Source organism: Myotis yumanensis, unplaced genomic scaffold (assembly GCF_028538775.1).
Source record: "Myotis yumanensis isolate MYYU_CA2020_CCGP unplaced genomic scaffold, mMyoYum1.0.hap1 SCAF_10, whole genome shotgun sequence".
Lineage (NCBI taxonomy): Eukaryota > Metazoa > Chordata > Mammalia > Chiroptera > Vespertilionidae > Myotis > Myotis yumanensis.
This window is the reverse complement of record NW_027223761.1, coordinates 3,254,818-3,315,857: the sequence shown is the minus strand read 5'-3', so window position 1 is coordinate 3,315,857 and position 61,040 is coordinate 3,254,818. Positions and strand designations below refer to the sequence as shown.

Here is a 61,040-nt window from a genome sequence, read left to right as displayed (position 1 = left end):
ACACTCACACACACACCTCCTGGCACACGCCTCCACCTCTGCCTTGTGTCCCGATGGGCCTGGCACCTCCCAGGGTGCTTCTGTCACTCAACCACAGGCCCAAGCCCAACCCCTGACCCTCAGTTCTGAAGTTGACAGCTCTGTGGGGTATGGCCCTGGAGTCGGGAGGGTGAAATGAGTGGGTGACTGTGAGGTGCATTTGCGTACACAGCCAGGGATGCCCACGGGGACACTGGAGAGCCCCTGGGCAGAACTACCCAGGCTGTCGGGTAAGTTATCAATTAAATGTGGTTTTTTTAAGCTTGAGGAAGGGGCCATATAAGCTAGTATTTCTCGAGCCCCCGGGACTCAGCACCCTCCACAGACCAAGGGGTATGGTGGGTGTGGGCCACCAAGGCCCCGAGCCCTGGGAACGTGGGAACGATGCTTCTACGGGGTGGTGAGGACGGGGATGGGTCCCTGGCTCCCAAGACCAGATCTCATTGGCGGGGACAGTCGGGGGCTGGTGAGTAAGATGGAAAAGGAAACCAGCCACTGGCCACTCAAACGGGAGGAGCGTTTGAGCTGCCCTTTTCCCACATCGGGCCCAGGTGGAGGCAGTGCCTCCGTGCAGGCCCCTCCGTCTTGCAGGGGCTGTTTCCGGAGGGGCGCCTGGAGGAGCCCCAGGGGCTGCAGAGGCCCGTGGGCCACCCCTGCTGGCTTCTTTGCCTGCGCTGCCCGCCCACTCTCATCGCCCCTCCCCTCCTGCTCCTCCTGACACCATGGCCACCCACCCTGCCCTCTCTCAGCCCCGAGGGGGATGGGCCAAGTTAGTCCCCACAGCGCTGCAGGGTCTTAAACTCTGAGGCCCCAGTCCCGTGGGAAGGCGGGTGCCGCCTGGAGAGGAGCGGGCAGCGGCCTGCGGCCTGCCGGGGCGCCTGCGTGGGAAGCGTGTGGCCCAGGGGACCCTGGGAAAGGGAATTATTTTGGAATGCATCGCGTGCTTACAAGCAGTAGTAAATATTTTTCATCAACCCAGACTCATTCCTGTGTCCGTCAGGGTCCCTGCAGGGACTGGGATCCCAGCTGAAGACAGTTCAGCCCCGGGGGAGCGGGCAGGGCACAGCTGGCCACGGAAGCGGGTGCTGCCCTGGGCCTGAGGGGTCCGGGGAGCCCAGCCTGAGCCCGAGGCGGAGAATATTGCGGTTCCCTCTTTCCGGAACCGCTCCCAACGTCACCTGTGCATTAAAAAAGTATTTTCTTGGGGAAACAAAAACCTCCCTCTTGATTTTTGCAAAAAGCCAAAAGGCCTGGAAGACGCTCCAAGGTTCCCAGGACAGAACCCCCAAACAGCACCGGCCTGGGATTCGGTGGGGTTGGTTCTCAACCTTCTGGGCCTTTACATACAGTTCCTCATGCTGTGACCCAACCATAAAATTATTTCCGTTGCTTCTTCATAACTGTCATGTGGCTACTGTGATGAATCGTCATGTAAGTATCTGATATGCAGGATGGTCTTAGGCGACCCCTGTGAAAGGGCCATTCAACCGCTAAAGGGGTCTCGACCCACAGGTTGAGAACCGCTGGGTTAGAGTGACCGTGGGCAAATCAAGACCCTTCTGGGCCTCAGTTTCCCCCTTTGTGACATGGATAAGGCATGGCCGTTCCAATAGCCTGTGGTCCTTCCAGGAGCCAGGCTGGTTAAGGAGGTGCATGGGGCTGCCTGGGTCAAAAGCAAGAGGTGATTAGAATGCAGCGCAACCGACTTCCCTGTGCAGGGTGAGCGGGACCAGGTGTGCTGAGCAGCGGCAGCATCGCGGGCGCCACAGCAAAAGTCAGCACCCTCCGGGGCTTTGCATGTGGCCAGTGTGCGCGAGTGTGTGCGTGTGAATTGCAGACACCATGACCCTTTACTCTAGAACACGTTAGCAGGTAGGACGCCTCTCACAGAACCAGCTTACAATGACCAAATTCGGAAAACTTACCCGGGAGGGATTATTATTGACCTACAGGTCCACGGAAATTTCACTACGGGCCCATCATTTCCTTAGGGCAATGCCTTCCCTCCTTAGGCCTCAGCCCACGTCCACGATCCCACATGACAGGTGTCGTGGCCTCTGTGGTTCCTTCAGCGTTTGGCTGTCATTTGGGGCCTGTGGGTTCGAAGAGGGCTCTCAGGCTGGGTGTGTCCGACGTTTCCTCGTGATCAGACTCGGGTGCTGCATTTTAGGGGCGGGAACACCACGGGATGGTGTGGGCCCTTCTCCGGATCCTGGGCTAAGGAGACGGGCCGTTTCTCCATTGTACCAGCGCCCTGGCTTCCCTTTGGAATTAACAAGCAAACCCATGTTTTCAAGAAAGAGGTCCAAGTTTGGGCAAGTTTCTTTCACAAGCACACTTTAGCGGGCGGGCGGGGCGGAGGGGGGGATGGTGAGTTTGGGAAGTGGCGTCCTGCGTCCTGGCTCTGGGCGTTGCAGCACAGAGCAGCCCTCTGTCTCTCCTCACGAGGACAAAGAATTCGGGGCATGAATGCTTGCCACAGGCCGAGCGTGCCATGTGCTGTTTACCAGCCCGCGGCGTCCCTCCCGCAGGCACAGGGCTTCCAGAGGCTCCGCTCCCAGCACAGGCTGCCAGGGCCCAGCGCATGGGGAGTGGGGAGCGCTCTGCTGAGGAGGGCGCTTTCCGTTCGCTTTCAAAACCTCTGCTCTTTTCCACCCCCAGCCCGAGGCCTGGCCTGGACAGGAAGCCTTCCCAGCCGTGGGGCCGAGGGGTGGGAAGGGTTAAGAATGAAAAGACCTGCCCTAGCCGGTTCGGTTCGGTTCGGCTCCGTGGACAGAGCGGCCCATGGACTGAAGGGTCCCGGGTTCCATCCCGGTCAAGGGCACGGAGCTTGGTTGCAGGTTCCCCGGCCCCGGTCAGGGTGAGTGCAGGAGGCAACCCATCGATGTGTTTCTCTCACATCCATGTTTCTCTCCGTCTCTCCCTCTGCCTTCCGCTCTCTAAAAATCAATGGAAAAATATCCTTGGGTGAGGATTAACAAACAAAACAAAAGCAAACAAAGCAAAGAATGAAAAGACCTTCTGTTTGGACGGGGCTCTAGCCCGCACAGGGCTCTCTGTTTGCAGATCTCACACGGGTTCTCAGCTCTGCCCCGGCCAGAAGGGCCCGGAAGGTGAGGACGGGAGAAGTGAAGCCACTGGGCCTTAACCAACTGCTGGGAAGAGATGGCTCCGCCTGGGTCAGCCCGAGCGTTCTGGTTAAAAAAAAATAAATTACTTTCTTTGTGTTTCCTTTCCCATGATGCCATTGCTGTTTTCCCCGAGGAAGCTGGGAATGTTTTTCTGAGGAGGTTTTAGGAAATGGAAGATGTCTTTTGAAATTTGCAGGGCCTTGACCTTTTAACAATATCCCAGAAATAGTCAGGAGTTTTCAAAGCCTCTTTCCTCAACCAGCCTACGAAGTAGTGGGGGAATGGTACTAGGCGTAAGGACAGCTCTCAGTTCTGCCACCTCCTTGCTGCGGGGTCTCGGGCAAGTTATCGGACCCCTCTGTGCCTCAGTTTCCTTATCTAGAAAACAGGGGTGCTGTGTTCCTGTCTCAGAGTTGTGTGGCCAGGGCGACGTAAGTGAACACATACCATGTGCTCAGCACGTAGTAAGGACTGTCAGTGTTCGCTGTTACCCGCGGGCACTTCCTCTGTGTGAGGACTGTACATGCTTCGTGTGTGTGACTTTCGACAGCACCCCGTGAGGAGCGTCTTGTTTTTCTCACAAAGAAACTGAGGCTCAGAGAAGCCAGGCAAGATGTTCAGGGCCACACGACCAGTAAGCAGCAGGTACAGGGTTCACACTGGGTCTGGCCGGCTGGAGAAGCCTCGGCCTCACTGGCAGCTTCCGGGAAGACTGCTAATAACAGTGCCTGCTGTGTCCAGGTGTGGGGAGGAGCCGGGGAGAGCACTGCAGGCGGAGAGTGTGCAAGTGGGGTGGGTGGGGAGCCTGGGGGAGGCAAGAACAGACAACCGAGAATGTAACTCGAGACTGACTCGGGGCAGCCTGGCTGGTTTCCGGTCCAGTCCAGAAAGTTAAAGGAAAGGCTCTGACCAGTTTGTCCAAGGGGGCGGGGAGGCTCCAGGTCCCGAGCACAGTGAACCGTTGGCCCAGGGTCAGCCTTCTCAGCGGCGACCTGTCCCTCTGGCCAGTGTCACCCTGGGTCTCTTCCCTCCAGAGTGAGCGCTTCCAGAACTAGGATAAATCAGGGAGAAAGGTGATTAGAGCATTTGCCTTATAAGGAGCCCCACCCGGTCCCTGGCCCATCCCCGCAGCTGGAAGCCCCCTGGCCAGCTGGGGCCCCCTTTCTGGGGGAGAGAGCGCTTGGGAATGTGATGGGGACTCCAGGGAGGAATTTCGGGCAGAACTCAGTTGTTCCCAACTGTGGATGGAGTCTCTCTCTTTTTTAAAATCTTTATTGTTGAAAGTATTACATATTGTGCCACGCCAGCACAGCCATGGGTGAAGCTGAGGGGGGTTGGTGAAGGATTAAAGAAGACAGACGAGAGAATAAAGCTGGGGCTGGATGGGACACTGCCCTGCAGTGGTTCTCAACCTGTGGGTCGCGACCCCTTTGGCGGTCGAACGACCCTTTCACAGGGGTCGCCTAAGACCATCCTGCATATCGGATATTTACATTATGATTCATAACAGTAGCAACATTACAGTGATGAAGTAGCAACGGAAATAATTTTATGGTTGGGTCACAACATGAGGAGCTGTATGTAAAGGGCCAGAGGTTGAGAACCACTGGATTAGAGACAGCGCCCCAGCCTGCAAGCCCAGTCTTTATTTTATAGCAGATTCCACGAGGCAGAGTAAGGGCTGGTCAAGATGTTTACAACGTTCTCGGAGTTCGAATCCACTCAATTACACGCACCTGAACTCTATCAAGCCCACAGCACACAGCCTCCTGGGACCACAGGTTCGGACCATCAGGTCAAGCTCGCAGCCACAGCCTTTGGCTATAACTGTGCTGGGACTTGCACGTGGCTTTGCCACGAGAGGACCGTCCCTTCTCATTAGCCCCAGGCTTGAACCTGTCCAAACGCTGGAGACGCTCTCCGCACAGGTGTCCCCCCTTTTCTCCCTGGGGTGTCCCTGCCAGCCCTGCTCGGCTCCAGGCTGAGGCCAATACCCACAGAACCTGCTAGAATCAGCCGTGTGAGCAGGAGGGGACTCTCCCACCCGGGCGCCCCCACCGGCGCCCCGCCCAGGGAGAAGGAACCGGGCCTCCACCGGCTCGGATCGCTGACTCTTCATTCCGGGATGCGAGGGGAGAAGGAATCAATGGAGCAAACAGAAGAGCGAGCCCAGGATGAGGCTGAGGCGGGTGCGGCGTGGCTGGGGGGCCGGAGGGGAGGAGGGGGGGGCGGTGGGGAGAGGAGAGGGGGAGTTTGGAGGGAGCGGCTGCAGACGTGCAAGGGCGTGGAGAGGGAAGGAGGGAGGAGAGGGCCCACAGCGAGCAGGGACAGTGCCCAGTGGCTTGGGGGACTTGACCGCTGCTCCCCATCTCTGAGAGTCCCCTGGGCTCCAAATGAACTTACAACCTAAGGGAAGCAGTGTGCGTGCAACGTCAAGTTCCCTGTCCAGCCAGAAACCAGAGGACACACTGATGCGGCACCTCCCCCCCCCACCCCCGCCCCCCATCCTGGGGCCGCCCAGAGACTCCCGGTCCCGGAGGAGCAGGAGGGAGCGGGGAGGGAGGGAAGGGAGGGGATGGAGGAGCAGAGTCCCCGCAGCAGCTGATGCCACGCCCCGTTTGTCCGAACTGCCAATCGCCAGGCCGAACTTTGGTCCCGTGACCCGTTGCCAGGCAGATTTTTTAGCCGCCTCTGGGCTGCTGTGGCCGGGTCGGGCGGGGCGGGGAGCGGGGCCCAGAGGCAGTGATTCTCAACCTTCCTAATGCCGCGACCCTTTAATACAGTTCCTCATGCTGTGGTGACCCCCAATTTCATTGTTACAAATTGAACATAATTAAAGCATAGTGATTCATCACAAAAACAATATGTAATTATATATGTGTTTTCCGATGGTCTTAGGCGACCCCTGTGAAAGGGTCGTTCGACCCCCAAAGGGGTCGCGACCCACAGGTTGAGAACCACTGGCCTAGAGGTTGGGGAAGGGGGGAAGGAGGACCCGGGAGGCCGTGGTGAAGTTGCTCCGGTTTCCTAGGGTGTGGCGGGCGGAAGGGAGCCCCCTAACCCTGGGGGGTCCCCGAGCCCCTAGCAGCGCTGGGACACCTGCTTTTCTCTCAGCCCAGATCCTCTCCATCTCAGCTCTATACTGAGTGCAGACAGCTTGGCACTGCTGTGCTGGGGTGGGGGGTGGGGGGGCCAGCGCCACAGGTGTTAACTCTGGGGTGACTTACATTTAAAGAAGGGCCCCTGGCCTCCTTGCGGTCATGTCAGGCGTGGGCGGCCTCTGTGCGTATTTTGGGACAGGAGAGCCTTTTAGCAAAGTGTCGCAAGTGGCATGGTTGCACCCCTTGCCCCCGCCCCCCCGCCCCTCCCTGCCCCCGGACCAGACAGCCCTGATGCCCAGCTGCTGCTTCCTGGGCTGGGGCAGGAGCAGGCCTGGGACCCCTGCCTGTCTTAGGTCCCCACTCAGGCCCCGGTGAGCGGGGGACTTTAGGTCTGAGGTCATGTCTGGCTTTTCCAGCCAGTGTCCGGCGGCCTGAGTTTTGCGTTTTACCCGGGCCTTCCCTCTGCTCCAGGGCGCCCGCCACCACCTCCGTGCCCGCGGGGAGGGCTGGAATGTGAGCTGGCAGGAGAGTGACGGGCATTTTCTACTTGGAAGAGTGTGAGTTCGGTTCACAGCTTAAATTTCAAGTGGGCCCTTCAGGCAGATTAGGGAGGTCAAGAGAGAGAGTGGAAGCACCGGGTGTGGATTGTCCAAATCCCTAGAAAATAAATTCTAGGAATTTGCTTGTGGGTGGGGGGCGCGTCAGGTGTGCGCACGTGCGGCCGGGCACGTCAGGGGTCACAGCCGGTCCGGGAGGCCTTGCTCTCCTCTCTCCATTTGAACACCCTCTTTTTCCACATATTACTTGTCTCTTGAATCATAGCGAAGAGACAAATGAATGCTTTAAGCCAAGGGCTTTCTTAAAAAAAAAATTATTATTTTTTTTAACTGAGCTGCTGTCCTCATAGGGAGAAACACCACTCCCTCCACTAGTAAGTACTGTTTTTGTTAACTGCTCTTTGTTTGAAGTAATTACTGTTCCTAAAAATGGGAAATTACACGGTACTGTTTATCAGAAGGAAATAAACACCTTGGATAGATAGGGTGCTTGCCGCCGGAGGGTGAGGCCAGCCGGGCCGGCTCGCCCAGGGGAGGCCTGCGTGCGTCCTGCCAGCGCTCCTTGTGGGGCTTCTACAGTTTCTAAAGGGGAAGCGTTCGGATCCCGGGTCTCCGCCCGAGTTTGCTGGCCGTGTTCTTGTTACGTAATCACGGAGGAGCGCTGGGAGGGCTTTTCTGGCGGCAGAAAGAACAGGAAAAAACACGGAGCGGGCGTGCCTCCCGCTCACTCTACTCCACACGGACTGCGAGCTTGTTGTTCTGTGTTCATGGGCATCGCCCTGTCGGGTAGCTCAGGTTAGAGCGTCGTCCCCACACACCGAGGGTGCGGGTTCGATCCCCGGCCGGGCACATGCAAGACTCAGCTAATGATGCATCAGATGTGGCTAATGATGCATCAGATGTGGAACAGCACCTCTCTCTCTCTCTCTCTCTCTCTCTCCCTCCCCCTTCCTCTCTCTAAAATCATTTAAAAAAGGAAAAAAGGGGGACAAGCTGGACAAGAATGCTTATGGAGGCAGCTGCACCGCGGGGAGGGTCGCCCAGAGAAGGAAAGGTATTGGCAGGACTCTGAGCAGGCCTGGGGTGTGGGGGGTGCTCACCCGTCCCCCGAGGACCCTTCCCCTGAGGACTCAGGCCATGGCTGCCCCCCGCAGGCCGCAGGCCGGCCTGGCCCGGCCCCTCAGCTCTTTCCCACTCCGCCCTCTCCAGCCCCTGGCTTTCCTAGGGGGCTTCCCCCTCCTCCTCTGGGTCTCAGCTTAGGGAGCGTTTCCTTCTTCCCTGACCTCCCCACCCCCGGGCCCCCCACCATTCGTCCCTGTGCTCATGTTGCTCTGCGTTTCCCTGCTCTCAGCACCTGCTCATATTAGATTGTCAGGGACCGGTTGCTTGTCTGTCTGCCTCCGCCATCAGACAGTCAACAGCTCCGGGAGGGAGGGGTGTGCGGCCGGCTTGTTCCCCAGCATGCCTCCAGCACAGTGCCAGGCACACGGCACACGGCACACGGCACACGGCACACGGCACACGGCAGGGACCGGGAAGCCCTCCTAGCACCGTCTTGTCACTCATACCCTTCCCCTTAGCGACATGTCCCCCGATCTTCCTCCTGTCCATTACTGTGTATTCCCCTGGTCTGCCAAGACATTAATCTAGATTTGGATAAAAATAAATAAAAACAAACAAAACCGCCTTAGCCGGTGTGGGTCAGTGGTTAGAGCGTCGGCCCTCTGACGGAAAGGGTTGTGGGTTGGATTTCGGTCAAGGGTACGTTGACCTTCAGTTGCAGGTTCCATCCTGGGTCCCTGTGTCAAGCAGCCAATCAATGTGTCTCTCTCATATCGATGTTTCTCTCTTTCGTCTCCCCCTCCCTTCTACTCTCTCTAAAAATTAATGGGAAAAAATCCTTGGGTGCCCTAACCGGTTTGGCTCAGTGGATAGAGCATCAGCCTGCGGACTGAAGGGTCCCGGGTTCGATTCCAGTCAAGGGCATGTACCTTGGTTTCGGGCACATTCCCAGTAGGGGGCGTGCAGGAGGCAGCTGATCGATGGTTCTCTCTCATCGATGTTTCTAACTCTCTATCTATCTCCCTTCCTCTCTGTAAAAAAATCAATAAAATATATTTACCAAAAAAAAAAATCCTTGGGTGAGGATTAAACACAACAACAAAAAAAACCCACAAACAACCCCCCCAAATAAACACACACACACACACACACACACACACACACACACACACCCCAGAGCTGGCTCCCTAATAGGCTATTGTCAAGGGTTTGCGAACCAGCTGCTCCCCTGAGGGTGGGGTCCAGAATGGCAGCTGAAATGTGATGGCCCAGAATGGAAGCCGAGGAAGCGGGAGGGGAAGGAAGCTGGCGGTGGAGGGGGAGGGGGTTCCCCAAACCTGGCCCATTTGATCTCAAAGCGGCGACTCACATTGGAAGTGTCACTTGTTGCTTGAACCTGGGGAATGTGACTGTTCATGATTCTGCTCCCAACAGATCACTTTAACTTTTACTAATTAAAAAATTCATCTTTCTGCCCTAGCCAGTGTGGCTCAGTGGATAGAGCGCCGGCCTTCAGCCTGAAGGGTCCCGGGTTCGATTCCCGGTCAGGGCACATGCCCGGGTGGTGGCTCGGTCCCCAGTAGGGGGTGTGCAGGAGGCAGCTGATCCATGATTCTCTCTCATCACGGATGTTTCTCTCTCTCCCTCTCCCTTCCTCTCGGAAATCAATAAAAGTGCACGTTTCTGATGAGATGCTGAGTGCCCGGCCCCGGCTTTGTTTTATTAAGACTAAAACAACAAGCACCTTCACTTGTCGTCGCTATCTTCCCCCCTCCCCTCCCTTCCTTCCTAGTGACATTTTTATCATTTTTATGTTTTCCGCCCGAGGCGCGGTGGGGCTGGCCTGCAGGGACTGACGCGGGGACAGTGGCTCCGCCAGGGCCCCTACGACGTAGCAGAACGAGACAAAGCCCTTGTGTGCTTTGCTGGGAAGCCCTTGGCTGTGAAGTGCTGCCATGTGAGCGGGGCAGCATTTGCGCTGTCCGGCCCCGGGCCGGGCCGCCACAGTCCGCCTCTCAGAGCGTTTCCAAGCCTCCTCGGGGGTCAGCGAGGCGGGGTTCGGTGAATGTGGGTGTCTCGGGTGCGGGCAAAGTCCTTCTGGAAAGTAGATGTTGAGGCACTGAGATCAGAAATCTCCTAGGGCAGTGACGGCGAACCTTTTGAGCTCGGCGGGTCAGCATTTTGAAAAAACCCTAACTTAACTCTGGCGCCGTGTCACCTATAGAAATTTTTTGATATTTGCAACCATAGTAAAACAAAGACTTATATTTTTGATATTTATTTTATATATTTAAATGCCATTTAACAAAGAAAAATCAACCAAAAAAAATGAGTTCACGCGTGTCACATGTTCGCCATCACTGTCCTAGGGGGCTCGGCTGGTTGAGCTATGACCCAGGAACCAAGAGGTTGCGAGTTCGATTCCCTGGTCAGGGCACATGCCAGGGTTGCAGCGGGGGGGGGGGGGGGGGGGGGGGGAGGGGCATGCAGGAGGCAGCCGATCCATGATGCTCCTCTCTGTCATCGATGTTTCTCTCTCTCCCTCTCCCTTCCTCTCTCTAAAAATCAATAAAAACATATTTTTTTTTAAAAAAGAAACCCCGTGGGGGAGTGGGCAGGGGACTGTGTGCTTGTGATGCGGGCATTTGTGAAGTTCACAGTGGATTTCAAGAGAGAAGTGTCGTTCCCAGCTCCTCTCAGAGTCGTTCAGGCGGCAGCTGGCTCTGGTGGCTGTGCTGGCTCCTGGTCCGCAGAGCGATCGCCTGGGTCAGTCGCAGCGGCGGGTCAGGAGCCTCCCAGGGAGTCCTCATTGTGGAAAGGAATGCAGTGCAGGTGGGTCTTCACACGGACCTGCAGGCCAGTCAGCCGGCGGGGCGTTTCCAAGCCCACGGACGCCCTGGGCCCTGGGAGCCCGCACCACGCCCGGTGCTCACCGCCGGCTTTCTGAGCGACTGCACGTAGGTTGGGGAGGAACAGGTTCCAACCTGACCCTGATGGTGAGCAAAGCCGGTCGGTCGTCCTGAGCAAACAGGAGTCTCTGGGCCAATCAGGTGGCCCCGGCCGTCCAGCACCCGTGTGAACCGACACGGGAGGGAAGCAGGCTGGCCCGGCTCAGGTGGGGCCCGCCCGGTGCCCGTGACCTGTGATCTGAAGGCCCCGGGAGAGGCCGCCCAGCCTGAAACCGCTCCGCCGCTGGCTTGTCCAGGTGCCTGCAGGCTCGCGGCGGGTGAGTCATGCCTTTGTGTGCCACAGGCCCACCCCCTCCTGTCCTTCTGTAAATCACTTGGGTCTGGGGTTCCCTTAACCTTCTCCCTTTCAAGTGTCCGTTTCATCTTTTGCTTAAACCTCAGACTCAGTGCCACTCCGAGTTTCTCCAGTTTTACGGAGATTTAATGGCCGGAGAAGCTTGTGTCACGCTTAGGTGCACAGCACACGGAATTGCCGCGTGTCTGTGTGCGAAATGCTACTCACTGGGAGCTATCCAGTCTCACCTCCCCCTTTCCAGGCTGGGCCCTCAGGAGTCACCTCCCCTGCCCTGTCCCCAGTCTGTTCAGCGTAGACAGGCAGTGGAGCTGGAAGCCAGGTGGCCCGGTCGGGGGACAGGGGAGCAGGGGAGGGGCAGTGAGGGGGGCCGAGGACCCAGGCTCTCCGCTGGCCTTGCCCTGGTGCGGGTGGCTGGTGAGGGGCTGTCCTCCCCTCTTTGGGCCGAGGTGGGGGATGGCCAGCTTCTACTCGGCTCCTCGCCTCTCCATTCCCGTGTGCTACTCGCTCGCTGTCCTCGCACCGTCCTCCATTCCGCGGCCCCTTCGGGAAGGGAGCTGTGCCAATAGCCCGGAGGAGGAAGCCGGGATCCCCTAAGCCAGGCCTGCTGGGCCGCACCCTCCCCCTTCCGCACTTGGCTCTCACTCCCTCCGCGGGGCCCGGGAGTGGCTCCGGAGCTGTCCAACTGCAGGCACCCCAACTTGTGCAGCTGGTTGGAGCAGACGGAGAGTTAGTGAGGGGCCAGCCAGGGGCTGTGCGCTTGCACTAAACCCTTAATCCACTCCCACCTTTTCCTCTCTCCCTGGTCAAGGTTGTCTGCAATTTCATTGTTCGTGAGAAGAGAGGCCCAGAGCCCATCCCTGTCACGCCCCTGCCACTGGGCATATGTACCAACCCCTGACACTCCCAGAGGGCCTTCCCCCAAAGGGGATGATGACATAAACGCCACTGGGTTACAACTCCATGAAGGCAGATTATATATACACTAGAGGCCCGGTGCACGAAAATTTGTGCACTGGAGGGGGTGGTCCCTCAGCCCGGCCTGCTCCCTCTCGCAGTCCAGGACCCCTCAGGGGATGGCCGACTGATGGCTTAGGCCCACTTGGAGCAGGCCTAAGCCGTTAGTCGAACATCCTTAGCGCTGCCGTGGAGAGCCAGCTTCTGGCTGAGCGACGCTCCCCCTGTGGAAGCACGCTGACCACCAGGGGGCAGCTCCTGCGTTGAGCACCTATCTGCCCCCTGGTGGTCAGTGCGTGTCATAGCGACCGGTCCTTCCGCCCTTCGGTCGATTTGCATATTAGGGTTTTATTATATAGGATTTGTTTTTTGGTTAATCCTCACCTGAGGTGGTTCTTCCATTGCTTTTCAGAGAGAGTGAAAGGGAGGGAGGGAAGGAAGGGGGGAGAGAGAAACGTTGATGTGAGAGAGACACACTTGCCCTTGACTGGGACTTGGACCCGTGACCTTTTGGTGCACAGGCTGATGCTCCAACCACTGAGTAACACCGCTCAGGATTGAAGGCAGATATTTTTAATATTTCTCTAAAGTCTAGAACAATGGCTGGCCCATAGTAGGTGCTCAATAAGTAGTTGTTGAGCACACCTCCTCCTGCTGATAGAACCACGGTGGGTAAGATACTCCCAACACTCGACTGGGTAGGTGGACATTTTTAGGACTGACATTCCCCAGGACTGACTTTTTCATTACACCCCAGAGCAGTTCATTTTTGTGAAGAACTGAAACAACAGGAGAATTCTCCTTGTCTCAAACTCAGTTGGCCACTGCTCCTTCGCGTAACCCCTGCCGTCCGTCATCTGGGCCTGCACCCTGAGGACTGTGCTCTGTGCCTGTGGACGTATCTGTGTATGAACACAGACATCTAGTTTGCTGGGTTACAGGGAACCATACATAAGATGGCACGGTATTGGTTTTCAATTTACTCCCCCCCCCCCCCCCCCCCCACCCCGCCATGAGAAAGAGCCTGGGTCTTGGAGGGCCCCGGGGAATGAGCTCCCTTCCCCTGCTTGTCCTCTCTCTAGAGAGGCTCCACCGAGTTCTCTGCGGCCACAGCGACCCTTCCTCCGCGTTCTTTCCTGCCCCACAGTGGCCGTGCCCTGGAATGACGATGCCAAAGTCGCTCTCTGCTCCCACCTCTAGGTCTCTCCTTGGATGGGCTCAGCACCTCAGCTGAAGTTGCTGGTTTTGCCCTTGGCTTGGCTGTGCTGATAGCAGGCCCATCTCCTGGTATATCAGAAGCTACACCACGGGCCTTACTCTTTTTTTTTCTTCATATATTTTTATTGATTCAGAGAGGAAGGGAGAGGGAGAGAGAGAGAAACTTCAAGGATGAGAGGTACTCATTGGTCGGCTGCCTCCTGCATGCCCCCTTCTGGGGATGAGCCCGCAATTTGGGCATGTGCCCTTGGCTGGAATCGAACCCAGGACCGGTCAGTCTGCTGGCCGATGCTCTTATCCGCTGAGCCAGTCCAGCGAGGGCGGGCCTTAATCCTGTCCAAGCGCACACCTCACCGCAGACAGCATTTTCCAGAGAGCAGAGCCTTTTACAGGGAGCAGCTTTAGGAGCAGTTGAAGCTTTACACTGTTTAATTTCAGGGCGATTCCCCCCTCCCGCCTTGATGTCATGGATTCTGTCTTCTGTTTCCCTAACCCTCTGCCTTCAGGCTAACACCAAACCGGTGGCTCTGGAGGGATTTTCCTCCCTGAAAGTTTGCTCTTGTGACTGGCCAGATCAGCTTAGGGCAGTGGTCAGCAAACTGCGGCTCGTGAGCCACATGCGGCTCTTTGGCCCCTTGAGTGTGGCTCTTCCACAAAATACCGACTTCTGCGCATGGGCCACGAAGTTTCAATCGCACTGTACGTGTGCGCCCGCACGTGCTATTTTGTGGAAGAGCCACATTCAAGGGGCCAAAGAGCCGCATGTGGCTCGCGAGCCACAGTTTGCCGACCACGGGCTTAGGGCCCTCGTTTGGAATCACCGCCCCGTGTGGCTGATTTGGCCATGGCTCCTGGCTAAGGCTCCCGGTTCTGGAGGGAGCACAGGGTTGTAAGACAGCGCGGCTTGTTCTCATGGTTTCAGGTTCATTTCGTGTCTGGATCAGGAACCATGTTTGCATCAGAAAACCCTTTGCTTGACGATTTGGTTGTTTCGTTTTCTGAAGTGAACTGAAGCCGAATTTAGTGCCCAGCTGCTGCCGGACCTTGTGCTGGGTCCAGTACGAACACTGTTGTTTCTGAAGCTCCCACGCTGCACCGCGGGACACGGCGAGGAACTGCACGCGCGGCCGCGGGCCATTCTTCCTTCAGGAGAACTTCTTGTTTGGGGCATTCTGGTAACTTTGGCGTGGACTTTTGTCTTCGTATTTTCTAACAGATGCGGCAAAACACGAGTGGGGGGTTGGCCAGTTCTGAGCGTGGGTTCATGAGCCAGGCAGCCTGGGTGCCAGTTCCTCACTGCCACTTCCTGGCTGTACCTGTTGGGCGAGTGACTCGAACCCTCCAGCCTTAGCGTTTTTCTGGCCTGAAGCGGAGCACTAGCAGCAGCTCCCTTCCGCATTGCTCTAAGGCAGTGGTTCTCGACCTTGGCTGCACATTAGAATCACCTGGGGATCTTTTTAAATCCTGATTTCCGGGCCTCATCCTCCGGAAATTCTGTTTCTTTGTTATGGGGTGGGGCGACAACATGAGTAACAAAGAAACAGAATTTCTGGAGGATGAGGCCCGGAAATCAGGATTTAAAAAGATTCCCAGGTGATTCTAATGTGCAGCCAAGGTTGAGAACCACTGCTCTAAGGAGTTAACTTTCACGTGGAGCTACTTGACGCAGGGGGGGGGGGGTGCTGATGTGTTCGCCGCTGTTATTCAGTCCTTTCTGAGCGAGAGAAACATTCCTTTCTTCTGCGGTTACTCAGAATTATTTTGAGTTTCATTTTGTAATTGAACAGCGAGCCCATGGGAAGACAAGGGCGAGTGTTCGAGCGCTGAATTATGCAACCAAGTCCTTCCTGGAAAAGGCGAGATTGCTTCTGTGACGTCACTCACATGCGGCCGCCTGTTGGGGCGTTTGATCAGCTGTGGGCTTGGAGGGGTCGGTGGGACGGGACGAATCTGTGTGGGCTTCCAAAGAGCCTTGGACCTTTTCACGCCGCTGGCTGCTAAAGGCATGCAAGTGTCCTTCAGGGGACGTGTATCCCTCCCCTCCTCTCCCCTCCCCTCCCCGCTGGGATGGGTCCACAGCCTCTTCCTCAGCTCCCATCACTCCAGGGCCCGCCCACTGCTCCTTTATTCTGCCCAGGGAGTGTCTGGGCACTTGGTGCTGCGCCCTCCCTCCTGGAATCCTCTCCTCCCCTGGCTTACTGACGTCTTTTATTTAAAAAAAAATATTTTTATTGATTTCAGAGAGGAAGGGAGAAGGAGAGAGAGAGAAACATCAATGATGAGAGAATCATGGATCGGCTGCCTCCCGCATGCCCCCTACTGGGGATCAAGCCACAACCCGGGCATGTGCTCTGACTGGGAATCGAACCGTGACCTCCTGGTTCATAGGTTGACATCAACCACTGAGACACACTGGCCAGGCCGTTTGTCTTAATGTCTGTGGTTAGGATGGCTTTGCCCTCCTTCTTGGCTCCTCTCTTCCCACAAGCTCTCAAATGGCAGTTTCCCTCCCTCCCTCTCTCCCTCCCTCCCTCCCTCCTTTCCTTCCTTCCTTCCTTCCTTCCTTCCTTCCTTCCTTCCTTCCTTTCCTCCCTCCCTCCCTCCCTCTTTTCCTTCCTTCCTTCCTTCCTTCCTTCCTTCCTTCCTTCCCTCCCTCCCTGGTCATCTGCCCAAGCCACAGCATTTCTGAGCACTGGGACGCCATGCCAGGCTCTCCAAACAGGGTGCCAGGGTGACTAGCCCATGGCCCAGCCCTTAGGGAGGACTCATGAAGGGCTTGCTTGTTACTATTGGTTGAGGAAACATTGAAGTGGCCCCAGCACCCCTCTGCAAGCTTGGGCCCGGGAAGGTAGACGGTGTGTCAGAAGGGAGCGCGGATAAGACAATTCACAAGTTCAAGTTGAAGATTCAGACTCCTCTATTCATCAGCCTCCAAGTTCCTGTCTTCCAGGAACCGCCACTTCTTTTGATGCTATGCACCTCGAGCAAACACGAGAAAGCAAGCCATGGAGGCCATCGAGAGCACCACGTGCTCCACGAACCGTTTCCATGGCGCTGCCGGACAATCCTGGTTTGGCCAGGAATCTTGTGCTGGGCGGTGGGGCGGGGGGGGGGGGGGGGCTTTCCTTCCTGATGGGGCGCCTACTCCGAGATGGTGCGGGTGGGGACCCCCACATGAAGCTTCAGGAAGGCCCAGGGAGCTCAATCTATTGACCACGCCTGCCCCTGGTGGAGAGCGGCTGCAGTGTTTGGACAGGTTTCATGGTCCTCTCATTGCAAAGCCACGTGCAAGTCCCAGCTTGGAGGGCAGAGCCCTCCCAGCACAGTGACAGCCAACAGCTATAGCTGTAAGCTTGAACCTGTGGTCCGAACACGTGGCCCCACGTGCCCGAGTGACGTGGGCTTGATAGAGTTCAGGTGCATGTAGTTGAGTAGGATGGAAACCCACTAGAACGTTGTAAACATCTTGGCCACGCCCTTACTTTGCCTCGTGGCATCTGCTATAAAATAAAGACACGGCCTGTAGTCTGTGGCGCTGTCGCTAGCTCTCCATCAGAGAGGGCGGTGTCCCACCCAGACCCAGCTTTCTTCTCTTGTCTGTCTTTTCTCCATCCTTCACCGCCCCCTCTCAGGCTCACCGAACCTGGCTGAGCTGGCGCGGCACATAAGGCACCCAGCGTGGGGCTGAGTGTGCCATGGCCGTGCCGGCTCTCACAGCCCCTGGCACCCAGCTCAGGGCTGGGCAGAGGAGAGCTCAGTGCACAGCGACGCCCAGCCCCCCTGCACATTCTCCCCGGGAGGCGCTTGCTCCTCGGTGTGGAATTGAGCCTCATCCTCTTTCTGCCTCGGCCAACCCCCCGAGGCCCGGGACGCGTCTGCTGACCCGAGGAAGCTGGGATGGCGGTGTCTCCTCTGAGTGTCCGGTGGTCGGTTCGCTCTCGCAGGGTGTCTTCCAGCTACGCCGCCCACTTCTCCGGACTCTTATCTACCAGCAGAGCGGCAGGCCGGGGTGGAGTGGGCCGGGCCGGGCCAGTGCGGGGTGCAGGGGGGCCTCTGGGTTATCATAGACCCACACGGGGCGTTTGAGAATGTTAGCCGGTGAGGTGACTTGCTGAGTTACCACTAATGATCCACGTCCTTGTTGATAGAACCCGCCCCGGCCGTCAGCACTGGACCGCGAAGACCAGAACCGACCCGACGGGGGCCCCCCCGGCCACGCCCGGGCAGCGTCTGTCTCCATTCCCAAAGCAGGTGAGAGGAGGCGGCGGGGATGCAGGGATGATGACCTCATGGGGACAGCGGTCCCCTCCACCAGAGATAAGGAGCCGTGGCATGTGACCCTGCCTTCCTGGGCCGTGGAAGTCACGCTGCCGAGAGCTGGCTGGGGACCAGGGCCCGCCCTGCCTCTAGGGCCTCGGAATTCAAGTCCTTTCTCTCTCCCTGCTTTTCGCTTTTCGGAGTCGGTACAAAACGCTCTCACTCTGGGGACCTTTTGACTCCTTCAGAAGGAGCCTCAAGGGGTCCTTTGTATGCGGCCGCCCTGGAACATTTCCTGCTCACGGGGTGCCTCTGTTCACTCGGGGCTCAGGGCGGGGCAGGGCGGGGACCGGAGGCTGAGCGTGAAAGGCTCCTGTCTCCACTTCTGGCTGGAAACGCAGCAGCATTGAGGGAAGCGCCTGCTCTGGCCTCCCAGCGGGGAGACGCCCGCGTGCAGGGGGAGCTATGGGTGTGGAATCCTGGGTTGCAGGGAGCCCCCTGCGGGCCCGTGGGCTCAGCCTGGGCATAGTGCGTTTGGGGCCTGCCCGACTGTAAGCCTTCTTCTTGAGGCAGTTGCAACCACTCGGCACTCAGGAGACACCACGGAATGCGGCCTCGCTGGGGGTTTTGAAAGCCTCCCTGAGCCTACAGGGGAGGGGCAGTTGGGGCAGAGTGACCTCTGTCGCGGGGGATTGGAACCCATCAGCTGCTTCCCCCTCCACCCCGTGGGCCCCCCAGTCCCAGCACCCCCCTCCAGGGGCTCTGTGCATCCCCTTTTCTCACATCTGCAGTCACCCCTTCTCTCCCCAGCACCCCACCTCTATCCTGGTGTCTCCTTTCCGCAAGTAACTATGCACACGCCTCTCTCCCTTTAAGCCCCTCACCCCCAGGGGCTCCCACACACGCTCTCTCCGGAGATGTCCTTTCTACCCTCGGGTTGTTCAGGCTGAAACGTCGGCATCACCCTGGACCCCTCGAATTCCTTTCCGCCTGACATTCAGGCCCTTAGCGCCTCCCATCAGCTCCTCTTCTGAGTCTGGTCACACCTCCCATCCCCATCGCCACTGCCCAGCCCCGGCCTCGCCCTCTCTCGTCTGGACCGTGACCGGTTTCCTAACTGGTCACCCGCTGGTCTCTTCCCAGCGCAGCCACACGCGTCCGACAGTGTCCTTCCTCACTCATGACCCCCATCGCCCTGCCTCCCCCAGGCAAAGCGCAGGTGCTTCAAAGCCCTGTCGCTCTCGCCGCTCTCCTGACCCCGGCTCCTTGCTGTTCCCCCTCGGGCCTCTGTATCTGCCGCGAACTATGCCCGGAATGTTCTTCCCTCGACAAGCTCTTCGCCCTCATGGTCACTTCACCAGAGGCCTTCGCTGACTCCTGACGTAGAGGAACAAGCCCTCGGCCCCTGACCTCAGGCACGTCCGTCCTTCTACCCGTTGGCTTATCGCTCTGACAGATAATCCCCGCTTTGTTCTCTTCCTTCTTCCTCACTGCAGCGTAAGCGTCAGAATGTCAGGGCCTTGGCTTGGTGTCCTGGCAGGGCCACATAGAAGGTGCTCAGTATCTGTGAATGAGTGACGGGCGGTGGGTGCTGGGAGGTGCCGGGCTTCACAGCCCACGGAGGCTCCTCTGCCTCCACCTGCTGTGCAGAGGCACGAGGCCCAGCACCCCCTTCCGGCTCAGGGCAGCTTCCGAACGAAGGGAAATGGCAGGTCAGTGTTGCCGGCTCCCGTTAGCCTCCGAGATGCCTGCAAACACCCCGACTGCTGCAAGGACTTTTCCTAAACTCAGCAGCCCTTCTAAGGGGCGTGCCGGGCGCCCTGTTCCTCCGACCGGCTCTGTGGGTGTCTCCTCAGGGGCTCAGGGAGTCTACACGGTTCACACTTTTGTTTTCACATTTCGGTGACAATCCAAGGACAAAAAAGAAAGGAAATTAATTCTTGGTGTTTTGATGGCTGCCGTACGGCCAGGTGCCACCCAAGTGGCGGCGGCGTGCCGTTTGCATTATGTGTGTGGCATTCTTTTTTTTTCTCCCCAAATATTTTTACTTCTATTGATTTCAGAGAGGAAGGAGAGGGAGAGAGAGAGAGAGATAGAAACACCACTGGGGAGAGAACCACCGATCGGCTGCCTCCTGCACACTCCCCACTGGGGATGGAGCCCGTAACCCGGGCATGTGCCCTTGACCAGAATGGAACCGGGGACCCTTCAGTCCGCAGGCTGACGCTCCATCCACTGAGCCACACCAGCCAGGGCTGTATGGCATTCTTGGTGCCCGTGGGCAGCTGAAGCGATGGCCTATGGGGCACGGCTACAGTGCTTTGGCCAGGTTCAAGCCTCGGACTAATGAAAGGACAGGGTCCTCTCATTGCCACGTGCAAGTCCCAGCTGGAGGGCAGGGCCCTCCCAGCACAATCATAGCCAACAGCTATGGTTGTAAGCTTGAACCTATGGTCCGAACACGTGGCCCCACGTGCCTTGTGCTAGAGTTCAGGTGCATGTAGTTGAGTGAGGTTGGAACTCACGAGAATGCTGTAAACAACGTGGTCATGCCCCTACTTTGCCTCGTGGCATCTGCTATAAAATAAAGACACGGCTTGTGGGCGCTGGTGCTGTCTCCTCATCAGGGAGCAGCGTCCCACCGAGACCCAGCTTTCATTCTCTTATCTGTCTTTCCTTAATCCTTTCACCCGCCCCCGCCCCCAATCTCAGTTTACCTTTGGCCACAACAATGGCCTTTTACTCTTGTTGTTTAAACTGGGGTCTCTGGCCCTCCCCGGTTTAAACCGGGCCAGCAAGTGCATGAAGTGGTTATTATGAGCCGTAAGTAAAAGCTTCACAGAAGTCAGGCACCCAGCCCGGAAGTGCCCGTCAGAGCTGGGACTTGAACCCAGGTGGGGGCACACCTTGCTGTGTCCATCCTGAGCTCGGACGCCTCGCAGCCAGGAGGCCCCCGGCATCAGGCACAGACCGGTTAGCGTGCGGCTCTGCGCCTCCTCCCGGCACTGCGCTGTGCTGTGCGAGGGGCGAGGGGGACTCGCACCTCCCTTGCTGAAGAGTCTGCTCTCTCCCCGCTGTGTGGTGCTCCTGGCTTCTTCATTGCGAGGTGACTCGCCATCCTCGCGGGTTTATTTCTGGGCTCTCTGTTCCCTTCTCCACTGAGGCGCGCGTCCGTTTTTATGCGGGTGCCATGCCGTTGTGGGTGCCGTAGCCTCATGACGGAATTAGCACCTGGGAAGTGCGATGCCTCCAGCTCTGTTCTGTCTTTGTGTTGCTGTGGCTCTTTGGGGTGTTCTGGGGTTCCATGCGAATTTGGTGATTGACTGTTCTGTTTCCGGGAAGAACGCCATTGGGGGTCTGATGGGGTTTGCGCTGAGCTTGTGGAGTGCTGTGGCTGGTATCGATGACCATCGGACGCTCAGCGTGCGCCTGGCCGCGTGTCCTTGCTCTGGCCGCGTACAGCGTGCGCCGTGCGGGATTTCAGAACTCGGTTGTCTGTTACCATCCTCCGGTGCCACAGACCCGGAGAAACAGAGACCCAAGAACGGCGAGGGTCGCGTGGTCTGTGTTGTTTGGAGCCATGACTGACGAATCCATGAGCCTCAGGGTCTGGGTGGGAGACCTGAAGGCCTGCCCAGCCTCGGGGACTCAGCCCACCAGATAGGATCCCGTCTAGGGCCCTGGCCTTGGGGGGTCTCCTGTAACTCGGGGGCTGTTCAGTTTCAGGAGGAGCAGATGCTGGCTGAGGTCCCTGCCTCTGATCAGGCCGCCCCGCCCCTGCCCCCCAGACAGCACTACTCGATGCGAAAACCAGGTTTTCCAAGGCTGGCTTTGTGGTTTTCAAATGCACAGATGGCGGAGTGCCAGGACCCTTCCCGGGCATTTTCGTGTGTTAATGTCTCTTGTAACTTGCCCCCGCCTTTTCCCTGCCAGGTTTCTTAGGGGTGAAGTGCTCCCGGGAGGGACGAGGAGTGCTTTCCGTTCACGAATAAGCCATTGCTTATTGATGTTCCGACGAGACGCTGCTCTTGTTCGGCTTTGTTACACTTGAACTTGCCGGGAGCAGCACGCGATCGCTGTAACCAAGCGCCCGAGACGCGGCGTCTACGTGTTAGGTGTAGACATTCGGGGGGAGAGAGCACTGAGGAGGGTGGGGACGGACGGGGAGGTCATCGTACAAATGAAAACAAGGACGGACCCCGATCAAGCCTCTTCTATGTGTCAGGCACAACACAAACACGTTCTGTGACTTAACTCGGTGACTCCTCGTGATGACCTGGGCAGCAGGTGAAATCATATCCCCGTTTTACGGCTGAGGAAAATGCAGGTGAAGAAATTTGCCCACAGTCACAGAGAGCTGACAAGGGCAAAGCCAGGACCGGAATCCCGGCCGGCCGGCTGGCTCCGCGCCCTTCCCAGGGCGTCCGTGGAGGCTTGGTGGCGACACTTGAGCTGAGCCTTGAAGAATGAGACGCCCTACAGCATGAGGACGGTCTGCTTGGTGGCCCAGCGGGGGAGTGGGCATGGCAGACGCCGGCAGGGAAGATGGCATTGACGTCACGTGCAGAGAGGAGGCGCCGGCGGGCAGCGGGAAGGTGGTGGGCAGGAGGGAGGGGACAGATAGTGAAAGGTCTTAGCATCGAGGCAGAGCGGTCAGCCTGCACCTGGAGGGTCATCGCCTCGGACAAGCCCTCCTGACCTCACTGTAACTTAATCACTTCTCTAAAGACCCGTCGTCAGATGCGGGAGCTGGCCCTTCTCCATGTGAATTTGGGGGCGGTGAGAGGTCAGCCGGCTGCTCGCGGGGCGGCCCCTGAGCTCTCTGGGAGGCGGAGCGCGTTGGTTTCCGAGGCCTGGCTCTGCTGCCCAGCTGTCCTGGCTGGGCAAGGAGTCCCTCTGTGCCGCATCCCCACGGGGTCAGACCAGAATGCAGCAAATCCAGTGGGATTCCCTCCTGCCCTTTTTTTTACTGCTTGTAGAATTCCTTGCATAGCAGAGCCAGGAAGGAAGGCCCTGTCCGGGGACAGAGGTCAGGGCTGCGCGTTCAGGGCCCCCGAGAGGGGTCGGGTCTGCGAACCCCACGCTGGCTGGTACCTAGGATCAGCTCTGTCACCATCAGCGACTGCTTTCACCCTTGAGCGTCACTTTCTCCCGCCCCCGAAGCGTTAGCCACCGAGGGGAACGGAGGACAGCTGGCCCCTGGGTCCAGCCGGCTGCCCCCGTGGGCACAGGCAGGGGGAGCCGGGTCTGGGCCAGGCCTCCCAAGTCCTCCCTGTCTTGCTGGACGTGAGGGGAGAGGGGGTGAGGCCAGTGCAGAGCCAAGCCCAGGGGAGGGGGGCCACCTGCTCTTCCCTTCCTCGGCCCGTGGACTCGAGCTCGCTCCCTGGCACCGCCAAGCTTGCCATCCTTCTTACTGGAGTGGAAAGCCGCTGAGACAGGACTATTCCCTAAGCCACGTTGGAACACTTTCAAGAATAGTTTCACACCAAACAGGGAAAAGGCCAAGGTTGCACACAGGGCCGATCACCCACTTGGAGAGCTGGTTCCAGAAAGCGCACAGCACAGCGGAGGAGGGGCTGGAGCATTGGTGGGGGTGAGGGATGGATGGAGGCCAGGCGTCCCCCCTCTATGCAAGGAAACACCCCAAGAAAAGGGTCAGGAGCAGCCGGGCGGCCTTCCAACCCTCCAGGTACCGAGACAAGAATGTGGGCCTCCCCGGCCGCTCAGGGCATCTCCGCAGCCACCGCTGTGCAGACCTGCAGCCACGCGCGCAATCGATCTCCTTGAGACAACAAAGCTACTAAACACGTGTCCGGCGATCGGATCGCGGTGAGCGCCAAGCGGACGCTTTGTCGTCTAACTGCGGACTCGGTGAGGTGTGTGCCGGCCCCGGAGGTACGGTCTGAAGTGCTTTTTGTGCTGGGCGTACACGCTCCTTTTCTGGGGGAAAAAAAGTTTTTAAATTGGTTTCAGAGAGAGGAAGGGAGAGGGAGAGAGAGGACAGACGCATCAATGACGAGAATCACTGATTGGCTGCCTCCCGCGCGCCCCACATGGGGATGGAGCCCACACCCGGGCAGGTGCCCTGACTGGGAACCCATCCCGACCTCCTGGTTCACGGATGGCTGCTCGGCCACGCCGGCCGGCTGGGCATGTTCCTCTTTTCTAGACATGGCAGGTGGTTAATGTGGGAAAAGTAAAAGGCGGGGGTGGGTGGGGGGCGGGGGGCGGGGAGAGACACGCTTTCCCGTCAGCACGCTCCTGAGGTCTAGAAAATGGTTAAACCCGCCAGCAGGCCCAGCAGGTAACTACAGTGCTGGGCTCCTGGGCAGGGGGAGCCCCCCCCCACCCCGCCGTGGTCCAGCTATGGAGAATGGAATGTGTGTGTGCTGACCACGCCTGCCTGGGCCCTGGGCGAGGCAGTGGGAGGGGAGGCCCCCCAGGAGCCACAGGCAGCGGTGGGTGGGTGAGCAGATAAGGAGCACAAGTGCTTTGTTCTTCAGGGAACATTCCCGGGAGCAGAGGCAGCTGGAGGAGATGATGCGGGGCCTCGGGAGGCTGAGGCTCTGAGTGAACCATCTGCCCAGGCTTCCCGTTAATGTTCGTGGGCACCCCCAGCCCCACCACCCTTCCTGCTCCTTCTCACAAGTACCGAGGCCCCCGGGCCTTTGCACGTGCCATTCCTTTGGCCAGGAATGGCCTGCCCTCCCTTACCCCCTCCCCGGGCAATTATCCTTCAGGATTTGGTGCAACCCTCCCACCGCCCAAGAAAGCCTTGACCCTCCACTGAGTTGGGATCCCCTCTTTCTTTTTATACTTTTTAAAAGAGAGAGTGGAAGGGAGGGAGAGACAGAGAGAGAAGCATCAGTGTGTGAGAGATACGTTGATTGGGTGCCTCCCTCACGAGCCCTGACCAGGGCCAGGGATGGAGCCGGTCACCGAGGCACCTGTCCTTGACCGGAATCGAATCCGAGACCTTTCAGGTGGCGTGCGGACGCTCTGTCTGCGAAGCCAAACCGGCTAGGTCTCCCCTTTTATTTTAATCCCTTACCTGAGGATATGGGTTTTAGTGTGTGTGTGTGTGTGTGTGTGTGTGTGTGTGTGTGTGTGTGTGTGTTTGTGTTTGAGAGGGGAAGGAAGAGATGGAGAAACAGAGAGAAAGAGAAACATCCATCGGGTGCCTCCCGTACACGCGCACCTGGGGGTGGAACCCGAAACCTTTCGGTGTGTGGATGACCCTCCAACTAACTGAGCCCCCCCGCCCCCTCCCCATCCAGGGCGGGACCCCTTCCAAGTTCCCGATGCTCCCGGGACTTCGCCTCTGAGCTCTGCCTCGCCCTGGCCAGGTGGCGCCCAGCCCCTCAGAGGCCAGGAGCCTCCCGAGCTGCCCGGAGCTCCCTTCGCAGGCCCCGTGTCTGCAGGCTCCAGGGGCGGGTTCACCCTGCGGGGCCGCGGGGCCTGGGGCTGCCCAGCGCTGTTTGTGGCGGACGGAAGGGCAGAAGGACGGAAAGCCGTTTAGCTGAGCAGCTACCACCCCGCACCGTCCGTTCCTCGTGCTGTGTCACCCGCATGAGGGGAAGGTGCCGTGTGAGGAAGGAGCCGTGTCTGTCCAGGTGAGGACGCGGGGCTGGGCGAGGCTCCAGGGCTGAGAGGCAGTAGCGCCCGGTCCTCACGCATCATCGGAGCCTAAGAACCATGGGGGGGAGGTCTGTGTGCTCCTGCACCGCTCCCAGGGTTTCGATTTTGTCGCAGCGTTAGTATTAGTATTATTTCAATATATTTTTATTGACTTCAGAGAGGAAGGGAGAGGGGGGCAGAGAGAGAAACATCAATAATGAGAGAGAATCATGGACCGGCTGCCTCCTGCACGCCCCCTACTGGGGATGGAAGCCCACAACCCGGGCCTGTGCCCTGACCGGGAACCCAGCCATGACCTCCTGGTTCCTAGGTCAACGCTCAACCTCTGAGCCACACCAGGGAGGCGCATTGCTTTTTCTTGTGGTAAAACATACATGACAGGAAACCCTCCACCTTGGCCACGTTAGGTGCCCATTTCTGTGGCATCAGCACAGTCATAGTTGTACGACCATCAGCACCACCCTCTCCCGGCACCGCTGATCTATGTTCTGTCTCTGAATGTGGCTCCTCCAGGCCCCTCCTCCCAGTGGACTCTGTAGTGTGTGTGCTTTTGTGTCTGGCCAATCTCACTGTCACAGCATTTTAAACAAGGGCCCCTGGCAAGCCTGCGGGAGGGGCCTGGGCCACTGCGGGGAGATTCCAGGAGGGGACGGAGAGGGGGGGAGGAGGGGGAGGGAAACGCCATCCTGGCCCTGGCTCAGGCTTTTTTTTTTAATCCTCACCCGAGGATATTTTTCCATTGAGTTTCAGAGAGTGAAAGGGGGGAGGAGAGAGAGAAACATCGGAGTGAGAGAGACACATCAATTGGCCGCCTCCTGCATACTTGTGGACCAGGGCCGGGGTGGAGCCTGCAACCCAGGCACATGCCCTGGACTAGGAATCGAACCTGGGACCCTTCAGTCTGTGGGCCAACGCTCTATCCACTGAGCCACGCTGGCTGGGGCCTGGCTCGGGCTTTGAGGGCTGAGCTGACATGGATGGGGGTCTGGGTGAGTCGGGGAGCTGTGGGGCTGAGGCAGGAGGGGCAGGTGAGGGGGAGGGTGACAGAGGCCCCAGGTGGGCCGTGGCTGGTTTTGGCAAGTACTGCTCAGGGGGGTGGGTCAAGGCTAAGGGCTCAAGTGGGAGGGACAGTGTGTGGACTGGTCAGCTCAGGGCATGTCTGTCCAGGAGCTGTGGGTCCCAGGCCAGGATGGGGAGCGGACAAGGGAAAGCAGAGAAGGAGGGAGCCAGGGATGGGGGGCTTGGGGGCCACGAGAGTGAGAAAAGTCAGAGTGGGCGTCGGCCCCAGTGGGGGCGCCCAGGAGGAGGGGGGCCCAGGAGGAGGTGCCATGCTGCCCGGGGCAGGCAGCCATCTGCTGCCCGAGGTGGTGACTGGTGTGAGGGCAGGGGCCGTGGTGAGGTCCTCAGGAGGCTCTGCAGGCGACAGGGGGGGCAGGGGCGGGGGCAGGGGGGGGCAGGGGGCCGTCCACAGGGGAGAAGCTGAGGCGGGAATTATGGCAGACTTTTTGTGGGAGCACATGGGGTCAGTTTCAGGAACTTCGGAATAACTGTGTGTGTGTGAGTGTGTGAGTGTGTGAGTGCGTGTGAGTGTGTAAGAGTGTGTGTGTGTGTGTGAGTGTGTGTGTGTGTGTGTGAGTGTGTGAGTGCGTGTGAGTGTGTGAGTGTGTGTGTGTATTTAAGGGGGTAGGTTATGGAGGAGGCTGGGACCCCGTCATCGGCGTCAGAGGAAAGACTCACTGACATCCACGTTATCGCTGTCAAAATGGCCCCGACCTGCAGCGCGGACTCGGTGGCCGGGCACATGTGAGTGTGCACACTGCACTCCACTCGCCTTGCACATCTATATCCTATGTATATAAAAGCCAGTGTCTGACAACCAGGACGACCAAACGACCGGTCACCATGAGGTGCATTGAGCACCCCTCGGTCCCTCCCCTGCGGCCCACAGGCTCCGATCGCAGCAAGGCGGGTGAGCGGGTGGGCGGTGCTGCCAGCAGCGGCAGGCTACTGTGTGCGATTTCGCGCGCTGGTCCTCTAATTCTTGAATGAAAGTGCCGCCTCTTCCGACCTAAACTGCAGGTTTCCTGTGTGTCGGAAAGTTGGAGTGCGCTGCCCTGCACCTTTGTGAGGCCCCTCCGCGCCCCCACCTTGTGGATGGAGCTGGATCTGACCTCAGGCTCCCAGCCTCCAGGGCTGAGATAGGTTTCTACAGTTCAAGCCTCGCAGGCGATGGCGTTTCTTTTAATTTTTATTGATTTCAGAGAGGAAGGGAGTCGGGGGGAGAGAGATAGAAACATCCATGATGAGAGAGAATCATGGATTGGCTGCCTCCTGCACGCCCCCTACTGGGGATTGAGCCTGTAACCCAGGCATGTGCTCTTGACCGGAATTGAACCCGGGACCCTTCAGTCCACAGGCCAACGCTCTATCCACTGAGCCAAACCGGCTAGGGCAGGCGATGGCATTTCTGCCACAGCAGCTGGACCGGCTAAAGTGCCAGAGAGGCTGCTAGAGGCCTTGTCCCGCACGGGCAGCCCCACACCGAGCATCCTGCAGTGTAGGGGTCAGAGCCAGCGGCCTGGAAGCTGCTCTCCCGCCAGGACTGCATCTCCCTGGGCGGGCGGGCGGGCGGGCGGGCGCCAGTGCCACACCTCATCCTCTTCCCTGTGGCTGCAGGAGGTGGGCGCTCCAGCCCAGCAAAGGCCCTCCCAGATCCTCTCCCGTTTGGTGTAAATAAGATCGGTCCTCCTCCTCCTCCTCCTCCTCCTCCTCCCCTTCTTTTTCCTCTTCCTCCTCCTCCTCCTCCTCCTTTTAAAAAAATATTTTTATTGATTTAGAGAGGAAGGGAGAGGGAGAGAGAGATGGAAACATCAATGATGAGAGAATCATGGATCGGCTGCCTGCTGCATGCCCCCTACTGGGCATTGAGCCTGCAACCAGGGCATGTGACCTGACTGGGAATCGAACCCATGACCTCTTGGTTCCTGGGTCAATGCTCAACCGCTGAACTGCACCGGCCGGGCAAGATGGGGACGCCCTTTGACCTTGTAGCGGTTGACCCCGGTGGAGGAGGGCACCTGGGGCTGAACAGCAGGCGGGCGAGGCCCGGAGGACGTGCAGCAGGCCCGGCATCTGGTGTCAGCTATTCATTCTATTGAAATCCACCAGCTGGGTGAGCGTGGGGCTTGGTGCGAGAGCCGGCTCTTTAGAAGTTTTGTTGATTCCCTGAGAGAATAAAGAGATGAGAGATGGGGTTGGGCAGGAGACGAGGATCTGATGCAGACGGCCTTTCACAAGATTGCGGGCCCTGCCCTCCCGGGAAGGCCCACCCATGGGACCTTTCATCGCACGCAAGCGCATTGTGTGGCTGCGGGCCCAGAGCGTTCGGATGGGCAGCGGCGTGTACGCTGCGCTGTGTTTGTGGGTCGGGCAGCCAGCACCAGGGCTCCGTAAAGCCAGCGATTCGGGGTTAGGATCCGGCCCCAGACCTGGAGGGACGGCGCCCCTGCTGCCCCCGGGCCGTCCACGTGTGAACTCAGGTGGTTCCACACGTCAGCTTCTCTGTCCCTAACCTCTGCCTCTCTCTGGAACCACGTGTAGCTTTGCCTGTACCCACGTCATACCTGGGGGCACCCCTCAACCACCGCTCCTGCTGGAGTCTGGTTATGGGAATATAATCCCCATAGAAGGGCTATGACTCATTACCCTGACCCCCCAGTGGAAGAAGGTGCTGGGGGGCAGGGGCCATGTGCCACTTCCTATCTTTGAGGCCTCGGCACCGGCACCGGGTCTGACCCGAGATCAGGCCCCGGGAAGCGTTTGTGGAGTCGAATTGAACTTCAGAGGAGTGAACCGTAAGCCAGGATCTCGCGGGGAAAAGGGCAGATTCGGGCCACTGCGTGCGGATGGACGGAAGGCGCTGTTGCCCGTTTTCGCTGGGAACCGCCTGAGACCATCCCCGCCTCTCATTTTCCAAACCAGTGGCCGCTGCTAACATTCTTTCCTCCGTGTCAAAAGGCTTGAGAGTTTCAAGACGAATTCTTGGCATGCTGGCGAGCCACGGTGGAGACGAGAGGTTGAGGGTGTTGATTGCACGTGCTTTCTAATGAGGTCACTGCGAAAGCCTGGCCGTGGAATATGTGTTTTCCCTTAAAGAAGCGCAACCACATTGCTTTCAGGGGTGTCCCGTAAAGGTATTGAGCTGGGCTGCGCGGAGGGGCCAGGCTTTGCCTGACCACCAAGTAAAGCAGGTCTTTTATTTTTATTTATTTCTTAGAGGCCCGGTGCATGAAATTCATGCATGGGTAGGGCCCCTAGGCCTGGCTGGCGATTAGGGCTGATCTGTGGGGTGACAGGCGAGGTGATCGGCCACCCCCCCCCCACCTGCCTTGGCTGGCCTGGGGCCAGTGGGCAGCTCCTGCATTGAGCGTCTGCCCCCTGGTGGTCAGTGTGTGTCATAGCGACCCGTTGTTCCGCTGTTTGGTTGATTTGCATATTAGGCTTTTATTATATAGGATAATTGATTTCAGAGAGGAAGGAAGTGGGAGAGAGAGAGATAGAAACATCAATGATGAGAGAGAATCATGGATTGGCTGCCTCCTGCATATCCCCCTCCCCCAATCCCCCCCGCCCCCACCCACCAGGGACTGAGCCCGCAATCTGGGGAGGCGCCCTGACCGGGAATTGAGCTGTGACCTCCTGGTTCATAGGTTGAGGCTCAACCACTGGGCCACGCCGGCCGGGCTGTCCAAACCCTTTGTGACCACATCACCTTCCTTACACCTCCTGCACAGACACCTCAGTGGCTTGCTTGCACCGAGCACGTCTTTGCAACTAGCAATTGCAGTGATTGGCACAAGCAACAGTTAACCCTAGTGGAAAGAGAAAGCCATTGCCAGCGTGATGCTGCTGATCTCTCTGTCGGAGGAGTTCAGCCGGATCGCCAAGTTTCACTCGTTCTGCCCATCCTCGTGGCAGGTTGTAGAGAACAGATGTTTAATCAGAGCAGGCGGTTCAAGAACAGCAAAGCAGCCCGGCCGGTGTGGCTCAGTGGTTGAGCGTCGACCTAGGAACCAGGAGGTCAGGGTTTGATTTCCGGTCAGGGCACGTGCCCGGGTTGCAGGCTCGATCCCCAGGGTGGGGTGTGCAGGAGGCAGCCGATCAATATTCTCTCTCATCACTGATGTTTCCATCTCTCTCCCCCTTCCTCTCTGAAATCAATGAAAAATATATAAAAACAACAACACAAGAAAAACCAGCAAAGCATGCGGACTTGGAGTGAGAAGACCTTAGTTCAAACCATCCACCCTTTGAAGCTCACCTCACCTGTAAGCCTTAGTTTGGTCATAAAAATGTGGCTAAACCTGCTGGGGCTGGCTGGTCAGGACTCCGCGGCATCTGCAGACGAAAGCGTTGTGTGAAGGGGGCGGTCGCTGTGATTGTTGGCAGCACGGCTCTGGCTCTGTGATCTTCTGAGGTTCCCAGCCCTGCACCTTAACAAACGGATAGAAACTGCTGAGCCACCGGGCGTGGCAGCTGGGCTTCCACACCTGTGACCCTGTGACCGGGAGGTTGAGGCGCTGGCTAGAGACCAGAGATGAAGTGCCAGGGGGGGCGGGGGGGGGCGGGGGGCGCCACGGGCATGGGGCGGGGGATTGCGGGGACTGTGGGAAGAGAGGCAGAGCTCTGAATGCAAGACACTGAGGTCAGAGCAGATCCAGGGCTGGGCCGTGGGGGGAACGTCCTAGCGCCCTGTTTTGGGAAGGGGGAGGGGGGAAGACCATTTTAGAGAGGCTTCTGTGTAAAAGTTTCCGTGTCCATCACTCCAAGGTTCCTCCTGCAGCTATTCAGGAAATTCTACTCTAAAGTGACTCACTCGTTCCCCGAGGGGCTGGCCGCGCCAGGGCCCGCCAGCCGGCCGACCGCAGGGGCAGCCATTCCTGGAAGGAGGAGCCCGTCGGTCATGGGCTGGACCGTGGAGGACGTGTTTTTTGAATTCTCAGTTGGGAGAACGCAAAATACCTTTCAGGAATCGGTCCGCGGTCCTCAGGCGTCGTCCTCCCTCCCGATGGCGTGTGACAGGCTCCTGATCTCGCTGTTGGTAAACGGCGGCGTGGAATCCGGTTCCGCCGGGACACAGACCTCGGGTCCCTGCGTCCAAGCTCAGGGCGGGGCCCCCTGCCTTTGCTCATGACCCATGAAAGAAAGGTGTTCTTTGTGCCCGCTTTTATTGTTTTATAAAGATAATCACAAAAACCAAATTTTTTTTTAAATTTTTATTTTTTTGCTAATCCTCACCCAAGGATATTTTCCCATTGATTTTTAGAGAGAGAGTGGAAGAGAGAGGGAAAGACAGAGAGAAACATTGATGTGAGAGAAACACATTGATGCCTCCTGCACGAGCCACGACCAGGGCCCGGGCTGGGGAGGAGCCTGCAACCGAGGTCCGTGCCCTTGACCGGAATCGAACCCGGGACCCTTCGGTCCACAGGCCGACGCTCTATCCACTGAGCCAACTGGCCAGGGTGCAAAAACTAAATTATTTTCAATTGTTTTATACAACTCAATTATGTTTAAAGTGAAAAGTGCAGGTCATGTCCTTGAACCTGAGAGCCCCCACGTGGCCTGGTAGGCAGGCTCCCCAGGCCGAGTGTCTGGGACCCAGGTCTCTAGTTCCAGCTGCGGGGCCCTGGTCCCCCCTTTCTGCGGACACTGTCCCCTGGTCAGGGCACAGACACAGCGTCTGCCGAGTTGCTGGCAGTGCCACTTCCGTAGCCCCTGTGACGGCCTCAGTGACCTGCAGGAGGTCCTGTCTGTAGCCCAGGAAATATATTTGACCTCTGCTTGCCTCAGTTTCCCCCTCTGTAAGATGCAGGGTTTGGACCCCCGGTCCCTCAGGCACTCTTTTGCCCTGACCCGTCCGTGAGCCTCGCCGCCTCCTCCTGCAGTGACTATTTCTGGTTTCGTTTTCTGCTCTTGTCAGTTTTGCCCAGCAGAGGGGCTTGCCCAGAGGGGCGAGGTCAGGACAGCCGGGGTCACCTTGGGGCTGGCTAGCCCGGTGATCCGGACAATTGCCTGGCCCTTCAGGGCCTTAATTTTCTCAGCTGAGAAGTGAGGGGCCAGGCCTGTTTGATCTCCAGGACACTTCCTGGTTTGATACCCTGTGATTCTCACCATCTCCTTCCTCCCCGGGGTGACCCCCCTGACCCCGAGGGAGCAAGTCGGCACAGGGTGGGTGGCGAGCGTAGATTTTGGGGGGCGGCCTGGGGAAGCTGGACTCGCTTCCAGAGCCCTGAGTCAGTTGCTTGTGGCTGCCTGCGTGTTGTGCTTGCAGCGTTGTGAAATCCCAGAAGAGCGCCCACGCCCGCTTCAAGCCAAGTGCCTTCGTGGTGCATTCCAGCGCCATCCGACACCACAGGAGCCCCTCGGGGAACATCGCTCTGGCCCGTGAGCCCGGAGCCCCTGCTCCCTGTTCCGTGCGGGTTGGAACGGGGCTGGGATAGCCGACCGGCCCGGCTTGTCCTGGGCTCTCCCCGTCTTAGCGCCGGAAGCCCCAAGTCCCAGGCAACCTCCAGACCCCACCAGATGGCTGGCTCCCCTACCGATGTTTCTCTCCAGGGCCTGGCCGCCTTCCCTAGTGGGACGGTCATGGTTAAAGGAAGGAGCCGGCAGGTCAGGGAACCTCATTCACTCGGGTGCCTGGCATGCCCGTCGCCGGCCCTCCCTGGAGAGTCTGAGTAGAACTGGAGTGGGGACTAGGAATTTGCAGTGAATGAAGGCCCCCGGGTGAGTGTGGGCAGGTGGCTCCGGGCCACACCTGGAGAGACACACTGTGCGCTGTGCGTGGGGCAGCGGGGGGAGCAGCCCCTGCGGGTGGCGTGGGCACGCAGAGCATGCAGTGAGGGCTGGACCTGGGGGACATGTCCCGGCCACTGTTGTCCTCACTCACCCCCTCGGGCTCCGGAGCTCGGCTCTGTGAGCACAGGGTGCACGTGGCCTTCGCTGGGCCTGCGGGGCGGAGTGGCCGTTCCCTGCTGCCTACATCAGGCTCTTGTCTCAGAACCCCCTGCTCTTCCTGCTGCACCGAGTGGCCTCTGGCGGGGGGACCAAGAGGGACCGGGGGACCGTCTCTCAGGCCCTGCAGCGCTGACCTTTGGCCGGGGGGGGGGGCCACGGAGGCAGCCCTGCACTTGTCCTTGAGCAGCTGTCACTTCGGTGGCTGGCGAGCTAAGCCTTTTCCCAAGGTGACTCGTGGAACAAGGGTCCTTGAGGGCACTTGGCTCTGGGGTGAGTCACAGAGGAGTGGGGCCTGGGAGGGGCTGGCTGGTTCATGGGACACAGCTGCGGAGCACAGGTGGCAGGGGCCCTGGCGGGGGAGGGTTGGGGATGGGGGCAGGCAGGGACAGCTCTTGCAACCTTCAGCCGAGCTGGGCCCCTGGGGCGACATGGCCCACTGGCCTGGGGGCTCCACCGGCGGGAAGGGAGGCTGGAGTCAGTGAGTAGGAGAGGCGGGCACAGCAGTTTGGCTGCAGGTGACAGCACACCTGAGCGGTGGCGACACTGACAAGCGGGTCATCTTTCTCACAGTCGGGACGTTCCAAGCTCTGGTCAGTGTCTCGGGGGTCCTCTTGGCCTTCCTTCAGCCTCAGGCCTCCCCCCTCCCCTTCACACGGGCTGGTCAGTGGCAGGAAGCAGTGGCGTGACCATTGCCTCTGCTCCCCAGAGGGGGCAGGTCACTTACCCGCTGGCATAGAGCCGCCGGGCCCCGCAGCCCCGGGCAGCAGGCGGAGGGCGCCCTGAGCCCAGCAGAGAAGACCGGGTTCCCGCCCAGGCCCAGGCCCAGGCCCAGCGCTTACATTCGAGCTGGGCTGCTGGGCATCCACGCTCGTGACCTCACCTGCAGGGGGTAGGGCTGGGGCAGCTCAGCTCCGCCCGCCTCTGCCCCCAGCTGGCCGCTCTCAGGGGGACTCACGGGGAGGCCCCCCCATAGACACCCCCCCCCCCCCCGGGCAGCGTGACCCTGCTCAGGGACCCCTGCCGAGGACAGCGTGCTCCTCACCGCCGCCTGGGCCCTCCTGCTGGCTTCGTTCTCCCTGGTTTGGGGAAGGGTGGCCAGGGCCCAGCCGGAGGACGGGAGCCAGCCTGCTGCTCTGTTTGCTCAGATGGTAGCTATGGCGGCCGCGGGAAGCAGACGGGAGTCTGAGGCCGCCCGGGAGCCGCGAGTCCCCCTTTACAGCTGGTGTCTGTCTGCGCAGGAGGCGGAGAACGCCGCATCACGTTAAGATGAATCATAGCCCCAACAGGGAGAAAAAGTGCCTTTTTAAGAAAAAGTTCTGAGCCTGACAGTCCTGACCCGACGCTGCTGAGACTGGCACACACTCCCTGCGTGTCTCCCCCTCCAAGCTCCTTAATGTCCACCCACATCCCCTGCGGTCTCTGGTCTCCGGGGCGCACATCCTGGAGCGGACACGTCTCCCCCTGGGCCGCCCACTCTCTCTGGCCGGCGAGGCGCGGGCACGGGGGGGGGGGGGGGGGGGGGGGGGGGGGGGGGGCTTTGACTTAAGTGGGGCTTCCTGCTGGTCTCCTGAACGCGTTGGGGCGGTGGATGTGTAAGAGGCGAGGAGAAGGGCCCTTTGGTGCCACCAAAGATGCCCAGTGCAGTCGGCGGGCGGCCCGGCCTCGGGGGCTGGGGGCTCAGTGAGCGAGTCTGTAAGAACGTGCCCGGTTCCCCAGGCGACAAGTACGGCGCCTGCCGCGGGTCCGCTGGTGCCTGGCGGGAAGGAGCCTCAGAGGCGGCTGGGCCCTCGGCGAACCCGGGAGTCGCTGCAGAAAGGACCCGGCCCAGGGAATCAATGGAGGCGAGCGAGGCCAGGCCCAGCCCTTCCCCGCGGCGGGCGGGCGCCCTGGAGGGACGCTGCAGCTGCTGGGTGGGGCGCTGTCCGCTGGACCTCCTGCCGCCGCAGCGGGAGAAAGGAGCATCTGATATTCATCGTGTGGTTGTTTCCAGTTTCCTTCTGCTTTCGAGATCCTCTTCTGGGAGAGAACAAGGCCCGCTTCCTGGCGGGCGCCCGCCCAGCTGCGCAAGGCGGTGCCCAGGAGGACGCGATGGCCGGGCCCATGGCTTTGATCCATGTCCTCTGAGAATCGGGGGACAGTGGGACTCGGGGCCCCTCGAGTCCCAGCCTGTTGTGCGTGGTTCTATCCTGGGGCCTGGAGCAAGCCCCCCTCCCCCAGTCTCCTTTATGAGTATTATTATTATTATTGTTGTTGTTGTTTTTGAACGGCCCCTCTTAGCCAGGGAAGGACCGTCGTTGGTGTACCACCAGGGTCCTTCTGAGGCTGGGCGGGCACAAGGGCCCTCGGACCCACCGACTCGCTGTGAGACGGAGATCTGGGGCCAGGAGGCCACTCCCTGCTGCGGCGCCCCCCGCAGGAGGGGACAGTGTTGGGTTGGTGAGCTCGTGGCCAGGCCGAGCCCAGCTCCCGGGGCGCCCGGGAGGGGCCGCAGCGGAGGACGCCGGCTGGGGCGGCGCCCAGGACAGGGGCCAAGGGACGGGGCGGGGTTTCCTCATTCCGTTCCCTCTTTGCACGTGGCCGGTACTTGTGGATTCCAGGAGGTCCACCGGCCTCGTGTCTCGTTCTTCGCCAGAAAGCAGAGCGAACCCCAAGGCGAGCGAGTCACGCGTGGAAAGCGGCAGGAGGAGGCCGGAGGGCTACGGGGCTGTGGGCTTCCGGTCTATCGGGTTTCCGTGAGAAAGATGCGGGTTTTTTTTTTGTTTTTTTTTAAAAATATATTTTATTGATTTTTTACAGAGAGGAAGGGAGAGAGAGAGAGAGCCAGAAACATCGATGAGAGAAACATCGATCAGCTGCCTCCTGCACACCTCCTACTGGGGATGTGCCCGCAACCAAGGCACATGCCCTTGACCGGAATCGAACCTGGGACCTTTCAGTCCGCAGGCTGACGCTCTATCCACTGAGCCAAACCGGTTTGGGCAAGATGCGGTTTTTAGTGAGAAAACGGGCAGGTGGGAGTGAGAGGAGCGAGGGGGTGGCCCAGCCCTGAACGGGGGGAACAGATAGACGAGACCAGGACCGAGCGGCCAGGCTTGTCACTCAAGTGCCGCCATCACTCTCTGCTACGTTCTTATACCATTTGTCTCATAGATCTCCTTACATGAATTCACTTTTAAAGCCTTACATTTAATTAAAAAGACATCGTTATGTCACTACATGAATGGAACCTGGCATTTTCCTGACAAGCATTGAAGCAAGTTCCTTACCATTAAAATAGAGACAGTCACCAGGTGCCACTAGAATCTTTTTCTTAAAAATAGATTTTTATTGATTTCAGAGAGGAAGGGAGAGGGAGAGAGAGAGAAACATCAATGATGGGAATCACTGATCAGCTGCCTCCTGCCCGCCCCCCACAGGGGATGGAGCCCACAACCCGGGCATGTGCCCTTGACCGGGAATCGGACCGTGACCTCCTGGTTCATAGGTTGATGTTCAACCCCAGAGCCATGCCAGCCGGCCGGGCTGTCCCACTGAAATCTCGACCACCCCCCGGGGTTTTTACACACGGGGGGTCTGCACGCATGTCTGATGGTGACGCTGGGGGAGCCGATGTTGGCAAGAAGTGAGGGGTGGGGGGTTTGTCCGACTGTGACCGCTCCCAGAGGCTCCGGGGGGAGCACCCTGCTGATGGCCAAGGGCTCCTGCGCCGCGTCAGCACGTCCGACGGGGAGTGATGGCGTCTCCTTCAGAGGCTGGTGGTGGTGGGGGGCTTGTGCATGTTTGTGGGGTGTTTAGAACACGTCTCATGCGAGATAAGCGCTCAACAGGCGTTAACACCCCCCATATCTGGGGGGCCTCTGGCTGCGGGCTCCCGGCCTGTTCGGGGGACAGGGCGGGACAGACAGGCCCTGGCTCCTTCCCGCCCCCGGTCCCCGCTGCTCTCCCTCCGCTGAGCCGGGTGCGGCCAGGGGCATGGCCGGCCATCCCGCGTGATTATAGGATGGACCTCAGATGTGGTCACCGTGTTAGTCATCCTGGACCATCCCGGCGGCGGTGGTGGCCGCTCTGCCCCTGGCGGCCCCGGGTGGGCTCCCAGGGAGGGCCACGCGTGCGCACGTGCTGGGGCTGTCGGATGAGGGGCCGCTGCCCCCAACGGGCCGGTGGTTCTGGGAGGCGGGAGCGGGGGATGCCTTCCGGGTTCCCGGTGGCACTGGACATTCTGCCTTGGGCCCTGGGACTTGACTTCCTGTTTGGCCTGGCACTTGTGGGCGCTCCCCCCCCAACACACACACACTTGGCTCTGACACATCCTCCCCCACTCTCCCCCCGCCCCGAGCTGTTTCCTCATCTGTAAAGTGAAATGAGGGGGTTGCACTAGATTGTATCCTGAGTCCCCGTCAACTTGAGAAAGCTATGACTCACCTCCAGCCCCCTCACTTTCCCTCCAGCCTCTGACCCACAGGAGAAGGGCAGGCAGGAGGCGCGGGAGGCTGTGCGTCCCCGTGTGGACCGGCCCCAAGCACACACCTTCCCCCCAACAGCACACACTGTCCCCCACAGCACACACCTTCCCCCCCACAGCACACACCTTCCCCCCAACAGCACACACTGTCCCCCACAGCACACACCTTCCCCCCCACAGCACACACTGTCCCCCCCACAGCACACACCTTCCCCCCCACAGCACACACTGTCCCCCACAGCACACACCTTCCCCCCCACAGCACACACCTTCCCCCCAACAGCACACACCTTCCCCCCAACAGCACACACTGTCCCCCACAGCACACACCTTCCCCCCCACAGCACACACTGTCCCCCACAGCACACACCTTCCCCCCAACAGCACACACTGTCCCCCACAGCACACACCTTCCCCCCAACAGCACACACCTTCCCCCCAACAGCACACACTGTCCCCCACAGCACACACCTTCCCCCCCACAGCACACACCTTCCCCCCAACAGCACACACTGTCCCCCACAGCACACACCTTCCCCCCCACAGCACACACTGTCCCCCCCACAGCACACACCTTCCCCCCAACAGCACACACTGTCCCCCACAGCACACACCTTCCCCCCCACAGCACACACCTTCCCCCCAACAGCACACACTGTTCCCCACAGCACACACCTTCCCCCCCACAGCACACACCTTCCCCCCAACAGCACACACTGTCCCCCACAGCACACACCTTCCCCCCAACAGCACACACTGTCCCCCACAGCACACACCTTCCCCCCCACAGCACACACTGTCCCCCACAGCACACACCGTCCCCCCCCACAGCACACACTGTCCCCCACAGCACACACCTTCCCCCCCACAGCACACACTGTCCCCCACAGCACACACTGTCCCCCCCACAGCACACACCTTCCCCTCCACAGCACACACTGTCCCCCCCACAGCACACACCTTCCCCTCCACAGCACACACTGTCCCCCCCCACAGCACACACCTTCCCCTCCACAGCACACACTGTCCCCCACAGCACACACCTTCCCCCCCACAGCACACACCGTCCCCCACAGTACACTGTCCCCCACAGCACGCACTGGCTGGCGCACACACTCTCTCTCTCTCTCTCTCTCTGTCTGGCCCACAGTGCCCGGGTGCTGAGCTGAGCGTTCCTGCCTCAGGGGAGATAGAAGGACTAAAAGATTTAAAAGGCAAATGCATGACAAAGGCCCTACAGGTGAGAGATGGTTTGGCAAATGGTGACGGAGGGAGAATTCAGGGAGCAAAGAAAATGCACGGGAAGCAGGTTGTTAAAGGTGGAGGAGGAAAGAAGTGGCCGGGACCGGAGGAAGTGTCTGCAAAGTGATCATAGCTGGGGTTGGCACGCGAAGCTGCCCGCCAGCCGAGAGCGCGAACCAGCGTGTGTGTGCACGTGTGTGTGTGCATGTGAGCGTGTGTATGTATGTGTGTGCGTGCGCGTGCACGTGTGTGTGCTCGTGGCGCTATCCCCCCATCTCCTTCCGGGTGCACTTTGGAGGATGTCCCCTCTTCGGGGCTCCTCTATGGGCTCAGCGGAGCCGCCGGGCAGCGATGGGCCTGTGGGGCCACAGGGGCCTCGGATAACCGGCCGCTGGCCCGAGACGCAGGCGTCGCCATCACGGGAGCGCTGTCCTGAGTCCGTCGGGGTGTTTTCCTACCAGACGATGCTCCTTGTTGAAATGGCAGTGAGTTGGGATGCCCAAGTCCAGAGGAAGGTGCCAGAAAAGCCAGCGTCCGAGAAACTGACCCGGCGGGCGCTGTGACACCCGGCACAGGGAGCATCGTCCACAGCGTTGTGGTCTCGGTGGGTGGTGTGGGGGGGGTGGCCTGGAAACACCGGGACTTGGTAAAGCCTATGACTGCCTAACCACTGTCCCGCCGCACACCCGCAACTAATACAGAACGACACGGAACGCCAGTCACAACTGGAAATGCAATTAAAGAAGAAATGGACACAGAATGTCTCAGGACCCTGGGGGTGGGCATGCCTTCCAAAACAAGACTAAAAAACACCCCCCCAAAAACCAGTACTTTGGGCTTCAGCAAAATTAGACGTGTCCCTTCCCCACGAGGAGGCAGGCTCAGCCTCGGAGACACTGTCTGCAGTAAATGCATCCGACAGGCCCTGCCGGGCAGCTCGCGGCCGGGCGTCGTCCCAATGAGCCAGGGTTCCGAGTTCGATCCCCCATCAGGGACAGCAAGCAACAACCAGTGAGCGCGCACATAAGCGGAACAACAAATCTCTCTCTCTCTCTCTCTCTCTCTCAAACAAATAAAAAAAGGAACAGGTTTTAAAAAATATATATCTGACCAAGCATTCATTTCCAGAATCTATGCGAAAACCCCTAGGCCTCTGGCCCAGTAAACACGGGGCAAAGACTTCACACTCACAGACGAGCCTACCCAGGCGGCCACTGGACTCTGAGCAGGCGCCCAGCATCACGGCTCCTCAGGAAAATACGGATGCAAGCGACGGGGCGTACCCTGCAGGCCCACCGGAACCGCGACGCTGAAGCGCGACAGTGGCAAGGGTCACTCAAGTGCGGGGCCCACTGGGACGATGGCACTGCTGGGGTTGAGGGTGGGGGTGGGGGGAGGGCGCAGCTGGGGGAAGGTGCTCGGCAGATTCTGTTAAAGCGAGAGACGGGCTGACCCGGTGACCTAGCAAATCCACCCCAGGCCGTGTACACGCTCACGAGAGCAGCGCCCGTGCCCACGCACAGGTCGGTCCCGGAATGTTCAAAGGGCTTGGCTCCAAACCTCAGACACCCCACAGTCCCATCAACAGAAGACTGAGAAGCCAACCGTGGCACGTTCATCCCGCGGAGCACCGCCAAGGCCTCAGACGGCAGCCGCCCGAGTCCAGTAACGCACGTTCAGACAGAGGCCCATGAGAGTGTGATGGTGGAATCTGCGGGGTACAGACTGAGCGGTGCATGAGGGAACCTGTGTGCCTGGGGGGGGGGGGACGTGGGGGGAGGTGCTAGAAATAGTCCGATCTGGGCTGCGGAGGTGGTTACGTAGGTGCATTCATATGAAAATGATCATTGCCCAGCCAGTGTGGCTCAGTGGTTGAGCGTCGACCTATGAACCAGGAGGTCAGGGTTCGATTCCTGGTCAGGGCACGTGCTGGGGTTGCAGGCTCCATCCCCAGTGTGGGGCATGCCGGAGGCAGTCGTTCAATGATTGTCTCTCATCATTGATGTTTCTCTCTCTCTCCCTCCCTCTCCCTTCCTCTCTGAAATCAATACAAAGTATTTTAAAAATATAAAGAAAGAAGTGCCCAGCTCAGCACCTGGGCACGGCAAGTGCTCCGGGAAGGGTGGTGTTGAAATGTCAAAGCTTCTGTGTCACTGAGCCCAGCGCGCCGGCCTCACAGGGAGGCTCAGCCGCTTTCTCCGCGGCTGCGAGCAGTTAGGCTGCTGGTTTCTCCCCAGCACACGAGCACCGAGCACCGATGCGGAAGGGAGGAGGGAATCTCAGGGCTGCGGGAAGGGAGGGGCCGGAGGGCACTTTCACTTGACCGGTCAGCAAGGAGGTGTCGCTTGCCAGGGCCTCCCAGGGAGGGTTAGGCGGTCCCAGGGCCAGGGGGGCCCTGAGCTGGGGGAGGAGGTGGCCCCTGAGAGCAAAGGGGGAGTCTGGGAGGCGAGCAGGCCATCTCGGTTGGCGCCGAAGGCTTAGGCAGGAACTCGGAAAGGAAGACTGGCTCCCTACGACTTCCCTGTAGGAAGCGAGTCTCGGGGTGTTGCTGAGCAGGGAGGGCGGGAGGAAGCCCTGGCGTGCACACCCCCCGGGAGGTGCTGGCCACTAGGCCCGGAGGCCAGGGAGAAAGGCAACGGGCTACACCAGGTTGGGGCGGGCGGATGGCTGGGAGGTGGATGGAGAGGAAGGTGAGGGGAGATGGGCAGGGAGGCGGGGACCCCGAGGTCTGGGCGCCAGTTCCCGAGGGTGTGAAGCAGAGAGATGTGAGCTTGGAGGGGACGGTGAGGGGACTTGCCTGCTGTCTGAGAGCCAGGGAGCGCCGCTATCCCTCCCGGCCCCCACTTGCTTCCCTCTCTGTCTGCATGTTCTCACGAACATGAACACGGCGTCCTCTTCTGGGCTCACCCTTTCGGGGGCCCCCAGGGGACACGCACTGGCTTCCCGCAAGCTTCCTTCCCACCCTCTCCCTGTGGAACCACTCGCATGGGCGGGGGGGGGGGGGGGCGGGGGGGGCGGGGAGGTGTGGCACGCCCCACGCTGGGCCAAGGCAGGGCCTCCCCCCCACCCCAGGCAGGGCCACCCCCCTCCCCAGCCCTGTGGAGCGCCCACAGCCCCCTGTTTAGGGAGGGCCGCTCGCTGTTTTGAATAACAATCTGCTGCTGTTGCTTTGCAGGACCTTAGCCCCTCAGGCGGGCCAGGAAGCAGGCCGCCCCCTCGGAAGGCCGTGCGGTGATGGGTGACGGTTCTCCGGTGCTGGTGCTGAAAGTGGGACATTACGCGTTGCCGTTGCCGAGCCAAAGCTACGGGCACCTGCAGCTCCTGGGACACCGGCCGCGGTGCCACCCGAGGGGACTCGCCCGTGTCACGGGGCCTCAGCTCCATCGGGGATGGTCCCCACTCACCCTCCCAATAAACATCTGTGCAGTGTCTGCGCGGCCGGCCTGGCGGTTTCTCTGCGCCGCTCCCTGGGGTCCCGGGGCCGTTTCTGTCTCTGAGGTTCAGAGTGGGGGGGGGGGGGGGGTGACTCCTGCCTCCAGTGTTGAGGAGCCGGAGAACCTCCGCACGTCGCTCCTTCCCTCCCTCGTTCTTCCCTCCCTCCTCTCGGTTCCTCCTTTATTCGTCCACAGAAGTAAAAACGGCAGTGCTTTTTGTTACTGATTTTAGAGAGAGGAAGGGCGAGAGAGGGAGAAACGTCAGTTTGTTGTTCCACTTAGCTATGCATTCCGTGGGTTGATGCTTGCATGTGCCCTGACCAGGGGTCGAACCCATAACCTTGGTGTATCCGGTCGACGCTCCAACCAGCTGAGCGACCCGGCCAGGGCCATAAAAATGCTTTTGTAACGTGTCAGTCAATGCATTTCTTTAGGCACATGATTTTTCTCAAAGTTACCAGTCACGGGGGTACAGTCTGAAATTCTTTTTGTTTTTAAATACATTTTTATTGATTTCAGAGAGGAAGGGAGAGGGAGAGAGAGATAGAAACATCCATGATGAGAGAGAATCATTGATTGGCTGCCTCCTGCACGCCCCCACTGGGGATTGAGGCCACAACCCAGTAGACTATGTGCCCTTGACCAGAATCGAACTCAGGACCCCTCAGTCCGCAGGCTGACCCTCTACCCACTGAGCCAAACCGGCTGGGGCCAATCTGAAATTCTTGTTCTATGATGTTAAATATCAAAAGATACTTTTCTGGGGATCTGGTTAATATTTAACATTTATCAGCATTGATATAATTGCAAAATAATCACATCTTGAAATTTATCACCTGGGCAAGGAATACATCTCCCGGGGATTTGCGATTTCAGGGAGTCCTGTTTCATAAGCTGATCTTATCTTCATCAGAAACGAGAAAGAGGAAGAGAGCGACGGTAAACAGTGAATTTCAAAGTTTGGGGAATGTGTTGACTTTGGCCAGAACTTCCTGTCCGAGAGGCGGTGCATTCCTCCCGGGGGTGGGCCGGGCGGGCCTGCGCTGGGAGCCAGGCTCATCTCCTGGGGCCACTTGGGATCCCGGGGTCCCGCCTGGAAGAGGGGGAGCAGAGGCGCTCGTCCTGTGACGCACTTTCCCGCCTCCTTAGTGTCTCCTTGGTCTCAGCTGTCCCACCAGAGGCCCCGCAGGAGGCCTGCTGTCAGGGCCTCGGTGCAGGCTCAGGTCTGAGTGACGTGTTTTCCTTTCGCTTATTTGGGTTTTCTAAGCTTTTTTCAAATGTGGGGCAAGATGGGGTCACGCCTTCCTGGGAACCCCACTCTCGAGAGGGAGGCAGATACAAGCAAATCGGAGGCAGGTGGGGGGCGCCCAGGACCAAGTCCTGCAGGACTCCTAGGCTGGCAGTTTAGCCAATGCACATGGGGGCGCCCGGTCAGATGCCCGTGCTCAGGGGAGTGTGTCTTATGTTTAGTGGAGTGTGTCCCATGTTCAGTGGAGCGTGTCCCATGTTTAGTGGAGTGTGTCCCGTGTTCAGTGGAGTGTGTCCCGTGTTTAGTGGAGTGTGTCCCGTGTTTAGTGGAGTGTGTCCATGTTTACTGGAGTGTGTCCTGTGTTTAGTGGAGTGTGTCCCGTGTTCAGTGGAGTGTGTCCTGTGTTTAGTGGAGTGTGTCCCGTGTTCAGTGGAGTGTGTCCCGTGTTTAGTGGAGTGTGTCCATGTTTACTGGAGTGTGTCCTGTGTTTAGTGGAGTGTGTCCCGTGTTCAGTGGAGTGTGTCCTGTGTTCAGTGGTGTCCTGTGTTCAGTGGAATGTGTCCCATGTTCAGTGGAGTGTGTCCCGTGTTTAGTGGAGTGTGTCCCATGTTTAGTGGAGTGTGTCCCGTGTTCAGTGGAGTGTGTTCCATGTTTAGTGGAGTGTGTCCCATGTTCAGTGGAGTGTGTCCCGTGTTCAGTGGAGTGTGTCCCGTGTTCAGTGGAGTGTGTCCCATGTTCAGTGGAGTGTGTCCCATGTTTAGTGGAGTGTGTCCCATGTTCAGTGGAGTGTGTCCTGTGTTTAGTGGAGTGTGTCCCGTGTTCAGTGGAGTGTGTCCCGTGTTTAGTGGAGTGTGTCCATGTTTACTGGAGTGTGTCCTGTGTTTAGTGGAGTGTGTCCCGTGTTCAGTGGAGTGTGTCCTGTGTTCAGTGGTGTCCTGTGTTCAGTGGAATGTGTCCCATGTTCAGTGGAGTGTGTCCCGTGTTTAGTGGAGTGTGTCCCATGTTTAGTGGAGTGTGTCCCGTGTTCAGTGGAGTGTGTTCCATGTTTAGTGGAGTGTGTCCCATGTTCAGTGGAGTGTGTCCCGTGTTCAGTGGAGTGTGTCCCGTGTTCAGTGGAGTGTGTCCCATGTTCAGTGGAGTGTGTCCCATGTTTAGTGGAGTGTGTCCCATGTTCAGTGGAGTATGTCCCATGTTCAGTGGAGTGTGTCCCATGTTCAGTGGAGTGTGTCCCATATTTAGTGGAGTGTGTCCCATGTTCAGTGGAGTGTGTCCCATGTTCAGTGGAGTGTGTTTCATGTTCAGTGGAGTGTGTCCCATGTTCAGTGGAGTGTGTCCCATGTTCAGTGGAGTGTGTCCTGTGTTTAGTGGAGTGTGTCCCATGTTCAGTGGAGTGTGTCCTGTGTTTAGTGGAGTGTGTCCCATGTTCAGTGGAGTGTGTCCTGTGTTTAGTGGAGTGTGTCCCATGTTCAGTGGAGTGTGTCCTGTGTTTAGTGGAGTGTGTCCCATGTTCAGTGGAGTGTGTCCCGTGTTCAGTGGAGTATGTCCCATGTTTAGTGGAGTGTGTCCCATGTTTAGTGGAGTGTGTCCCATGTTCAGTGGAGTGTGTCCCGTGTTCAGTGGAGTATGTCCCATGTTTAGTGGAGTGTGTCCTGTGTTTAGTGGAGTGTGTCCCATGTTCAGTGGAATGTGTCCCATGTTCAGTGGAGTGTGTCCCATGTTTAGTGGAGTGTGTCCCGTGTTCAGTGGAGTGTGTCCCATGTTCAGTGGAGTGTGTCCCGTGTTCAGTGGAGTATGTCCCATGTTTAGTGGAGTGTGTCCTGTGTTTAGTGGAGTGTGTCCCATGTTCAGTGGAATGTGTCCCATGTTCAGTGGAGTGTGTCCCATGTTTAGTGGAGTGTGTCCCGTGTTCAGTGGAGTGTGTCCCATGTTCAGTGGAGTGTGTCCCATGTTCAGTGGAGTATATCCCGTGTTCAGTGGAGTATATCCCGTGTTCAGTGGAGTGTGTCCCATGTTCAGTGGAGTATATCCCGTGTTCAGTGGAGTATGTCCCGTGTTCAGTGGAGTGTGTCCCATGTTCAGTGGAGTATATCCCGTGTTCAGTGGAGTGTGTCCCGTGTTCAGTGGAGTGTGTCCCATGTTCAGTGGAGTATATCCCGTGTTTAGTGGAGTGTGTCCCGTGTTCAGTAGAGTGTGTTTCATGTTCAGTGGAGTGTGTCCCATGTTCAGTGGAGTGTGTCCCGTGTTCAGTGGAGTGTGTCCCATGTTCAGTGGAGTGTGTCCCATGTTCAGTGGAGTATATCCCGTGTTCAGTGGAGTATATCCCGTGTTCAGTGGAGTGTGTCCCATGTTCAGTGGAGTATATCCCGTGTTCAGTGAAGTATGTCCCGTGTTCAGTGGAGTGTGTCCCATGTTCAGTGGAGTATATCCCGTGTTCAGTGGAGTGTGTCCCATGTTTAGTGGAGTGTGTCCCGTGTTCAGTGGAGTATGTCCCATGTTTAGTGGAGTGTGTCCCATATTTAGTGGAGTATATCCCGTGTTCAGTGGAGTGTGTCCCATGTTCAGTGGAGTGTGTTTCATGTTCAGTGGAGTGTGTCCCAAACGTTGCACAGGTTGCACTGCTGGCGCTTGGGTCTGGGGGTGACCTTGGGAAGGGGAGGCCCTGTGGTCCGGGGAGCAGCAGGGACTTGCTGCTCGTTTCACATGTTAGTGTGTGTGGCCCCGCGACGCAGGGGCACCTGAGGACGGAGGTGGCATCGGGAGCTTTGTCCTTTGTTCTCCCTCCCCCATCATTCACTCTCACGGCCTGGGCTGGCGGGAGGGTGGGTGGGAAGCTGGACATGGGTTATCCCGGAAGCACTGCCCGGCCCTGCACCTCAGAATCTGCTGGGGGCGGGGTTGGGGGGGCAGACGAGAAGGGTCCTCCCTCGGAGGGGGCGACAGCTGCAGCAGAAGCGAAACCCTAGGGGACCAGACAAGCGTGTGGACACGCCTCATGGAGGCTGCGCTCCTTCTCCCTGTGCAGGGCCCCCTGCCCCCTGCTCACTCCCACCCTCCCCCTCTGCTCATCCCAGGGGTGCGGTACCTCCGAGATGTCCACGCCCTGGATCACACCCACATTCTAGCCCTGCCCCTCATGACTCCCCCTCACCCCGTAGAGTGTAGGGTGTGGCTGCATTCTTTTCTCCCAGAGACAATCTCTGGGTTCATCCCCGCAGAAGGCTCGCCCTACCCACCGCCGGCAAGTTTCCCAGCCCTGTGAGCCTTGTGCACCGCTGCACCCGATGCAGGTGGAGGGAGCAGCGGGGTGTGAGGCCAGAGCGAGAGGCAGGGCCAGTCTCCCAGGGGGCTCGGTGCGGGGCGTAGGAGACTGGGGGTGGGAAGGGTCTTCAGCAAGAGCCTGACATGCTGTTTGATGCCTGGCAACCGTGAGGAGAACATGGGAGGCCGAGGAGATGCTGTGGACTCGGTTCCAGACCACCGCGTCTTTATGAAACACGGCGAGTCCTAACCCTTTGGCTGGTAGAGGGTCTTGTCTTCAATGTGTCTAAACCATGTGATCTGTGAAGCACCACAAAGCAAAGGGCATAAAGAAGGTGAGCTGTTCGGAGGAAGGGGCGAGACCACTCGGAGACCAGTTAGGAGGCAGGAAAACGGTCCTGCAGAGATGTGCGTCCTAGTCCCGGACCCGGGACTGTGAGGGTCCAGGGCCAAGGCCAGGGCAAGCTGCAGAGAGGGCTGAGCGCCCGGACCAGCTGGACGGGCCCCGTGTAGTCTCCAGGTGGGTGTACGTGGAAGAGGAGGCCAGGCTCAGACAGAGAACCCAAGAGGCTGCACATCTGACTATGAAGATGGGGGGCACACCCCGAGGAACGGGGGCAGCCCCTAGAAATGGACTAAGCAAGGACTCATGCTCCCCGGCTGCGGAAGCCTTGACGTTTAGCCCAGGGAAACCGTTTTTGGACTTCCTACCTCCAGATTGATAAGAGAATAAACCTTGTTTCTTTTAAAAAAAAAAAAAAATATATATATATATATATATTGATTGATTTCAGAGAGGAAGGGAGAGGGAGAGAGAGAGAAACATCAATGATGAGAGAGAATCATTGATCAGCTGCCTCCTGCACACCCACAACCGGGGATCGAGCCACAAGCCAGGCACGTGCCCTTGATTGGAATCGAACCCGGGACCTTTCAGTCCACAGGCTGATGCTCTATCCACTGAGCCAAACCAGCCAGGGCATGGGTTTTGTTTCTTTAAGGCACTCACTTTGTGGCAATTTGTTACAGCGACCTTAGGACAATGATTTAGAGCAGCGGTCGCCAACCTTTGGGACCTCACGGGCCATTAGTGGTCCGCAGGCCACCGGTTGGCGACCACCGATTTAGAGGCCATTTGCAAGAATCCAGGCTTTAGATGGTGAAGACCTGACATTGGCAATAGTGATAGAGAGAAGGGAACAAGTTCAAGGTAATTTTTTTTAATACTTTAAAAAAAATTTATTTTAAATCCTCACCTGAAGATATTTTTCCATTGATTTTTAGAGAGAGTGGAAGAGAGACGGAAAGACAGAGAGAAATATCGATGCGAGAGAAACACACCTATTGGTTGCCTCCTGCACGCACCCCAACTAGGGTCCAGGCCGGGAGGAGCCTGCAACCGAGGTATGTGCCCTTGACCGGAATCGAACCCGGGACCCTCAGTCCGCAGGCCGACGCTCTACCCACTGAGCCACACCGGCCAGGCAAGTTCAAGGTAAATTGAGAAGGGACGGACTCAGAGACCCGGTGGGTCAGATCTTTCTGCTGCCCGGAGGCATGTTTCCCATCTCATCCCCTTGGGGGAGCCCCCAACCCAGGTCTCCACCCTGACCTGGGGACCAGGGGGGTCCTCAAGGGCCTCTACAGTTACGTGCCTCGTGGTGACGCAGGCGGGGTCCTGCAGGCCCAGCGCAGCAGAGACTTTGCACTAGGCTTTGGCATGGGAGAGGCATCGATTCCTTCGATGGAGACACATCTCTGAGCTCCAAACCCTTGGTTTATCCATTCCGACGCTGGCGACCGGCATGCGTAACTGAATCTATTTTCAGATTTTTCCCCCGCATGTATTATAGTCTCATAATTTTAGTTTGGTCATGGAAATATGCTGGGCGGTTAACTCATGACTCACCCTCACATTGTTCCCATGTGCCCTGTGAGCGCTGGGAGGAACGGTCCCTAATTACACGTTCCAGAGTGCAGCGCTTGTGTGGCCCGGCCATCCTCCACCGAGTCTTTCTTTATCGCCTCGCCGAAGCCGTTTCGAGCTGCAGTCACCCTCGGTGAACTACTGCCCACAAGTGCCTTGGCATGCGCACTCAGCACGCCTTGCGTCAGCCACGCACCGGACACAATTTTGTCCCCATCATCTTGATAGGGTTGATGAGGGCGGGTTTTATGTCCTCTCCCTGCCCTGTGAGTCACTGATAGGTTTTTCTGCCAGGCTAGCCCTGCCCAGCTCAGGTGTGGAGGGTGTAAGATGCAGCTTTCCTACCCGTCAATCAATACGGGCAGGGCCAGCCCTTGGGTTGTGCAACGTGACGCCAGGTTTGAGAACTGCCATTCCTCTTTTTTTTTTTTTTTTAATAAATATTTTATTGATTTTTTTTTTATAGAGAGGAGGAGAGAGGGATAGAGAGTCAGAAACATTGATGAGAGAGAAACATCCATCAGCTGCCTCCTGCACACTCCCTACTGGGGATGTGCCTGCAACCAAGGTACATGCCCTTGACCGGAGTCGAACCTGGGACCCTTCAGTCCGCAGGCCGACGCTCTATCCACTGAGTCAAACCGGTTCAGGCCTACCATTCCTCTTTAGCTTTCTTCAAGGGTAAATGTTGCCTTGGCTACAGGTTGGGGGAGGTGGACTGGTCACAGGTGATTTTTCAAAGGAAATTTTCACCCAGATTCAGAGCGTAGTTGACAGTGTAATCAAGAAATGTGAACTTTCACCCTCGCCGGTTTGGCTGAGTGGATAGAGCGTCGGCCTGCGGACTGAAGGGTCCCAGGTTCAACTCCTGTCAAGGGCATATTTTTTTCAAATATATATTTTATTGATTTTAGAGAGGAAGGGAGAGGGAGAGAGAGATAGAAACATCAATGATGAGAGAGAATCATTGATTGGCTGCCTCCTGCACGGCCCCCACTGGGGATCAAGCCTGCAACCCGGGCATGTGCCCTTGACCGGAATCGAACCTGGGACCCTTCAGTCTGCAGGCCAACGCTCTATCCACTGAGCCAAACCAGCGAGGGCAATAAACATGTATTTTTAAAGAAATGTGCACTTTCCCCTGGAGCCCTCAGAGGCATGAGTGTTGGACGAATAGAGCGCTAAAAACACATTTCTTGTTTTTAATCTTTTGTTTTGTTGAGATACGTTTTAAGGGTTTTCTTTACATAGTATTATGCATATTCCTGTGCATTCTACTTCTCAAATGCAGGAAGCTTATGGTCTCACTTTGTTTCAGAGTTTGACATCTTCATAGTGAAAAAATGATGGATTATGTAATCATCATATATTTATATGAGACGGGTGGACAAACTTTTTCTCCTCCCCCTTCTTCTTCAGGTGTAAAACCATTCTTCGTCTGAATTTGGCCCGTGGGCCATAGTTTGCAGGCTGTGCTGTAGCATATGATTAAGGCCACACATAGCAACGAACCTCTGAACATCCCTCCACTTCTCTGCTTTCAGGCAACGACTCTCGCATTCTGCCCTTTTATAGTAAAACTAGAGGCCTGGTGCACAAAATTCATGTGTGTGTGGGGGGGGGGCCCTCAGCCCAGCTTGCACCCTCTCCAATCTGGGACCCCTCAGGGGATGTCTGACCGCTGGTTTAGGCCCAATCCCCAGGATCGGGCCTAAATCGGCGGTCAGACATCCCTCTCACAATCCAGGACCGCTGGCTCCTAACTGCTCACTTGCCTGCCTGCCTGGTTGCCCCTAACTGCCTGCCCCTGCTGGGCTGGTCGCCACCAACTGCCCCCCTCTGCTGGCCTGGTTGCCCCTCACTGTCCCCCTTGCCAGCCTGGTCGCCCCATTCAGCCTCAGTTTGGTCCACTCAGTTCAGTTGTCTGTTTGGTTGTTTCGGATGTGACATCCCCTGGATCTTTATATATATATATATAGATGGAACTCGCATCACTGCATGTCTAGGCCTCTGGGGGCAGAGGCCTTCCACCATACAATCGCCCTTCCTTTTGTCCCCAGATGCCTGAGCTGGCTTTGCCCCAGGTAAACATTCCCCCAGCTGTGAACAGGCAATTAACATTCTGACCCTTTGATGGCCTTGGGTCCCCTCCCTTTGAACAACACTGACCTAGGTGGACGGCCCACCCCAGGCAAAGGTGTGTGGATAATGGTGACCTAGATGCCCAAGAAGCAGGGCCGGAGCAGGGAGGGGGCCGGGGGTGGAGAGCTCCACCCGGGGCCGGAATCTCTGTGGGAATGGGAATGGGCATGGGCCGTCCCCCTGACCTGCTCTGGAATTCTTACTGCCGCCAGCCCTCCTGGGCACCAGGCAGAGCCCTGGGCGCGGCCTTACGGGGGTGCACGCAGGTGTGCACTGCGGGGGCGGGAGGGCACTGGCACCCTGTCACTGCATAGGCTCAGGAGGCCCCGCACTGGGGACCCCACGCCCTGAAGGGCAGGGGCTGGAGGCTGGGTGGGGTGAGGGTTCCCCAGCTGAGAACTTGCAGAAGCGCCTGCAGCGAGTGAGCGATCGACAGAGTGAACCTTAGGCTGTGGCTTCTGCTTCCGACGCTAAAGCCGGGAACAGAAGTCAGTCCTGCTCCGCCCGCGCCGCGGTCCTCGCCGCCTGCCGGGCATCCCAGGCCCAGGCTCCGTGGGCCTTGCCCTTGGACGGGCCTGCGGATGGACCTGGACCGGTTACCGGTTCCGAAAGGGCTGCGGTCCCCGCAGGGCGCCACGGGCCGCAGCTGCGTGTGGCCGCCTGTCTGCGCTCAGAGTTCGGGTTTTTAAAAAACAGCCCGGAAAGGCGCTGGAAGCGATGGTGTCAGGAGACGCGATCCCTAGAAAGGGGCTGCGTTGCATCATCTTCCCGCAGAGCGAGCCGCGGGGACGTGCAGGGACCGAGCCCCGGGGGCCGCCCGCTGCTCACGTCCGCACGCGGACAGCCTGGCCGACAGCGCCCCCTCGTGGCCGGCAGCGGCCCTTCCCGGCTGCGGAGGGTGCGGCCCCTCCGGGATCCACCGCCCAGGGAGCGGGGTGGGGGGGATGGGGAAGGGTGTGTGGGGGTTTTTATTTCTTTATGAAGAGCTCTATTCTTTACATATTTGGCTCCAGGGCGGTTTTAAAGAGCGCTCAACACATTCGGAGCAGCTGATGCTGCGTGGCGTGTGCAGAGGGGGGTGGGGTGGGTGGGGGGCGGGGCCGGGACCTGGCGGAGGGAGGGAGGCTGGGAGCTGAAGGCCAGTGAGTGTGGGAAGCCACCAATGGATGTGTCTCTCTCACATTGATGTTTCTCTCTGTCTCTCCCCTCCCTTATACTCTCTCTAAACATCAATGGAAACATATCCTCAGGTGGTAATTAGCAACATCAACAAAAAGTGTCAGTCGATACCTAGGGATTAATTTCACTCCTGAAGACTCTTCTGCCACAAGAGATGTGTCTGATTCTCTTTCTTGCAGGAAAGTTGGGCAGGACAGGGGCTCAGGGAACGGGAGCAGGTTGGAGGGGCCCTGGGGTGAGAGCCAGGCGCTGCCCAGCGAGGCAGCCTGGTGGTGACACCCCCCCCCCCCCCAGCCCTTCCCCACCCCCACCCTACCCCAGCCCTTCCCCACCCCCCACCCTACCCCAGCCCTTCCCCAGGTCTCCTGGGCAGAGAGGGCCGTGAGCAAGGCTAACTCGAATGCACAGTTTGCCTGCTAGGCCTCTGCAGGTGAAGCTTGGACGTAGGCAGTCCTAATGGGACAGATAAAGGGTCTAGAAAATAAACCATTTGTTTTTTCTGTTTCTACCCCCTTTCGACAATAGTCAGACAACTAATTTCATGACCAAATACAAAACGAGGAAAGAAAATGGGTCTGTCACGCCTCAGAGTCACTCCCACGACCCTGGTCCCCCATCAAGGCAAGTCCATTCCCCTCCGGCCTTTGTCTCCTGTTTTACAGGATTCTGCTTCCTCCCAGCGGCGTGGACGGATTGACACTGGGCCACCCGGTCCTGGCAGGTCCCCAGGGCTCTGTCTAAACGTTCGGAAGCAGAACTTTCCAAAGCCCCGTCTTTGCTTGTAGGCGTGTTTGATAGCATGATCACCTTACACATTTTTTCCCACCAAGAGCAGACTCCCAAAGGGACCTTGGGAAACAGGACAATTTCACCACTAGGTGGTTGGGGTTGGAGGTTCAGCCTGAGATTAGCTGCCACCCTATTCGGACCCCCCTTTCCCTGCAGGTCAAGTCCGAGCAGCGCCCTGGCACGTTTCCAGGTGGCTGCCCGCCCCTGGGAGAGAGAGTGTGCAGGTGGCAGCGCTTACTGCCTGTGGCTGGTCTGGCAGGTGGACCGGAAGCGAGGCCCGCCGGAAGCGAGGCCCGCCGGAAGCGAGGCCCGCCGGAAGCGAGGCCCGCCGGAAGCGAGGCCCGCCGGAAGCGAAGCCCGCCGGAAGCGCTCCGTGTATTTGCGTGTCTGCTGCCTTAGATGTTGCGCTGGCTAACCTTACCGCTCAGAGCACGGACTTTCTCACTCTCGTAGGTAAATGAAAAGGCCGGGACACACAGGGGAGATGCTGGTGCTTTTTTATGGGAGGGAGCCAGGCCCGGCTGGTGGGAGGGCGCGAAGGCGGCGCCGGGGAGCAGCCGGAGACCCAGCGGTTGGAGATCTTCAGCTTCTAAATCCTAAGCACAGCGTGGGCTTTTTTATTATTTTGTCCTAAAACAAAGAAACAAACAGCGCATCGTATAAGAGTGCGTGGACCTGGACGGTAGACCAAGATGATGAGACACAGAGATTTCATTGTCAGCTCGGAGGTTCCCTGGCCGTGGGAGGAGGTGGGCCCCTAAGGGCTTTGATGGTTTCCCGGAGGCTGGTGACCTCAGGTGGAATGGACGCCTGCCCGCCATCCCTCCTCCCCCGGGACATCTGCACTGTGACTCTCCTCTCTGGACAAGGAAAAGGTCCAAAAAATGCAGCGGAGGGACTTGGGGAACCCACCACCCAGCAGGGAAGCGCGTACCATGGCCCTCCTGACGCTGTCCTTGTCCTGCTGGGGGAGGGTGTCCACCAGCCCCTTTATCTTGATCGCCGCATCTCTCATGTCTGCATCAGGGCTGAAAAGTTCCACCGAGACCTCGTGACTGGACAGCAAGCTCACGAAGAAGGTTTTCACGATGAAGTCCAAGCAGCTCTCTGCCGAATCAGCAACACTTTCCCAAGATGGCAGCCCCCTGGCTGGGTCTGCCTGCGAGGCAAATGCCGGGCCTGTCAGCAAGAGATAGCAGCCTTTTCATCAGTGGCCTGGCCGTGGGAATTGGTGGTGCTCCAAGCAGCTGGCTCTTGGGTGCTGTGGGCATACTTTCTGGGTGGCAGCCGGCTTTCTGCGGCTTGCCTGGGCCTTCCTTGCACTTCCTGGGGTGGGGTGGGGGCAAAATGCCGCTTGTTCTTTCTGCTAGGTCTCTAGGCAGAGAACTGATCTTAGGAGCTGCTGACCTGATTTTCGATGCAGTGTGGGGGCTGGGAAGAGACCATTTCGGGTTTCTGGTAACATGTTTCTAGCAGAGACACGCCTCTTGTCAATGGTTAGAGACAGTCTCAGCCACTTGTCCCTGGAGCAGATGGCAAAGTCAGGTGAACCTGGCCCAGCAGGGGTGGCCCCTTGAGCGCTGGGCCCTGGGGGACGCTCACCCACAGACGGACACGCTTCTTGTGTCTATGCCTCGCCCCGCCGTGTCCCCTTCACCCGGAGTGCTCCCAGGCTGTGCTCCCTTTTCAGGTCCCTGCCCCCAGGAACATGGGCGTCACCGTTTCCTATTCCCTGCAGGCCCATCTCCCACGGAGTCGCAGATCCTCGTCCTTGAAGTCTCTCTGCCTGGACTCCAGGGCCTTACCCAAAGTGGCCAGTTCAAACCAAACTTCTCCGGAACTTGGATCCCTGTTTTGCAACTGACTATGTCATCAGGCAAGTTACCGTATCATTCGGTAGCTCAGTTTTCTCTTCTGTGAAATGGGGATAACACCCCTACCCCATCAGGTCGTTGTAAGGCTGAAGAGACAACATGTGAAGGGGTAGAGCAGTGATGGGCACCCTGTCAGTGCTAAGTAAAGGTTGGATATTGTTGCTGTCGTTGTTAGATGTGGACACACAGACATGCAAACGCACCCCAGACCCACCCCTCAACAGTCCTATTTCAGTCCTATCTGGCTGAGCCCCGCCTCCATCCACAGCACTGAGACCTCCTCACTAACGTACACACTAGTCCTAGATGTTATTTCTCCTTAAGAACAAACACTTACACTGTATCTGTTCCCACTGCCTCTTGGTTTTGGTTTCTAACTCCCCTGCCATCCTCCAGGGTCATAAAAGTTATTGCCATGGATATTATGAAACTTGCAAAGTGAATTAACTGGAACGTGTTCAAAAATGTGTGTGTGTGTGTGTGTGTATTGGAAGGAGTAGGAAGGCAGATACAGAGTAAAAAGCAGTTAGGTAACAAATTCCCAATATAGATGAAGGGGCTTGGAGAGAGGTATGACCCACCTTTCTCCCTTCTCTCTCTCTCTCTCCCCTTTACTATCAGTATCATCTGCAACTACGCAGAGACTCCTAACCCTTTCTTCAGAGGACAAAAATGTTTAGAAAACGCCTCTCTGGGTTGTTAGTTTCTTAAAGGGAAGACCCCTTTCTAGAATACTCCTTTCTGCCCAGAATGGGAGATCTTGCTTTGGCTTGGGTTTCTTTTGGAGACACGAGGCTCTGCAGCTCCTTCCAGCCGCCTTGGCTGCCAGAGTTGGGTGGAGACCCCAAGCCTGGAGGCTGCCCCAAGGCCTCTTGGGGTCTGACCAAGACTGGGCTTTGGGGAGCGCGTTATCTCTCTCCCGTGGAATTCTGAGGGCGTTGGAGGTGGAAGATGAGATACTTTTTGGGTTTCCTCATAGCCTCAGGGCTCTTCCCAAGTTCCCAAGACGGGCTGGTCGCCAGACCCCGCTCCCTGGCTGGGCGGCAGCATCCCCAGCCCTCCCAGCAGCCGAGCAGTGGGCACAGACAGATGCCGCTGCCCCGAGCAGCACTGGGCGGCAGGGAGAGTTCCCTTGTCCAGCTTGGGGACAGGGCTCTGGGCACTCACCAGGGCGGCAGCAGAGAGCCAGGGTGGCCAGGGCGAGGGTGACGGCCAGCTTCATGGTGGCGGGAGGCTGGAGGGCGGCTCGGTTGTCGCTGCTCCGTGATCTCGTGTGAGAGGTGACTGTCCGTCAGGTGCCCTCTTATGTCCCTCCTCCGCAGGGGGAGGCAGGGCTTGGGCTCCACTCAGGGACCACGCTGTTTATCTGGGCAGCGACTCGGTGGAAAAAGTAAACATTCTCTTTTCTCAGCACGGTTTCTGTCCCCATTGAAGTAGCTCACACATGAGTCACTTGGTTGGGGGGGTGGGGTCGTGGTGGGGAGCCCTGGTCCCAGGTGGGGCAGCAAGGGGACCCGAGTCACAGGGGGTGGGGGTCTGGCCGTCTGTGCCTCTCCTTGAACCTGAGCACAGGGCAGTTCGGCCAACAGAAGCAATGGTAGGGCCCCTGGACCCATCACCCCAAGGGAAACTGAGGCTCAGAGCCCTCACAGGTGGCAATGGGGGAACTGGGCCTGGGGACTCCTGCTCCTCCGAGGAAGGCGCTGGACCTCCAGCCCCAAGGGCTGCCCGTGTCGGGCAGCGTGGTGGGCAGGCTCAGGGGGGGCACCGGCTGCAGCGCCCCCCGCTCCCCTGGGCCTTTCCCACCGACACTGTTGGCCGGCCCTCCTGGTGGCCGGATCCAGGGCACCTGCAGGCCTTATCTCGCTTGACCTCTTCGTGGCCTTGACCCTCTTGACATTTCCTTCTTGAACTGTTTTCTCTCCTGTGTTCCCATGCCTCGGTCCTTCCTGCTTTCCTCCCTGCTCTTTCGTCGTTGGTTCTGCACGGACACGCCGCGCCGCCTGCCCTGGTGCCAGGCGTGGGCTGTGGCCCCTTCTCTCCCAGTCTCCGTGTCCCGGGGCTGCTCCTTCCCTCTCCCGTGCCCAGCCCAGAGCACCCACCAGCCTGGTCAGTCAACTCTTAACCAGCCTGCCCACCTCCTCGCTTGCCTCCTCGGCCATCACCAGAGAGATCTTTCTACAGCCCACTTTTCTAAAAAACATACATTTTTATTGATTTCAGAGAGGAAGGGAGAGATAGAAACATCCATGATGAGAGAGAATCATTGATCAGCTGCCTCCTGCACGATCCCTACTGGGGATGGAGCCCGAAACCCGGGCATGTGCCCTTGACCGGAATCGAACTGTGACCTGGTTCATAAGTCCACGCTCAACCCCTGAGCCACGCCAGCTGGGCTCGTCGTTGATGTTTCTATTTCTCTCTTCCTCTCTGGAATTAATAAAAATATAGTTAAAAACAAACAAACACGAAACAGGCAGCACAGAGTGAGCAGCGGAAGGAGAGCAGGAAGGAGATGCGGTTGCTTGTGGTGCTTGAAGGCCTCGAGGGGGCGGGTCTGGCTGCCGCGGGACACAGTGGAGGGACAGGGAGGGAGGAGGCGCCTGAGCGCTCTGGGCCCTTTGAATTCCCTTTGAAATCGGGCTGTATAACTGCACTATGGATCCCAGCAAAACTTCAAAAGAGAGAGGCGCCTGACTCCCGCTGGAGTGTGGACGAGCCTGAGGGCTCTATGGGAAGTGCAGTTAGCACGGCCAAGACAGCTGTGTGCGTGCGAACCCCGTCCTAGAGGGGGTGTGAGGCTGGGGATTCGTCCCCGTTCCGGGTGGGACCCCGACAGCCCCCAGCAGCTGCCCCAGGACGTGCTCTCCCATCCCGGCCCTTGGGAGACCTCCTTGCGGGGGAAGGGCTTTCTCTCCCTGCCCGGAGGCGCAAGCTTCTGTGAATTGCTTTGTGGGACAGTGAGGCCTAACAGTTAGCCAAGGCTCAGGGCACACAGCTTAGGCCTTAACACCTGCTCCTCAAATCCTCACCCCCCACATGTGAGCGCCAGGCGGGACCCCTCAGGCTGGCCTTCGCACATGGCAAGGACGAGGAGCCACGGCTCTGGCTGCGTGTGGGCGGTGGCCTGTCACTGTGCAAGGGCAACCCAACTGGTCTGGGGAAGGAGATAGCGCTGTGGGCTGGCCCCTCCCCCCAGCAGCGCCCCGTTGCTGGGTCTGGGTCTGGGGGACCCCTGCCCTAGCAGCTGGGGCGTCAGGGGCAGGGCAGCCGGAGCGACTGGGAGCCTGCCTGGGCCCAGCTTCCCGGCTCCATCTGGGAGAGCGGCCTTGTCGAGTGGGAGGGCCTGGGGGTCTGGAAGCCCTGGCTGGGTTTGGGCTGTAAGGCCTGCCGGCCCTCCCAGGCCTTTGGTGTATGTGCACCAAGAGGGCAGGTGGGTGGTCCACGCTCTCGGTGCCCAGGAGCCTGCCGGGGCCCACAGAGCCCGGGGGCAGTGGGGGCAGCAGCCCCGCCTTCGCCGCCAGCGGTGTTACTCAGGCAGACGCCCCCTGGCTCAGGGCTTGGCTGTCCTCAGGAGCAGGAAGCTGGGGCGCAGCCTGTGCGGGCGCCGGGCTGCGGCAAGTCCCGGCAAGGCCCGGAAAACAGGTCGGATGCCGTGGGTGGGCCGTGCTGATCCTACCCATCCGGCTGGGCAGCTGGGGACGGGCCGGCCACAGGTTCCTAGGTCAGCTTAGGGGGCAAACTGGGCGCCTCCTCCCTCCGCCCTGGGCCTGGCTCCGTGCAGCTCAGGAAGCAGCCGTTAGCAGAGCCTGGTTTTCCCTGAGCCTGACCCCGGCCTTGACCCAGGCCTCCCAGAGGCCCGGCGACTGCTGATGGCCCAGCATTTTGTCTCCGGCCGAGATGCCTGATGGCTTCTGGAGGGCCTGCATGTTCGTCCTGTCCCTGTCGGCTCCAAAATGTAAACACAAAACCTCAAAGTTGTAATGAATGAAAATTTGTCCAAGTAACATTATTTCAGCCAGCTCACTGCGGCTCAGCTCAACTGTGCTGGGTGTGTCATCTAGAGACTCCATGAAGTTTAGATCATGGGAACCCAGTGTGCAATCTCTTCCTAGTGTCAGATTAAATTGATACGAGCCTCTTCCAAAGTTTATAGCCCAACTGATACGTGTGAGCGTGTGGTTTTGACGTGTTTGCGATGATGGGGTGGAAACATCAAAACGCTGGGGGCCTCGCCCCGTCCCCCGGGTGCAGCCGTGGCCTCCGGCCGGAGGGGCGAGGGAGGTGCCTGCTTCTCTCCAGTCCACCGCTGGTCTATAGAGGCCCTTAGAGGGCGCCTCCCGGACACAGCGGGTCAGAGAAGGTGGGCAGGTGAGTGCCAACTACCGACCCGCGCCCACGGTGGCATCGTTCCTGTCCACACAGCTCTTGCTTCTCCTGCTCCATGTCACGCCTCGGACAGCGTGCACACTCCGACACTTAGAAACACACTTGCTCTTTTTCACATTCCAGACTGTCCCTTTACGGAGGCAACATAATTTCAGTCACCTGTCCCTGACCCGGGACGCCTGTGTCGTTCTAGTTTTCTGCCGAGACAAACCACACCCGGACCTACACGCCTCCTCTGCCCCCGGGGGTTTCTTCCGTGGGAGGTGGGTTTAGACACGCTGCCTCTCTCATCGCTATGACTTTCCCAAGCCGAAGCCCATCTGTTCCCATGGCAACCATCACCACCCCATCCTAGGAACACGTGACCTGGCTTTGGCTGTTTCCGGGGTTTCAGGGAGGGTTGGGGTGCGCCTCGTCAACCTGTGGAGGATCTGAGCACTTTCTTGGCTCCCCAGATGGGCTGATGGATGAGCTAAAACTTGGGGGGCAGGAGGGTGGAGTGGGGCTGGGAGCGGGGGAGTGCCCTCCTGAAGCCGGCCCGGAACCAGCTGGGGTGAGCTCCCTCCCAGGGGCGGGACAGCGAGTGGGAAGGCCCTGGTCTGCAGGCGGGAACCAGCCTGGCACTGGGGTCTGGCAGGAGGTCTGGGGTTGACCGCACATGACAGGACTCACTCCCTGCCCTTTTCCCGGAAGCTGGCTCCGTGTGCTGCCGTCTCTGCAGGATCTTTGTGCTGCAGGAGTCACCTGGTCCTGCCCTGTGCCTGCCCTCTCCACACCCCGCCCCGTTCTCCCCATGGACTGGCAGGTCACTGCTGAGGTCCCCCTGCCCCAGCGCCTCAGGGGGCTGTACGCCTTGCTCTGGGCTGTGATGGGGATGCGAGTGGACATGGGTCAGGGCCCAGCTCTGCCGCTGAGCAGCGAGCGGCTCTGCAGGGCTGCAGTTGTCCTATGCAGGGTGGGGGTGGGGTGGGGGTTGGGAGGGGGGAGCAGGTGACCTGGGCTCCTTCTGACTCTTAGTCTGAGGCCCAAAGGAGCCTGGGAAGCCCCTGGCCCTTGGTTCCCACCCATGGGCTACACCATCCCCTGTGGGCACCCCGTCTCAGTCTGCTCCCAGATTCTTCACACCCACCTGGGGACTCTGCCACCTCACCGAGGCCTGAAGAGGAAGGACATTACAACATTTGTTTATTTATTTTAGAAAGAGAGAGTGGTGGCGGGGGGGGGGGGGGGGGGGGGGGGAGAGAGAGAGGGGCAGGCTGATTTGCTGTATGTGCCTGACCGGGGATCCAGCCTGAAACTTGGGTGTGTCGGGATGATCTCTAACCAGCTGAGCCAGGGCCCGAGCGGCCTTTTTTTAGCACCTCCCTCTCCACAGACAGAAATGATTCTTGGTAATAACAGAAGTGAAATGAAGAGTAAAGGCCAGAAAGGAAATGCAGACAGTGATCAGTTTTCATGTATTTATTCAAGGTCATTTCCCTTCATTGAAATACACACGTCTACACATGCAGATATAGCGAATCATGCCAACACAACACATAACATTAGAGCACACAACATGTTCACACATTAGCACACAGGTGGGCTGGAGGGGGTTGATGGGGGAAAAAGGGGACATACGTAATGCTTTAAACGATAGAGATTAAAAAATAAAAGATAAGTGATAAACGTGCTCATTTGCAGCTTATGCCGATATTATGAAAACTCAACGGTGACCCTCGCAGATGCTTAAAACAGGCGTAGGGAATTTTCCAGGGGGCAGAATTGTTAGGTGGGAGCAGAGTCGCGAGGTCTGGGCTTCTTACTAAATGCTGTCTTGCTAAATGTAAACATGTAGAGCATATTTTTTTGCAGAGGC

The 61,040-nt window shown here is 58.5% G+C and overlaps 1 protein-coding gene and 1 long non-coding RNA gene across 2 annotated transcripts; one reads left to right on the top strand and one right to left on the bottom strand.

The window, feature by feature from the left end:
• The first annotated feature begins 23,045 nt into the window (after positions 1 to 23,045).
• On the top strand, positions 23,046 to 42,372 carry LOC139018639 (uncharacterized). Its single transcript, XR_011472924.1, has 2 exons — positions 23,046 to 23,478; positions 42,117 to 42,372. It is a non-coding gene; the product is annotated as an uncharacterized lncRNA (long non-coding RNA).
• An 11,027-nt stretch (positions 42,373 to 53,399) lies between these two features.
• SCGB1A1 (secretoglobin family 1A member 1) lies at positions 53,400 to 56,090 on the bottom strand. Its single transcript, XM_070427274.1, has 3 exons — positions 55,961 to 56,090; positions 53,854 to 54,098; positions 53,400 to 53,549 (listed from the first exon to the last, which is right to left on the bottom strand). Exons 1-3 carry the CDS (start codon positions 56,013 to 56,015, stop codon positions 53,502 to 53,504), a joined length of 348 nt encoding a protein of 115 aa, XP_070283375.1. The 5' UTR covers positions 56,016 to 56,090; the 3' UTR covers positions 53,400 to 53,501.
• Positions 56,091 to 61,040: the final 4,950 nt, after the last annotated feature.

Bases quoted from the DNA above. Each gene is read 5' to 3' on its own strand.
- SCGB1A1 (XM_070427274.1), bottom strand. From the start codon at position 56,015: ATGAAGCTGGCCGTCACCCTCGCCCTGGCCACCCTGGCTCTCTGCTGC. The intron at 54,099-55,960 runs GTGAGTGCCCAG...TCTTGCTGACAG, and splicing joins GGCTCTCTGCTGCCGCCCTG to GCCCGGCATTTGCCTCGCAG. The intron at 53,550-53,853 runs GTACGCGCTTCC...TCTTTGTTTTAG, and splicing joins ACAGCGTCAGGAGGGCCATG to GACAAAATAATAAAAAAGCC.